Source organism: Saccostrea echinata, unplaced genomic scaffold (assembly GCF_033153115.1).
Source record: "Saccostrea echinata isolate AGI-Se365-2 ecotype Australia unplaced genomic scaffold, CSIRO_AGI_Sech_v1 ptg000075l, whole genome shotgun sequence".
NCBI lineage: Eukaryota > Metazoa > Mollusca > Bivalvia > Ostreida > Ostreidae > Saccostrea > Saccostrea echinata.
Window position 1 is genome coordinate 2,705,412 of NW_026889824.1, and position 72,089 is coordinate 2,777,500.

General features: G+C 32.2%; 3 protein-coding genes and 1 pseudogene across 4 annotated transcripts; 2 read left to right on the forward strand and 2 right to left on the reverse strand.

Moving 5' to 3' along the window:
• The first annotated feature begins 446 nt into the window (after nt 1–446).
• LOC133176429 (titin-like) lies at nt 447–17,904 on the forward strand (annotated as a pseudogene).
• Nucleotides 17,905–18,788: 884 nt separating this feature from the next.
• LOC133176386 (uncharacterized) lies at nt 18,789–19,636 on the reverse strand. Its single transcript, XM_061311506.1, has one exon. It carries the CDS (start codon nt 19,634–19,636, stop codon nt 18,809–18,811), a length of 828 nt encoding a protein of 275 aa, XP_061167490.1. The 3' UTR covers nt 18,789–18,808.
• Nucleotides 19,637–41,286: 21,650 nt separating this feature from the next.
• Nucleotides 41,287–42,022, forward strand: LOC133176473 (uncharacterized). 2 transcript variants are annotated; one of them, XM_061311589.1, is made up of 2 exons: nt 41,287–41,397; nt 41,805–42,022. In XM_061311589.1, the coding sequence occupies exons 1-2, from the start codon at nt 41,347–41,349 to the stop codon at nt 42,015–42,017; spliced, it is 264 nt and encodes an 87-aa protein (XP_061167573.1). In that variant the 5' UTR covers nt 41,287–41,346; the 3' UTR covers nt 42,018–42,022. The 2 variants fall into 2 exon arrangements, with proteins under 2 accessions (XP_061167573.1, XP_061167572.1); XM_061311588.1 differs by lacking the exon at nt 41,287–41,397 and having other exon boundaries at nt 41,655–42,022.
• A 282-nt stretch (nt 42,023–42,304) lies between these two features.
• Nucleotides 42,305–45,931, reverse strand: LOC133176430 (uncharacterized). Its single transcript, XM_061311553.1, has 4 exons — nt 45,668–45,931; nt 44,981–45,044; nt 42,942–43,088; nt 42,305–42,408 (listed from the first exon to the last, which is right to left on the reverse strand). Exons 1-4 carry the CDS (start codon nt 45,929–45,931, stop codon nt 42,305–42,307), a joined length of 579 nt encoding a protein of 192 aa, XP_061167537.1.
• Between the last annotated feature and the right edge of the window lie 26,158 nt (nt 45,932–72,089).

Sequence of the window (72,089 nt, forward strand, 5' to 3'; positions counted from 1 at the left end):
AACCCAGGACCCCTGCATCACTAGTCAGGTGCTCTACCGACTGAGCTACCCAGGCCGATATTCACAGCCCAAACCATTACAGGAGCATCGCAGAATTTTTATAAAGTTGACATGGAAAGCTTAGATAAACTTAGATAAACTCACAAATAACTAAAAATTAATGGCTTTTATTGAATCTTCTTTAATATATATATTAGCTTGTTAAAGAAAATGCATCTTTTACAATCATGTTCACCTTACATGTTCATTGTAATTATGTTGTAGCTTTTAAATATGAAAGATGAGATGCTGAAACATGCTCTGCCTCCTACGCTACTGATAAAACTGGCAACAATCACTGGCAAAATCTTCAGAAGGTATGTAATCTAAACTGGCAACAGTCACTGGCAAAGTCTTCAGAAGGTATGTAATTAAAACTGGCAACAGTCACTGGCAAAGCATTCAGAATGTATGTAATTATAAAACTGGCAACAGTCACTGACAACTTTAGTCTTCAAAAGGTATGTGATTAAAACTGTCAACAGTCACTGGCAAAGTATTCAGAAGGTATGTAATTATAAAACTGGCAACAGTCACTGGGAAAGTCTTCAGAAGGTATGTAATTAAATCTGGCAACAGTCACTTTTAAAGTCTTCAGAAGTTAATTCATTAAACCTGAAGTGGTACATTAAAAGATAAAATTAAAATGTAATCCACTGCAATAACATTTTTGATTAAATTTTTTTATATGAATTTCAAATTAACTGCATGTCCAGAACTTTTTTATAAATACGAAGGCCTCTATTTTATTTTGTCACCTGCATATGGGGTGTGTATATATCTCTCAGTTGATTGATACACAAGAGTATGCTCTACCTATGAACAATTTCTAAAACGAGTTAAGTTATTGACAAACAAGTTGATGAAACAAGAATATCTCATTCATAAAGTCATTTTGTAAGTTCTATGGTCAATACATTGACCTTGTCGGCAAATACAATCTATCATTAAGTCATATGCTGACTGACGTTTTTCATACTAATTGTTAGGCCATTATTTCAATGCTGAATTATTGGCGGATTTTTCCGTTATTTACTTATCATGACAAGGAGCACACGGTGGGTGTGACCTGTTGGCAGGGGATGCTCACTCTTCCATGGCACCTGATCTCACTTCTGATGTTTTTGGAGGTCCGTGTTTGCTCTGCTCCTGATTTGTATTGTTTTAATGGACTTTGAGCTTGAATACTGTTAGTTATCTCCATATTTCATTAGATGTTTCTCACGATTTGATTTTCTCCATTGTATCTGGTTGGTAGGTTAGAAAAAATTAAATTAGAAAAAAATAATTGTAACTAAATTCTGGGCTCCTTCACTCCTCTAAAATTTAGAATATGTATACCAGTTAACAGACTGAGTATATTTCAGAAGCCAAAGTGTTCTTTAACATCTGTTCACAGGATATGACAAAAAATTATAATCTTAAAATTAAAAGACTTAAACTCTATAAAAAAATCCCCCCCCCCCAAAAAAAAGGAATATTTTTTGTTAATATTGAATAAATTTTTCACAATTAAATTTTTTTGATTCTTGAAAATTTGGGTCATTCATTTTTGGAAAACAGCAATTTAAAAAAAAAAAGGAAAGAAAAAAAGAGGCAGTACTTGATATTTTGACTGCTGTGTAATATGCAGGATACATGACAACAGTAAATCACTTAGACTTGCCCTTGATATTTCATACATTATACATGTAATCCTGCACTCATCAAGTCTGCTTCATTATCAGGAAACAATCTTTAATGGGACTGAGTTTAAAATAAACTGATTTAAGTAGTTTATTTCATTTAAATGTCAAATGAAATAAAGACATTTTTAAAATGCTAATTTCTATATTTTAGTGTGAGTGACTCGACACCCTGGGAAAAAAAAAGTGCAGCACTCAAGAAACTACATGAAGATTATGAAAATAAACAAAGACACTAAATATTGCTGTAAAAAGGCTGCAGCTTGTTGATGCACATGTAAGTTTATAAATGTAAAACTCAGACCTGCCTACCCTTCCACATTTGGCGTAATTCTTCCATTTTTTGTCGCTAAGTTTCACTATTACGCCATTATATTAGGATCAAGATTACACCTGCATAAAAAGGGTAGACGGGTCTGAAAACTATGAAATTATGCTGTTTTGAAGGTGGGGATTTTTAATTTTATGTTTAATCTTAATTAGGGCCCCACTCTGCAGGCGCCCTGTAGTGATCATCAGTCTGTCCGTCCTTCCGTTCACCTGTCCGTCCGAGATCTCTTGTCCGGAGCATATCTTCTCTCTTCTTGGTCCAATCTGGCTCATACTTCACCCACAGAGTGTCTTTGTGGGTAAAGGGTGTGCAGTGACCTTGAACCATGTTTCTAGGTCTAAGGTTAAGGTCATAGCAGAATTATATGAAAAATCCTTGTCCGGAGCAAGGTCCAATGTGGCTCATATTTCACTCACAGAGTGCCACTGGTCAATGGATGTGCAGTGACCTTGAACCATGTTTCTAGGTGTCTAAGGTTAAGGTCATAGCAGAATTATATGAAAAATCCTTGTCCGGAGCATATCTTCTCTCCCCTTGGTCAAATGTGGCTCATACTTCACTCACAGAGTGCCACTGGTCAATGGATGTGCAGTGACCTTGAACAATGTCTCTAGGTCAAGGGTCAAGGTCAAAAATAGTCTCTCTGTTTAAAATCTTTGTTCGGTGCATAATTTCTTTCCCTTAAGTCCAGTCAGCCTCAAACTTTACCAATTGACTTAGGGTACGGAACATTTGTGATTTTCCTTCCATATTTTGATAGAGGATGTGCAACAATTTTCATAGAGGATATGCAACATTCGTGATTTTTGTGCCGTTTTTTTTTATAGAGGGTATGGAGCACTCTTGATTTTCGTGCCATTTTTTATAATAACAAGGATGACATAGAAGCCTTTTAGACTCAAACAACACACCCCTTAATATTACAATTAATAGTACACAAGTGTTCCTCTTCAAAATAAACCCTTTTCAGCTACCTTACATTTTCATGTTTGTTGCTTAAAGCGGGGCCCTTTGAGATGGCCACCATCTCAAATATATCTAGTTTATTTTTAAATTCACTAATTAATAAGTGTGTACTCTACTGTGGTATCCTCATTGTTGTTGGGAATCAATGTTGGTGGATTTCATGTGTCATCCTTAGTCCCTACCAAGGAATTTGTATCCCCAATATTGATAACATTGTAAGAAAATCAAATCATTGAATCTTCTATATGTATAATGATCAAGTTGCGCATGAATGAAAACTCGTGCCAAATAAAACTGTCCAGGAGATTTTTGGTTGCTAAGCAAATAATTTTATTTTATCATTTCCAAAGAGAACAATATTTCTGGCATGCTTTTATAAAATACCTTTTAATTTCATTTTCAGTCAAAGAGAATTGCCAGAGAGAAGCGCATTATGAACTGGGAAAAGTTGTTTGCCAAGATTATGAGTAACAAGGGCCGAAGATGGATATTCCTTATTGAGACTATCAAACAAAAAGCAAAACTAGGGTGAGTTGACAGGAAGTTTTTATCGTATATTGGCATGTGTAATCTCAAATCCTATTTTACACAAAAGTGTCATTTGGAAAGTACAGATGTATTAATTTTAAGTGGCCGTGTAGGATTCAAAACTCATACACCATAAAGAGTTAAGATGGATACCTCTTGAAAGCACTAAATTTGTAGATCGTATTTAAAAGTGCGGAAATTGTTAACTTCTTTAAAAATTCTTTTGACTATGGCCATTAAAAATTCCTTTTGACAATGGTCATGCAGACCTTGACAAGATTTTTTTTTAAAAGTTACCAGAGAGAATATTGAGGGAAAAAATAATTACATGTAGTTAATCATGTGTATGATTTTGATTTTATCGAACTTAATGTCCCAAGAATATGAAGTATGATCATAATTATATTACTCAAGGAGATTATTTATGTCTATGAAAAGAGAACAGTGGTGTCTAGTGGGATGACCAATGTGTAGTGCTTTCAACACTTTAATTTTAAATAAGCCTATTGGGAACACTTATAAGAGTGAAGAGGGAGATAAATACATGTTAAATTCTTCAAATCCCTTCACTTTACAAAACTGTGATACTATTGCTCATTTATTTTTTTCTTCTTTTTTTTTGTTCATCTCTGGGCAATGAAATTTAGAAAGAGGGTTAGAAAACATTTGAAGTATTATTTTTTAATCTTAATTTTATTGCATTATTACAGGATTTTAGCAAGTTTAGGGAGTTATCTTTTATCAGATTGACAGGTGTGACAATAGTAGCATTAAATGATGGCCTATTGTTTCAGCAATGATTTTCAAGTAAACATGAGCTACCAAAGATCAGAAAGTATTATGAGAGAACTTTTAACTTAAGATATAAAAAAAAATTCTTTACAATTTAAAATAATATTTGACTTATAGTGAGTATATGCTTAAATATACATAAATGTACAAACTTAATGGATGGAGTGGGTTTGATCTGAATATTTATGAACCCTGTGATTGCAACTGAACACATATTTAATGATCACATACAGATTATGGCGTAAAAGGTAAAATACATGACTAATCCCCCCCCCCCTTCAGTGTTTTTTTACTTTCTCATATACACTCTAGACTGTCAGGAAAATTGGATATTTAGACTTGCTTTTAAAATTATATATATTCTTTCAGTCTTGAGCATGTGCAGGAGTACACAAGAGCTCTAGAAGGAAGTTCTGATGAAGAAGAAGATGAGGAAGATGACATGCCGATGACAATAAAACGACCGGGAGAGGACAGCGACAAATTATCAGTAAGATTTATTCAAGACTATAGTCTATGTGGCAAAAGGCATTTTATATAAATTCATCATGTTTATATATAAGAATGTTTCATGGGTTCAAGGGTTATTTTGCGTATGGTTGTTGAGTACTGCATTTTTTAAAAACTTTTATATAGAGTGCTAAAATACCATTTTAAGATGGATTCTAATTGTATACATGTATAAACAATGTAATAAAATACAAGACTCTAATTTAATGAAGTACTAGAGATAGAATTATGTTTTTTTCTTTAGTTGGTACTAAATGTTTACCTGGTTTCTATGGTTACAGGACTTAGAGGAAGGTGAAGAAGATGATGAGAAAACTTCGACAGGTAAAGACAGCAGTGAGGAGACAGAAAAATCAGAAAAAGAGGAGGAGGATTCTACCAGAGTGGGCTCCCCCAAGGTAGTTAGAGGGTCTACCTGTCATTATCTATTTAACTTTTTTAAAATTCAGTTCTGTCTCTTTTTGCATCTCCCCTTTCATCTTTTCTCTTTCAACATTTTATTTGTACAAAGTTGATGTTGAGTCCATGCATTGTGGAATATCTGAATTTTTTTTACCAGAAAAAAATCATCTAATTGAGACAAAAAAGCATGAATGTATCTTTTGGAAAAAAATTTCAAATGTATCTGTGCAATAACATTCTATAACTTGAACTAGTTGCACTTAATGATTCTGAGATCTACTCACTAAGAAAAATTTTCGAATTTAAAGAGAAAAAAATTTGGAAGTTGATATTGCTTTATTGAACTTCTGAATAATTGAACCATATGATTTGAAAATATCAATGATTAAATGTTTGTGATATGAAAAACAATAAGTGAGATTTGCCTCCCCTAAAAAACCTTCGGCCCCAGTGTACGTAAAACCGCCCTTTAGGGATGTCACAGTGTGGACCGGTGAACCTGAGTATGACCACTACCTGTACTGTAGAGTGTACCAGCCTACCAAAGTAGAGGAGCGGGAACTAAAATGTGTCATTACGCTAGGGGACCAGATTAAAAGGACCAAAAGGATTGATGCAGAAAGGGTGAGATAAATGAATAGAATCTTTAAAATTTTGAAAGGGAATTAAACAGTAAAGTTAATGTGAATTATTGAAAGTCCAGAGCTGTTTATTGTTACGGAAACTCCATATTTGTCCCAGATTTTACTTTTAAAATATGGATTATGGATTGACCTCCAGAAATTATTCTATGAGTTGTATTTTTTCTATGTTGTATTTATAATTTAATAATGATAGGAATTCACTAAAAGACCTTGAAGACACTGATCTATATTAGATTGTCATTTTATATATATGATACTTTCTGACAAAACAGATGATAATAAACATAACATAACATAACTGAAAACTGCAGCATGGGGTAAACACTTCTGTAAGTTAGATGTGCAAGAGTTATCCCCCATAAAATGCTTTCTCTATAAATATTATGAAAATGTTTTTTTCTGAGGAAGATTCATTCATTTCTTTAATTTATGTTTAATTTTTCATTTTTTTTCTATTTTCAACAGCCTGTCTCACAGCCCCAGCCTGAAAAAGAAGAACCGAAGCCAAAAGGCCGAGGTCTAATTGGTTCAAGGGCAAAGCCAGGAGCAGAAGGTATGCTAAAATGCACCAAATGTATATCATGTTTTATATATATACGTTATCAGATAAAATAGAATGTATTGTTTCTGAATGATTAAAAGTAAAAGATTTTTAGATATGCTTTGTTTAGAATAAAAACAAAACAAATAAAAATGTATTAGTATGATTTGAACCCTGTGTAATCATACCTTTCTTGACTTTTTAGAAGATGAAGGGTAATAATTTAAAGCTCTGATAATTTTTTTTTTAAATTTAATTCAACTGTTTTGCCAGATTTTAAAAAAAAATAGGCTACTTTGGATACCAGATGCATGTTCATCAAATTTTAACAAGTTCATTTAAGCATTTCTCTGTTTTAAGTGTGTAACCATGCATATATTTAAGTGTTTTGATTTTAAGCTTACAAAAATATTTAACCATGCAGTTTTTTAATATTTAAATTTACAACTGACTAAATTCAATCTTGAAAACTAATATTTTGCAACATTTTAGCATTAATTGTATAAACCAAGGCAAGAATCGATTATGAGGCTAGTTTCATAATATTTTGTCTTGGCATGAAAAATATCTGCTTTAACCTGTGTACGAGGGGCATTTCAGAAGTTCTGGCAACTGGTGTGCGGTAAATTAATGAGCGTCATTATCATAAATTAAATTATATCAATCCCTCAAAATAGTTTCTGTTGACCTGGACACACTTTTCAGTCTTGAAATCCACTTGGAAAATGCTGCCCTATAGTCCTCTTTCGGTATACGCTTCATACCCTGGAATACGGCACTTCCGACTGCATGACGACTTTCAAATTGCCGTCCTCGGAGGGCTTCTTTGATAACGGCATTCAACCAAAAATGGCATGGAGCTAGGTCAGGACTGTGGGGTGGATGTGGTAAACGGAAATACCATTTTCCTTTAAATATTTGGTTACTACCTCTGATCTATGGGCAGATGTGTTGTCATGGAGGAGCTTTATTCTTCTAGTACTGGTTGTTGGTCGGGTCGTTTTATAGTGCTCTACAACCTGAGACAAGACATTCTCTGCATAAAATTGACCATGCAGTAACACTGCTGTGTTCTGGAACCGGAACTTGAGCAACAGGGCCTTTAGAATAAAAAAAATAAGGCGTACATTACTCTCTGGACAGACCGGTTTCTGCGTGCAATTTGAGGCCTTGTATCATTTTCACCGATCCAAACTTTATTATTGAGCTTAGTTTCCAGTTCAAAAAAATATATCCATGTTTCATCACCAGTTACAATTTCATTTATTGGCCTTTGGTCACAATCTTCATAAATTGTTAGTAACTGTGAAGCCATTTCTACCCGGATGCGCTTTTGCTCTTCCGAGAGAAGATGCGGCACCCATCTAGCACAGCTAGACTTTCCTAAGCTTTAAGTTTCCTTTAAAATACGAAAAACTGCTGAGGAATTAATGTTAGTTAAGTCTGCTATTTCCTCAACTGTATATCTAGCATCATCACTATCATATTTTGAACAGCGACGATTTCTTTTTCGCCATATGCACAAACTGGACGCCCCGAACGGGGGTCATCTTCAATTAATTTTCTACCCTCTTTAAAATGAACTACCCATCTTGCTATTACTTGATATGAAAGAGCATGCTCTCTATATACTACATCTAAATCGGCTTTTATTTCTGTTGCCGTAAAGCCAAGCAATGAGCGAATTTTGCAAATACGCTCTTTGCTCAACAAAAAAATTGTTCTCCTTATCAGACATTTTTACGCCCAGTATATAGAGTATACCTAATTATGACGTCATTTTAGCAGACCTATACGTCATTTTGAATGTAAAATGACGTCACTACTAATGCATATTTGCCTAAGCTTTACAGTGGTATCAGAGTCATTTTAATCCGTAACGTAGTTAAAATTTTATATACCAGTTGCCAGAACTTTTGAAATGCCCCTCGTATTATTCTCATTTTAATTTAAAAATGAAGTTATTTAGTTCATAAGTTTTAATATTCATGGCACATAACAAAAAGCAGAATTTTTTCATTTGAAAATAATTTAACTGACAAAGAAACCAACTTTCTAATGCTGATACTACCATGTTGAAAATTGCAACCAAAACCAATTTATTAAATCTATATGAACAGAATTTAACAAAATACTTTGAGATTTAGTTCAGTCAAACTTTTTCTGTGAGTTAAAGATGCATTTTTTTTATGGTGGTATGAAAATTGGTTTACTGTATGTTCAAGCTACTTGTAATTTTGTGGTGTATGGTTGTGCTTTGATCTGCTAACTTTGCTTTAGACAAAATGGCTCAATTCAAAAAAGAGGCTGAACAAAGAAAGGCTGAACAGGAGGCAAAAACAAGGTACATGTATATATTAATTGTGATATTTCACCCAGCACTTTTTTATTCAAATAATCAAAATATATATTTCAACTTCACATGCAGCACAGAAATATAATTGGAAAACTATTTAATTATTTAATTGGAGATCCTGGGAAAAGGATGTCTGTATATTGACTGATGTTAATAATCATGCAGTATTAATTAAGTATCATATGACATGATAACATCCCTGACATGATTACATCTATTACATGATTACATCTGTGACTTGATTACATTTGTGACTTATTGAAGTTACAAAACTCATTTTGTTACCACATTGCTAAAAAGCTACACAAAATGGAATAGTTAAAACCTTATTTGGATAGAATTTTTACCACTTATAGTCACTGTGCATATTATATTAATTTCACCAATTTTTTTTACTTTTTATTTGTTCATGCTAATAGATTGCTTTTTTTGGAAAACACATTCTAATACACACAAGCTTAAATGATGTATTTGCAATAATTTGTGAGTACATTTCAAAATATTTCTTATTTATGATAAATTCAGCAATCAGGATCAGTCAGGGGCAAATGCAGGTAAGATGGGTGTTGATAATAATGTGGAGGTGGCAGAAGAAGGCGCTAATGCGGAAAAAGTAGAAGGTGGAGAAAAAGTGGAAAAACCAGAGATTGTAATCACTATGCAGTTTTCTGATGAACCAGAAAACAATGAAGATGTTGATTCAAAATCTGAGACAAACACAGAGAAGGGAGATAACTCTGAAAAGGCATTGCCAAATGATGTTGAGCAAGCTGATGATGTTGAAAAATTAGAAGAAAAGAAAGCTACAAATGTTGAGGAGGGAAAACCTGATGATTCAAAGGATGAAGAAAAACCAGATCCCTCAAAGAAACCAAAAGAGTCGGATGATTCAAAAGATGAAGATAAATCAGATACCACAAAGACACTGAAGGACTCAAAAGAGCCACCAAGAAGGAGATTTGTGAAGGACCTGAAGAAGTCCTCAGAATCAGACTCCAAAAAGATGGCTAGGTCTCTGTTGCAGCAGAAAAAGAAAAGTGGGACTGTAGCAATGAAACAAAAAGGGGTTGTTAAGTCTGGTGCCAGAGAACCAGCCAAGAAGGAAAATTCCAAAGAGAGGGGTGGACAGGATGAGGAACCACAAGCTGCAGAAGTTGAAGAGTACTGTGTTGTATTGTGTTTATTAGTTGTACTGGTAGAGGCATGCACCATAGTTTAGTAGTTAAATTAATGTGTATTTTCTCAGACGTATACACATTTCTATATTACATTTACTTCTTGATGTGTTGTAGTTGGTATGGTAGCAAGTCTTTAAATATATTCAGATCTACTTCGTTTGAAGTGTCTATTCATCCAGAATATTTCTTTGGGAAGCACCCCTATCACTGAAAGTTTAAATGCTGGGATTGTGGTTTCTTTTTGTTCTACAGTATCAATTTTGAATGTCTGTGTCTTTTTACACATTTAAAGACTTTTTCTCTTTCTCCAGTTCAGTCATATAAGAAACAAATTCTAAAAAAAAATTATCTACAGTATGTGTCTTTTTCTGTACAATGTAACCTGAACATGCACTGTTCCCTTTGCTCAATAATACATGTCTTGACAAGTTAGGAGGACTGAAATAGATAGGAAATTAATCCATTTCATTATTTGAAATCATATGACACTGGTCACGGCATTTTTAATCCATTAATGCAGTGATCAAATATTTTGTAAGAGAATTTACTTGATGCTACAGTTGCATATGCATGCATGATGATTTTGTGAGATATGATATAAATAGGACAGTATACTGTAAACATGGATATATTTACTCATCTTACATGTATTAATTAATGCGAATCAGTACCATGCAAGCATATTACGAGGGGGAGGTATTTCCATGATACATTTATAAAGGCATTAGTAAAGTGGGTGCGTGTGTGTGTTATTTTTGTGAAATCTTTCTTTATGGCATATTTAGTGTAAATAAACCCCACAAGTAGATTTCCATGTTTACAGTATTGCATGAGCAACATTGCATGCAGCATGAAGACTTCTCCTGCATTGGGTTTGCATGATGGCAAGTTTTTTAAAACCAAAATTCTTGAAATAAATGAATGTTTTTAATATCTCGTACCTTATGAAACCATATTTTTTATTACAAAAGATGGAGATAGATTGATGGCTTTCTATATGCATGTCACATGTAGTATAGAGAGAAAATCAGATTTATATAGAAGAGTTGATTATTAAATTATATATTTAAGCATGAGAGTCAGATTTTCTGTTAGAGATGTTTGTATATGTTTGAAATAATATATAGTTGCATGCTGAACAAATAGTAGGAAATTAAGTTACAGTAAAATTTTCCTGGATTCAAGTCATTGTGATTATCAGCCATTTTGGATTGCCTTGTCTTTAATATATCTTTCCTTTACTGGTAACTAATACTAAATCACTCCTAGATAATATCATGTATATATTCCAGAACCTTTCGATATTTTTGTAATAATTTTTTTTTTTAAATATATGACTGTTTTATATTTTTTCTTGTAAGATAAAATAATGAAAACAAAGTAAAGTTGAGACTTATTTCATTTTTTTTTTTAACTATAATGTTAAAAATTGTCTAATTCTGATACCTTTAATGCGTTTTTTGTGTTTTCTTCATCACCATTTTTTTCCTTCATCAGATATCAGGAGATATTTTTTGACATCCCAGAATACTTTGGAAATGATAGTGTGTGGCGTAAAGGCAAGGAGGATGAACCCAAAAGCCTGAAACTCTCCGTTCATAAAGGCCCCACGGAAGAGAAGTTTGCCATGGCAACCATTGACCTGGATGACATTTTCGAACAGGTACACATTTCAGTCGAACCTCGTTATCTGGAGTTTGATTATATTAGATGATTAATATTTTAATTAGAGTTTTGTACACTCTATGTGGTGCTTATTTATGATTGTTGCCTAAATGTAAATACAGCTATTGCTACTAATTCATACATGTAGTTAGGGTTAACTTTGAATACAAAAAAATCAGAGCTGTAGCTCTGTAAAATAGGTACAATGGAACATATTTATTGCTTAGCTTTATTTTTGCATTTTATCTCAGTCATTCTTAGCACTTTTTAGTCCACATTGACATAAGCATTTTATTCTCATGTCAAGAAAATCTTTCCTTTAATTGCACAAATTAAAAACAAAGCACTTAGAATGAAATATCATTTACAGTCAAGAGTTATTTTCTTTTATAAAAATTAAAAGATTTACTTGTATCAGTAACCAAATCATGACATAAAGACTGTGTTCCTCGCAGAGCCCCACGGGGATGATGATGTTCCTCCTCCCCCAGGGGAGAGAGAGAAGGTAGAAGAACTAGACCTCAAACCCCCCTCTCCAAAAACTGAGAATGGGGCCCCAGTGGAGAAGCATGATATCCTCAAAAAAGTGGAGCCGCTCCACTTCCCAATCTTTGCACTCAACCCTAAGAAGACAGATAATGTCCACGAGCCATGTGGAAATGTGCCCATTGTGTTTTACTTGGCCAAGCGGGCAAAACCCAAAGTGTGGAATAGAAATAATGGTAGGAGGTTCAGTCTATGGATGTTTTTTTTTTTGAAAATCTTGATAAGAGTCTGTTTTATTAAGGATAGTTGAAAAAATGTTGAATTGAATTTTAGATACAGAAAACTATGTGCAAATTCAGTGAAGAAACTTTGCATTACAATGTTGTATTAATTTCTTCTTTATACAGGCACTGTACCCTTCAATGATTTTATCATGGACATTGCTGGCATAGATCTTCAAACCTGGAAAAAAGAGGACATGTTCAAAGAAACAGAGAGCCGAGCAGCATCAGCCATGGAGTGGCAGCCAGAGGTGCAGGTCAAGGTCGTAGAGAAAGAGGTCATCAAAGAGGTCATAGTTCAGGCAGAACCAAAGATCATTGAGGTCCCTAAAACACCTCCACCTGCTGAACCAGAACCCCCAAAAGAGGTAATATATAATCTTGGGGGAGTTGGGGGGGGGGGGTAATAAAATGCTAAGCAAAACATAGAATAATGCATGCAGATGTGACTTCTTCACAATTTGGGTGCAGATTCAGATTGTTAAGAAAATTATACTTAATTTTACTTATAAGTACAATTACTTCTGAAATTGTTCCCTGAAATATATATTTCCAGAAATAGTTGAATTTTTTTTTATCAAAATGAATGTACACAGAATATATCCATGGCTTCAGTTTTATAACTAGTATCACCTTTTCATGCAAAGTACCTGCCATGTACACATGTACATAAGGCAAGTTTATGACTTCTGTATAAATTTGTCTTTTAGCAGAATGTTGATGGTGTTGTAAGTTTCAGTTATATGAAAATCCACTTGAAAAATGTCTTTTTGACAAGTTTTTTTTACATGTGTGCAGTTTGTGACACAGCACTTATGAGGATAAAAAACAATTAAAGAAATATGAAAATTGTTGTGTGAGATTGTTGCAAAGAATGGATGAATTCATTAGTGGTGAATTGAAATTCCGTAAGGACATCTACGTTTTTAAAACATGGACACTTTTAAAAATGTTTTTTCTAAACATTATGACTGAAGTTGACATGACAAAATTTCCATATTTTGAAATTTGAATACTCACTGTTGTTTTCAAAGTTCACTGCAAACATCATTTTGCATTGCACATGTACATGTATGAATGTTTTTTAAACAAATGAGAGATTTTGGATTACCACAATTGACCTGAACACTTACAACACAAATATCATTTTAGGTTTATGTTTTGTATGTGTAAAGTGGTCAACTTTTAGTGCAAAAAGTTTGAAATCTACTTGCACAAAAATTTGTTTTTTTTTTTTTTATTAAATTAAAAAAAATTTGAAGTGAAGATTTATGTGAATGAAATAGATTAAATAAAAACAGTAATCAGATCATGCATTGATACTAGTGATTCACAGTATTGTAAAATATTTATTAACCGATCTTTCAGTCTTGAATTTTCATATTGTCTCAATAAACTTGCAGGATATGGTCACAAAAGCAGAATATGACAAGCTGATAGGAAAACACAGTGAGGAATTACAGCTGGTACAGGCCGAGTATGAGTGAGTGTCACTATATGTTGGGTTGTATTTGAGAGGGTATGGTGGTCACATGCTCCAACATTTCTCATCTCTTCAGATTATCAAATTCCTTCCATACTATTTACTAACTAATGCCAAGATAAAGTATTAATTTAAGCTGCAAGAATATTTTCACCAGTCATTTATTTTGTTTTGTTAAACCAATAAATGGCATTGTTTGTATATTCAATTTCAACGATCATGAACAAGTTAAATTACTCCTACTTGTCTGAGTGTATTTTTTATCACACTAAGTTCTTGAAAACCAAAATTGATCTTTTTCTTGATTTGCTACATAGAAAACGTCTACAAGAATTGTTAGAGAACCTGCAACAAATGCAGCAAACACAGCTTGAACAGAAAGAGTTGCTCCTGCAACAGCAGCAACAGCAACAGAATCGTCCACCACTTGTTCACCAGCGTCCAGTGTCCAGCAGCAGTAAGCGGTCATCTGCTAGTGGGGGGCGAACCTCAGCTGTCCCCCCTAAGACCCCCTCACAGCTTCAGCCCTCCACTATGGTATCACCCAGTCTTGGAGTCAGTCAAGACATAAACTTGCTGCCAAAAACACCACAAACTTATGACACTCTTACACCTATTGGGTGAGTTAATTTTGATATGAATTAAAAATGCTGCACATCTTATTAGATTCATTCATCATTTCTATAATTCTTGAATTATTTTTAGGTATGAGTCCAGAACAGAAAATCAGTCTTTGGGTCACTCTATGCCAGATCTTCCCTCCTTCCAAAGGAAACAATTCAAGGCCAACAGCAACAGGCCCCTCCCAACACTGGGTTCCGATGTTCCAGAAGATGTAAGAGTTTCATATATTTCATTGGTTGTTTAATCAATAATTTTTATTATAAATGTACATTGCATTTAGGAAAGTTTGTTTCATACTTTTGTTTTTAATTTTTCCTTCAGCAGATTGTTCCAATCTAGATTTTAGTTTTAACTAATAAGCTAGATCTTCAAGAAAAACAAAATAGAGTGATGTATTCCTCTGAATAACAAGATCAAGGAATTTAACTAAATATGTACTGTAAAAATGATGTTAATCAGGGCATGAAGTATAAATTACTTAAATCATTCCAAAGTTGAAAAATATACTGAGTCTCCCTAGCAATGAAGAATTCTTCTTCAGATTACTGGTTAAATTACTACCATTTGGGCCATGCACTATTTAGTTAATGCTATGTTTGGTCTGTATTCTAAAGACTATTAGAGCCAAATCTCTGATGCATCTTGGGCCATGTTCCATTTACAGTTCATGTCATGTTTGACCTGTAATTGAGATTAGTAGCCAACTTGAATGTATTTGAGTCATGTTCTATTTATAGTTCATGTCACGCTTGGCCTGGTTTGAGGAGACCAGTAAAAAACACCAACAGGAGAACCAGGAGCGAACCATGAAAACGATCCAGGAGGAGCTAGAGAAGAAGCTGGCCGGGCAGAATAAACTCAGCCGCAAAGAGGAGGGGCTGTTTGATGCAATGAAGGGTGAGGGATATTTAATATCATGAAAAGGTCTTATTATATGTAAATGGAATATTGTTTTGTGAATTACTGTAAAATCACTTATTTTCATGGGGGATTAATTTTCGTTGTTTTCGAGGAATGAAGAGATCCATAAATTCATGTCCACCACAAAACATAAAATTTCTAAACATATATATTAACTACTCAAACATCGAAAATTTGACATCACGAATAAATGTGATTTCACAGTATTTGCATTTAAAACAAAAATTTAGAGAGTTATTATTGCAGCTGTAGATTATTAAAAAATTCACAACAAAAAAATTCTTAGAAACTTTATTATGATGAAAAGTTTAATTTGTTATACAACAAAATTAATTGAATTTTACTTGCATTTTTCTGACTGTGAGCATGTATTTAAAATCATCTTTAAAAGCATTGTTAGAATATATAGTTGAATTCAATGATTTTTTTTTTTTTACTCTACATTTGAAGAAACGAAAAGAGAATGGTCACAGTTTAATAATTTCAAATTTTTGCATTGACTGAAAAATATTACCAGGGTAAATAAATAAATTACATAAAACTGCTGATTAATTGTTAATTTGATGTACCTATTTTACAGATGTCAGCTTGCCAGCGTTGTTTATGCCAACAAAAACCAACAATGCCACCATCTACAATCCCAGGGCACATCAGTATTTCCATCCTACGGGTATGTTAATTAAGATAGATATAATGACATATACTCTCTTGTCCAACCTTTTAACTAGGTTTTTTTTTCCATAGGAATACCTATCACTGTCTACTCTTTTTTTTTCTATTATTTGGTAAAATAGCTATTATCGTTATAACCAGTTGTATAGGAACTCTTCGGTATTAGAGACATACTAGGGCTATGTGCTTGAGATAAAGACATAACAACAAACTCAACATAGCTGAATATTTCAGAACATTTATTAGATTTTGTTGGTAATAAGAGGCAGAATTTAAAGGAAGTGAGACATTGATCACTCTGACAAAAATAAAGATAGGGTGTGAGTGTTAATTGTATTACAATTAAGGTAGCAGTCATTGTTTACCTCCAAAATTTGTACCAAGATATTGCTAGCTTTGGACTATCAAACTCCAAAAAGAGAGTGTTATCAAGGAAAATTACTCTAGATAATTAATTATGATAAAACATATTGTAAAAGTAAGGGGGGAATGGATTGGCTTCTAAGAAAGATAACTCTATCATGTTCTTTTTAGAAAAGTTTGATTCTTAGCAAGACTTTGTCTGAAATGTCTAAGAGTATACAAAATCTGTTTGAATTTTCATCAGCATTCTCCGTTACAAAAATTTTATTTTCGTGATCAGAGGGCCATGTCACTTTAAAGAGAAGTTGGTTTTATTCTTCTGAACAAAAAAAAAAAAAAAAAAATAATGCCATGATGTCAAAGACACATTGATAGGATACTTAGAATTTTAACTTGTTCAAGACAGAACTTTATGAAAATTAAAACTGATTATTTCAACAAAGGTTTTCTTTGATTTGATTTTGTTTGTGAGACATAAGTGCAAGTCTTGTTAATTTTTTTTCAGGTTCCACAGATTTAAGGTTGTCCCAACCTCCATCTGTATTCCAGTTACCTCCCCTTCCACAGAAATCTGTATCCTTCATATGTTTGCTTGTATCAACCTATACAGAATCAAGCATTTTCAAGCTAAATCTTGTCTTAGTTTACTGCGTACCAAGTTATTATCACCATGTGTTATATGCACCCCATTGTAGTCTTGCAAATGACATTGCCCTCTTTCAAATTCAACTAGACACAGTTCTGTTTAAAGAGAGATAAATCTTTCTCTGTTGAAATGGCCCAATGTTGAAGATGCCCACTGACGACGAGGGCAAAAATAAAATGGGGGGGAGGTTTTTTTTGTATAGACAAAGGTAGAAATGGGGGCAAAGTTTTCTTAAATAGGTGACGGCAAAAATAAAATGGGGGCAAAGTTTTCTTATATACAAAGAGTATATAACTATAGGTTTAATATTGAAAGGAATGTAATTTAATTGTGTTAATGGGCAGAAATGACCTCTCCTTAACCTTTCTTAGAGAATGTCAGTGGTTAATCTCTTTGAACTGAGTAGAAATTTTAATCGTAAGGACCAAGCTTGGCTGATGGACAAATACATTCAACAGCAGGAGCCCCTACAGAATGTACACGGGACAGTCCCACAGACCCCTGCCCCGACCCAGGACCAACAGAGTGTTAGGGAAGATAGCCCAGGCAAACAAAGGGAGAAACCCGCACAGATGTGAATCTTTTCATACATTCCCTAGGAATTATTCATATATGTCAAAGGACATGGATGTTTGTCAAGTGTCTTATTTGTACCTATGATGACAAAAGCAATGTACATGTATCTATTTTGAGAGTCAGATTTTTGAGTTGGTTTCTGTGATTTCTTGTTTATATCTAGCATCTGTGATACCTTTCCAATTTTATTATTTTTATGGATATTTAACTTTTAACCCGTCCAATTTTTATCAAAAAGTTTTATTTTTAAGAATTTATTTTTTTTATAGGATTGTTTTAAAATTTTGATATATAAATTCTGATATACTAGGTAAAAAACACAATTACTTTTCACAATTTGATTTTCAAAGCTATGTAATATCAATGTGTCCATGTAGTATTTAATTGTATTTGTTGAATTACAAGTACTAGGTATATTTATATAATAAGAGTCTGAGTGAGATTTAGATATCTACACCTTAAGTTACATATCGGATATTATCACTATATCACATAAAATTTTCAAGATAAAATTTATTTTTAAAATCATACAATTGCAAAACACTTGCAAATCAGAATACTTATATGTGCATGTATGCATTTAACACTGTGCAATGTTTTGTACATAAATTCTGTCTTTATTATCATGGTGTGAATCTAAGGTGTTACTGCTGTTTCAGAATATGTCAAGAAATAAATCCGTTTTCAAAAACGTTCCATGCTCTTTGTATTTTCATACAATTGGATATTTACATGCAGCTTATGTTAATGTAAACTTAAGAATAGTTGGTGTAGCTAATATACTAGAAGTGAAGATTTTAATACTTTTCAGGGTCCTGAAAATTTTATAAATATACACAAATATTGTATTATAAAACTGTATTTTCTCATTTGTATGTACAAGAATATGATTTTTCACTACAGAGAAATACAATGTTCAAATTTTATTAAGATTAAATACTGTTTAATTTACATACAAGCTGTATATACATTATAGTTTACACTTCAGAAAGCTGAAGAAACAGATAAAAATGTCAAATGCTGGAATTATATATATATATATATATATATATATATATATATATATATATATATATATATATATATATATATATATATATATATATATAATCTAATTTTTTATTTCAAATACTTAACTTCCTTCACTTTGTTGCTGTAATATTCAACAACAAACAACACATTGTCACTGTTAGTGCTAAGATCCAACGGTAAATGCAGGTTACAGTTTTCTATATACCGTAAAAATTGACCATCCTGGTCAATAATATGTATCAAATTATTATCAAAGTCCGCTATCAGAATTTGGCACATGCTGTCTGTAGTTATACCACGCGGAGAAAATTCTTCGTGCGTTTTGGTCAGATGGTTTCCATGGTAACTGAATTTGTATTTTCCTACTTTATCCACCACGATAATTTCCTTTTTATCAAAATCACTGACCACTATATCGGAATTTTTATTCTCGTCAATATAGTGCGGGTCCAAATATAAAGGTTGTCCATCGCTATTGTACTGTATTTCTTGAGTCATTTTGGAGTTGGAGTAACGAACTACTTTCGCCTCATCCCCATCATCAGCTTTCAAAGCCACGAGTATTTCATCCGCGGTTGTACTGCAGATTGAGTTTGGTTTCCAACCCCCGAGTCTTACTAGACGCCCGATTTCACGTCCTTTAACGATATTAATACTTCTATCAACACTGTCACTGTAAATCAATTGTCCTTTTTTGTTGACTGTGAAACATCGAGGCACATTTTTGGACTTAGTCACTATTTCTTCTCGTAACTCTCCGCTTGTACTCAGGTGTTTAATGACGCTGTTTGATCCACTTACGTAAAAATGACTCGTGCTGAGTCCACATTCCACTTTGTACGTCCACCGAAATCCAGTTTTTATGATGGTTAAAATTTGTGGAACTTCAGAAAATACCGTCTTCTCTGTCGCCATAGTAGAAGAGTTTATCTGTTTCAAAGAAATGCTGGTACATCGTCAAATATTCCACAGAGAATTCTTGTATAAATAATGATCGAATTTTCCGATATTCGTGTAAACCATCTTTCCTAGGTTATTCAGTTCATGTTACGAATTTACTCCCAGGGATTCACACATTCTTGGGTGAAAAAAAAACCCAGTATGTTTCGTGTAAATTGCGCACAGTTTCAGTTGTTAAATTTTGTTTCCTTGGATTATCTGCATTACGTCCATTAAGTTTTATTTACAAACACGAGCCCGAGGGTTTCTGTTGATCTGAATATGATCCTTCCTTGTACCGTGGTGTTTTTCTGACCTTGTTTACTAAAATAAACAAACCGTGAAAATTATTTCTCGTCACGGTACTCGCCTAACTTGCATTGATTATATCTGATAGAAGCTATCTGTCATAAATTAGCCTCTATACAAAATTACTATGCTCTGTGTGATATGACTTAATTTCATTACACTTAGTGACTGATAAAGAATAACCTTTGGGTTCATTTTTTTTTATTATATACATGCACCGTGCATGCGGTAATTAAGTTCTTGAAAACTATATAATATTTACCTTCAAAATTATACGTGTTAATTCAAACCATCATGGCGGCATACAACAGAATCTGATGTATACGCCTATAGATTCATGTTACATATCTGAAATGCTAAAAATAACTCTGTTCTGAGGAACATCAAGATGTGTTTAATAGTCAAACTACTTAGGCTCTGTTTATCTTCATAAGCAAGGCGGAAGATGCATGTATCGATTCTCACCGAGTATTCGCAATTGTAACGGAAAAATGTGACTGAGTAGAAGTAGATTTTATAATATGAAGATATAAAAATTATATAATTAGTATAATTGGCCGTGTCTGTTCATGCAACTTCTACGCTACAGATCAAGGATATCCTTTACTAATTTAAAATGAAGTTAACTTTGTCAAATATGTCTCGTGAAGAAATAGAATATAAATTGAGAAGACATGATCATGATGATTGTATGCTGTACCCAGTAATTACATACAATATGACCGTTATTATACTCTTTTTTTACGATGAACATTTTTACGGTTTAAATGAGTTCAATAGTGTATATTTGATTATACATACAATATGTAAATTATTCATCTCATCAAAAAAATTAAACTTTTTGAAAACTACCTAGCTGCACCTACAACATACATAATTTATGTTAAATGAAAATATTAAATCTTAATGTAAAGGTAGTCCGAACCTCAGGTTCTTCAATTCAACAGTTAAATAAATGAAAATTCTCACAAAAATGTCGCTGAATTCACAGAGTATAATGTGTGTATAACACCAAATTCACAAAAAATGCGAAAAACATTTTTAATGGCTGATAAAATAGGTTTATCGATTGTAAACTCTATAGTTAACGAAGAGTAAACAAAAGTTAACGATTTGTTAACTATAGTTTTCATCTGTAAATCTATATTTAACGGTTGTAAACTATAGTTTATGAATGCTAATCGACATTTATCTGTCTGTTAATAAACGTTAACAATAGATTTTGCTTATAAATTTGTAAACTACAATTTAAATTCGTTAACCATAGTTAAGAGTTGTTTGTAGTTTCGCAAATCCTTAAATTATATTTATCACATAAACTATGTTTCACATTCGTTATTTATAGATTTCTGGTGGAAACTATAGGTAAATTACATTTACACTCATGCACTATTATTTAACAGTGTGCAATCCTACCTAATGAAATCAATTCCAACCAAGTATTTTCAATTGATTGCAAAATATAGACTAAGTGCACATTTATTAATGATTGAGAAGGGAAGATTTACTCATATTCCTAGAGAGAATAGATTATGTTTTTATGTCAATTAGAGGTTGAAGATGAATACCATTTTATTTTGAAATGTTCACTTTATCATAAATACAGGAAATTGTATATTAAAAAGTATCATTGGTATAGACCTAGTATGTATAAACTTTTACAATTATTATCAACTGAAAATGTGAGTGAACTAAGTATAATATAGGGAAATTCCTACAGAAAGCAGAAGCACTTAGAGATTCACATCTGTAAACTAAGGATTTTTTTTTCTTTGATACTTGGTTGGAAATATTGTACACAAATAATATTATGATAAAACAAGAGTATGTAAATATTTCATGTATGTACATTTTGTATTTTGTAATGGTCTAATGAGCATGTAATCTGATAAGCCATATGGTTTAAGGAATAGATAAACAATGCAAAAAAAAAATTAAAAAACAAAACAAAACAAATACAAATACAAAACAAAAACAAAAAAACAACAACAACAACAAAAAACAACAACAAAAAAAAAACAACAACCAAAAAAAAAAAAAAAAAACAACAACAGACGTAAACAATAATCGCAAACTACAAATTACACTCGTAAACCATAGTTAAGATTTAAATATATATATATATATATATATATATATATATATATATATATATATATATATATATATATATATATATATATATATATATATATATATATATATATATATAATTTATATCATTTTTCCATTTCAGTGGCTAGATTTTAAAAGATTAGAAAAAATGGAAGTAAAATTAAATGTTAATACATATACAGGGTGAAGTTGTACATGTTAAATAGTGGCATGATGTGTTTGAAAGTCTTTAAAAAGTAACAGAGTTACATGTAGTTGAAATAGTTTCTCTTAAATTATGTACCACTGATATGAAAAATGCAGGTTTGACTTAAAGAACCTGATCAAAATTGTTTTCAACTTTAAATAATCGTCAAAAAAAAGAAGAAAAAAAAAACAAGAAGAAGGATGGATCAGTAGAAAATGATTTTATTATCATAAATTTAAGCTAGACACACGAATAAGAGAACAATTCTTATGTCAATTAATTCTAAAGAAGCATCATATATACAAGCAGTAATGAAAGTAGCGTTTTCAGATTATCAAGTTAAAACTGGTAGATTCATGTTATAAAGCAATTGACGCAGTATGATTTTGTACATGTACATGTTATGAAACCCTTGAAATAACAATTCGTGTCTGGAATCTATCATTTCTATATGAATTTTCTAAATTAAATAATTTGGAACTTTACCACCATCTTCCAGGTTTAGATGTTCCCTTTATTTGTGTTAAAAACCCTATGCATTTTATCACTCTTGTTATTTATACACAATATCTTATTCCGAAGAAAGATTCCATTGATGATTGTGTAATTATTTTTCAAAAAAGTATTTTTTTTTAAATGTAAACAATGACAACAACTACTATACAACAACAAAACAAGTTGATAAACATGCATGTATTAATCATGCTAAATGAAGCAATATTGGAAAGAATTTATTTTAAGGTAAATATAAACTAAGTCTTTCAGTTACAACGGTGAATATTTTGCTTTGTTTAAACTCTTCACTGGAAAGTTTAACCAGGGTTGCATTTATCGTGCCACTTCATGAATCACTATACCTGCTAAAAGCAGAAGACCAAGAGCACTTACTACTCTGACTCTGTTTGCTTGTTGCCTTTTATGCTTCCCTGTGGTACAAAACCTCGCAATATGCTCACAGTTATTGGAGAGTACGTCATATTTTACCTCCTCTCTGTGTTCCAGCAAGTATTCTATCATTTCTATTGTAACTTCAGGATCTAATCGCTCTCGATACTCGTATTTGTATATCACAGGAACAACTTTTCTCCATTTCGACATTTTTTCAATGCTTCTTTTTAATCCTATAGCCGGGATTTGATTTATGTCAATCCCCATGGCAATGACTTCAAATTTATTAATGTCATCCCAAACATTCGTTACAATTCCATGGTGAGTATATAACAAGCGATGGAACTTAATGTGGTCTCCTCTTCTTAGCTGAGAAATGTTTTCGACAGGAATCGTCTGAAAATGTTCAAAAATAAGGTATAAATAGGACAACGCTGAACAATTAAAACAAAATTAAAATGTTTACTTGATCAGTTTTGTCGCATTGTTCCTTTTACTTGCACCAAAAGAATACCTGCATAAAAGTGTAGTTCATAGGTAGAGATAAAACTCTAGAATATTGGTTTCTTTTCATGACCCCGTAATCGAAGATTCGTGGGCATATAGTTTTTGCCCTGTCCGTCCGTCTGTCTGTCCGCAAAAACTTTAACCTTGCCCATAACGTTTGATTGGTTGGAGCCATGGCTTTCATATTTCACAGGTGTATTTCTTGTGACAAGACCTTTCTTGATACCAACATTATATTTGACCTTGACCTTGGAGTTTGACCCACTTTTACAAATATTTTTGAAACTGTAACCTTGGCTATAACTTTTGAACAGTTTGTGCTTGGGCTTTCAAACTTCACATGTGTATTCCTTGTGACAAGTCCTTCCTTTGTATATCAACAACTTTGACCCTTTGACCTTGACCTTGGAGTTTTGCTTACTTTTGAAAAAACTTTAACCTTTGTCATAACTTTTGGACTGTTGGTTTCAGAGCTTTCATACTTCACAGGTAGTTTCCTTGTGACAAGACCTTCCTTTGAATACCAATATCTTTGACTTTTTGACCTTGACCTTGGAGATTGGCCTACTTTAATTTTGAAAAACTTTTAATCTTGGCCATAACTTTTGAACAGTTGGTGATGGAGCTTTCATACCTCACATGTATATTCCTTGTGAAAAGACCTTTTTTTGGATACCAACAATTTTGGCATTGACTTTGACCTTAGAGTTTGACCTACTTTTAAAAAACTTTAACCTTGGCTATAACATTTGAGTGTTTTGTTCTAGGGCTTTCACATTTCACGAACATGTATCAAGACCTTCCCTTCGGCACCATTTGACCTTGACCTTGACCTTTGCTTACTTTTAAAAATCTTTAGCCTTCGCCATAACTTTTCAACGGTTGGTGCTAAGGCTTTCATATTTCACAGGTGTATTCCTCGAGACAAGACCTTTCTTTGGGAACCAGCATTTTTTATCTCTTGACCTGGAGTTTGACTCGCATTTGAAAACTTTAACCTTCGCCATAAGCTGCCATACGGGTGCATCAGTGTTTCACAAACACATCTTGTTTCATTTTCATACGGGAGGTGTTGTGTTGTATACACAGAAAACAACTCTGAACTCACTGTATTGATAACTGTTGATTAATAATGATAGCAGAGATGTTTCAATAAAATATGCTATTCTACAACATACCAAGATCGTCTTCTATTTACTGACAAGCCAAAAAAAAGGGAGGGGGGCTTTAGATGTTATTATTGAGGGGGCACAAGCATGTAGTAAAATGGTTTCTAAAAGTAAATAATATATAAAGGCAAATTTTGTCAATTCAACACTACTTATTCCCCTTTCTTGACAGATCAAATAGCTTTACTTTGTTACACCTCTCATAAAGATTTTTTTGTCGGTCATCTACATTTTGACATCTCAAGAACCACTAGCTTATTTTAACCTCACTTGTCATAAAAGGTTCTTGAGTCTGGAAATTGAATTATGGTCATATGTAAGAGATTAGGCCAATTGAAAATCCACTTCTATTTAAGATCCCTTAAGTTAGAAAAAAAAATCAATAATAAAAATAAATTTAAAAAAAAACCTAAATTCATTCAGAAAATTCGTGTAAATATCTTTTGCTAAAATCATGACACCTAGACAGGGCTATATGGCCTTAGACTAAGAGTCATCGACTGGAATGCATAATAACTACTATAAACCGACAAAATCAAACTGGGCATTACATTTGTATCAATAATTTTGATATTAGCATTTGAATCTATATGGGTGTCTTTTAATTCTGCAGTAATTCAAAAGTAGGTGCCTTGAAATATACTCAGGCTTTGGTTCCAATTAAAAAGTGTAACTGGGCCAGAATAAACCATATGTATTGTTCTTCGTTTTGAATGATTGATCAAAAATATTTATGTATCATCTCTTACTATTCCTCTCTTAGAGGAAGAAATGTTCTTTAAATACAATTTGTGGCTTTAAATACCACAAAAATTGTAAATGCCGTGCCCCCCCCCCCTCCCCCTCTCCGGTTCCTACGGCCATGCACTCTTCAGCATTAATAGTTAGAAGTTACTGGTAGAATATTATATAGGAATATGAGAAAAGTCACCAGGCTCACGTACAGTTACAAATATCTTACAAAATAAGAACTCTAAACATTTGATGGTATGCTGACAGACACAGAAGATTACATAATTAATGTTTGGCAAGTATCAGGCTGAAACGAATGTGATAGCGCTAAAGATCTTATACATGTATATATGAGTTGATTGTAGATCAGCCATCAAAAGCTGTGATTAATTTACTCAAATGATTTTTATTTCGAAAATATTGAAATATAAATTTAATAACTGGGAAAAATCTTTTGATGAATATAAACATTACTTAGAATTGTCCAATATTTATGTTTAGTGTGAAAAAGTGACCCCCCCACACCCATATCCCCCTCCCACACACACACACACACACACATCCACACACCCTCACTCACACACACACACACAACGTAGGGAGTTTAATTACAGTCATAAAATAATTTTAAACAGGTTTGTCGTAAGTTTTTACACATTTCATCAATACAAGTTTACGGTATATGTACACGTTTGGCTCACAGTGCCAACTTAATTTTAGAGATTTGGTTATCTTAAAGGTGCTTAGACACAGATTTGAAGTTTATATTTTCTCAAATTTTCTGTAAAATATCACAACTTATATGTTGCTTTAGCATTTCACACGAAAATAAAACTAAAAACTTATTTAATCTGGAAATTATTGAAACTACGAATTTCGGGGGGCGTTTGATTAACACATCCTTGCATTTTCACAATTTTTAATTTTATCCTTAACACTTAAGAAAGGTAGCAATTTTGTTGTGTATTAATGAATAATATTACATCTATAATCCAGAAAATTCAGAGTAAAAATGTGTGAAAGCAAAACCCACTCACTTAAGTATTGTCAGCCCGTGCTCAGTGTTGTGTAGTTGTGTACAGATTTTAACAAATTGAATACACCCGTGAAACGTAAACTGTTTTTGTAAACAGAGCACGAGCTCTGTTGTTGTTAATGTTTACGTTTCATCGAGTGTGTTCAATTGTTAAACTCAGCACACACCATTGAGCATGGACTGACAATACTGGTGAGAGGATTTTGCTTTTACATTTCTACTCTGAAATTTCTGCATTATAGTTTTGATATTTTTCATTAATAAACAACAAAATTGCTACAGTAACTTTTCTAAAGTACTAAGGATAAAGTTAAGATTTGTGAAAGTGCAAGGATGTGTCTATCAAACGCGTCCAGAAATTTGAAGTTTCAATAACTTCCAGATAAAATAAGATTTTTATCAAATTTTCGTATGAAATGCTATAGCAACATATAAGTCATGAAATTATACAGAAAATTTGAGTAAATATTAACTTCAAATCTGTGTCTAAGCACCTTTAAGGACGACGGACCTAATTCGAAATTTTGCGCTACTGCGCAGAAAACCGCGCATATGCCTTGAATCAAATTGTCTTGATTATGTATTGCAAAATATAAAAAAAATATATATTTTTAATTCTTTTAAAGATATTCAAACGTTTCCTTTCAATTCGAAAATATTGTAAATAGTTCGATTAATATTCATTTGTTAATTTTATAAATAAATGATTTATTTGGACAAGGTATTTTCATTGAAAATTTTCCCCAAAATGTGCCCTACACCTGAGTTTGACATGCCCCCTGAAAAATCTAAGCCGATGACCCATTTATTTTTGACATAATTTGCTGGTAAATTGTCTTGTTAACATTGTCCTTAAATATGAATAAAAATTCTATTGCAGAATTTTTTTCAATGATCACTCTTATACCCTACACTGGCAATTTCCCATTACTTCCTATAGTAATTATCGATTTCCATCGCCTTCTTTTGAAACACACCCTATTAAAAATCTACATCGATGGTCATATGATTTTTTTTTATTGATTTTAACTCATCAAAACTCACTTTACTTCATATTAAAATTTGAATAAAAAATCTATTGCAGAAATGAATTAGGTCCGTCGTCGTTAAGTAAAGCTATATTATTAATTGGAAATTAAAATTCAATTTCCACTTTCATGGATGCTGAAAACAAATCGTGTCTCTCTTTTTATTCAATCTTAAAGGGAGGGTCTCAATGATAATTGATTGTTCGCGCCAAATAATGACACCAATCATGCATGCTTAGAGTTAATTAGCCGTTAAGAATTAGAAATGGAAAATGTTACATTGTTGAATTAGTCTTAAAGTTTCAGTTTGATATTTATAAATGTATGTTCCCAATCGATGAGGATCTTACTGTGACGCTTACATTTTAATGTGGCGGTACTATGGCGCTTAAGAATTTAATTGTGTCTCGACCGCCACTTAAAACAGCCCATGGAGAACCATGACATACATGTAACAGTGGGTTTTCATTTGTACTGAATGCAAACCTTATTTTCACTAGGAAAAAGGAATTGAAATAAGGAGTTAAACTTACCTTTGTGCAAACTAAACTTATCAGTTCATGTGCCATTGTTTCTTCTATTCAGATTCCCTTCAGCAACTGTCCAGTAAGGAACAGGCATTTCTATGCGTAGATTTATTTGAGGTAATGTAAGAACATAGAGGCTCAGTTAAGGATAGTGAGATTTGTGTATTATGTATTTTTTCTATATTTTACACGATTATTTTTATTTTGGTATTTTTCAAATATGCTTTTACTATTTTACATTATATATATATATATATATATATATATATATATATATATATATATATATATATATATATATATATATATATATATATATATATATATATATATATATATATATATATATATATTTCTTTTTTTTCAGAGGAAATGTAAAAAAACAAAATGTGAAAGATTTTATCCATAGATTTCAAAATTAAACAAATGATGTTTTCTTTTTCCATAAATGATTTTTTTTCATAAAAATAAAAATAAAATGCTAATCTACCTTTCGCCTAAACTAATACATAAAAATAAATTTAAGCTAATATCAATTAATCTTCCCATACTGAAACCATATCTCAGGAGAGATGTCTTGAAGATCAGATAAATAAAATTTGAGTGTAAGTAGCATTCGTTCTTAAAGAAATACACACTGTTAAAAAAGAAATGCATGTACATGATAATAGTATTATACGGTCTAACGGTCAGCATATGGGTCTATATGTCGACAGGTCTACAGGCCTACAAGTCGAAAAGTCTATAGGTATATACAGATCTACATGCACATGTACATGTCAATTAAGTTACATGAACTGTGCAGTATGGTTTCTTTTTAAAATTTCAAATGTATTTCAAATTAAAATATTTATCAAATAGAAAAAAAAAAATAGTTGTTTGGTGCCTCCAATTATACTTACTATTTAATCAATAAAAGTGTTTTGCCAAAGAACAAGGTACGGTTTCAATACAAATCTTGCCCTCTGTTTTTCTTAAAAATGAAAGTGATGTAAAAAATTAAAACTTATGCTTTCTGAATCATTGAAATTCCATGCAGAAAGATCTTGCAAATCATTTTTCGCACATGACCTTCTAAATTCTAATTGTGACGTCATAAACTTGTGCAGTTTCCCGTATTTTCTTAAAAAGTTGCAGAAGACACCGATTTTTAAAGGAAATTTATTTCAAATGATATTGTCCACAGCCATCGCCCACAAAGATTTTGAAATATGTGATTTTTCAAAGAATTTCACACATCATATCTGAAATTATAGTGGGCGACGGCTGTGGACACTATTTTCTTCAGGAAAATAACCCTTGAAATGGGTCATTTTGAGGCTTTTTCTGTCTTAAACAGAGAAATTCCTCAATTAATGAGGTGCTATTTCCAGAATGGTACTCCTTAATGCCATATTCTTTCCTGATTTATCACAGTCATATACTCAACTAAATATTTAAGCCAGTTTCAAAACTTTTTTAAGGCATTAAATTTTTAGGGCATAATAAAGTAAAAACTGTACCATTTTCTTTTATCAGGAAAAAATTGTATCACAGGTAAACTCTACCTGGACCCCTTAGAAGGCCTCTTAGTTGAGTGCGATAATTAAATAGTTGTTTAAGCAAGTAGTCGTTCATGGAATAAACCGAGTTATTCAATCAATTTTGAAGCTAGATCTCTTCCGACACCGGTAGGAAAAGTATAGATATCGATATTGGTAAAAATGAAGAGTTAACCGAGGCACCTTCTGGAATCCAAGATGGCGATTGTCATCCCCTAGTGTTTTTTTTATGTACATTAAAATATGATTTTTTTGACTGCAAATTTCAGCATCTTTCGATTTTTGTCATAATTAGGTAATTTATACAGACAAAGATAAACAACAATACACAAAATAAATCTTCATGAAACCAAGTCCCTATGTGTAAGAATAGGTTTGTAGTTTGCAATCTAATCAGTATCTTCTGCGTAGGCATATTCGCTTGTATATTACACATGTGGTGTATGCATGGTTTATAAATATATTACTCTAGTTTCACGAGTAAGATTTAGCTTGAAGTTTGACTTAATTGTAGAGCCGTCTTCATCTAATTCGAACAATTATTATATTTTTTTCAAAGACACTCATCCTCAAAGATTAATAGAAACATGGGAACAATTCTATGTCCTTTTTTATATTGCACCTAATCTATAGAACGTTTTAGGTTTTCTTTTACGGGATGTATCTGTTCACCTAATTCTAATTCTGGGCCAACCGTGAGTTTCCCTCTTATTGTTGAACCCAGATTCACAAATTTCCAACAAGCCAACACGTGTTATAGTTTTAGTACTTTTATATAGAATCAGCATGGAATATACTTTTACATGAGTTTGGGATGCATCAGCACCGAAGGTCTGTTTCCAACTGACTATAAATTTTCACAACAATACATACATATTGAACAATGATAGAAAAAATAATTTTACATGCCCCGCCTTTGTGTGTTACGGTGTAAAATTTTTACACCGTAACACATGCTCCGCCTTCGTGTGTTACCGTGTAAAATACAACTTTTTGGACTTATTATAAATTACTGTGAAAAAATAATTTTTCGGACTTCGTGTAAATAGTTATAAAAGCTTTTCGTATATTTCGGCAAATGTGATAAATTCTACATATCCTTAATCCTACCCGAGGCACAGAGATGGACACTTAATCCCTTAATTGACTTCTGTTTATATTTATTGACACTTACATGTAATATTTCATCTACTTTAATTCTATTATATACATGCCGCTAAAATGTCATCATTCGCTCAATAATTGTTTAATACTTGATTTCTTAATACTTATTGTTAATCCTTTTATTTTGTTCTATCATTGTTCAATATGTATGTATTGTTGTGAAAATTCCATTCTGATTCTATATAAAAGTACTAAAACTATAACGCGAGTTGGCTTATTGGAGATTTTATGAATATGGGTTCAACAATAAGAGGAAAACTCACGGTTGGCCCAGAATTAGAATTTGATGGACAAATTCATCCCGAAAAATTTGTAAACCCGAAAGCCATCTAAAAGATTATATATTTAATTGCAGATTCACGATTCATATGTAGTTTACGTATATCAGAAAATGTTATCTATGACCTTGAAATTTTTGTGTCTGGGGTATGTAAAGGATATGTTGTTATCATGTAATTAACGTGTAAAATTTAAATTCAAATTGTTTGATTGAGATGAACTTCTGCTGTTGAAAATTGGACAGGGCCAATATTCTAAACATTTGAAATAGACGATGATCGATCATTCTAGACCATCGTCGGAACCCACGGGTTTTCTCTCCGTTACAGTACATGAGAATGTAGTGCAACAGAGAGAAAACCCGTGGGTTTCGACGATGACTCTAAACATGAAAAAAATGAACCGCGTAAAGTTAATTCTTTGTATATTGTCAAGGTCAATTTTAATATAATTAATATAAAGAAACTTTTGTTTTCAGCTTTATTTTCAATTGGCTTAAATGCTATGAAAAATTGATTCAGATTTTCATATAAAGTAATTCATCTGGAAAATGACGCGTTCTTCTATAAACTTGAAAATATAGAGTACGTCAGAGTCAATTAGAATGTAGCTTAGGGTTTTCTATGGGACATAGAAGTCGAGCGATCGCTCGATTTCTATGCCCCGTAGAAAACCCTAAGCAGCATTCTAGCGCGCTTAGAGGACAGGGTTTACTCGAGACAAAACCATTAAACTGGTCTCAAATTAACCAACATCTCTAATGCCAGTTTCTGGTTCATACAGAATTAGGTTTAGCAGTCATTAATTTCCATCACAATGTCTGGACTGGATAACAGTTATTTAGACCTCATTGGTCTGGCAATTTTTATTTATTTGATTGAGATGACTTTGATTTTGATATAATTCCTACACAGGATTTAATTTTTAAAAGAGAACAGAATGATAGTAAATAGATATGCTTCACCAATAATTGGAGAAGATTTGCAGCAACAAAATTCATAGAAAATGTTCCTGAAAAAATCTAGAGCAAATCATAGATGAGCTGTTAAACATTGGAAGGACTGCATGGTCGCTGCACAGAAATACATTACCTGAAACCTGCACGGAGAATCCATATTTTTTCCAATTCCTATTGAAATTTTAACAGCAACTATTGCACAACTTCAGTTCTGGATGCCGCATTTCATTAATGAAATGAGAAGAAAAGACGTTACCGACTACCCACCAAATACCCTTACGAATATTTCGGCAGGGATTTAGCGTTATTTTGCAGCAGTATGACTTGCAACTTTGATGTCATATATATATATATATATATATATATATATATATATATATATATATATATATATATATATATATATATATATATATATATATATATATATATATATATATAAATGAAAGAATAGAAAAAGAAAATTTACCATCTGAAAATTCGTTTCGAAATCAATTTAAGTGCTTATTAGGAAACTCATTCGTGGAAATGAAGAGAAGATGTTTGGCGTCATATATTACATTACATGAAGTTAAAATATTGTGTAATATCAAAGGCCTAGTTTTTAATCTATCGTTGACGAATCAGTGCATAAATTTATAGAAAAATGATACGTTTTTTATGTTACTTACATTTGAAAAAAAATGTGATTTAAAAAAAATCTTAAAGTTCTTTGTTTTGTTTTGTTTTGTTTTTTTTTGTTTTGAGAATCCACATTTGATTTACACCACTTCTAGAATATGCTGTCGTACAGTATGTCTGTTTCTCCTGTAAGCAGTTAACATTTTTTTCAAGGAATAAAAACAGGGGTTTGGTAGAGCAATTGATAGACCAGGCAATGTATTATTGTTTGTAAGGATTTTTATAAAGTTTAGGAATCCAGTATAGGTAGGGTAGATCGAAATCACTTTCGTTGACTGGAATAAAAAAAAGTATTAAAGACTAAAATATGATTTTTAGGTCACCTGAGTCACTCAGGTGACCTATTGCTTTCCGTTTTCGTCCGTCGTCGTGCGCCGTGCGTTAACATTTGAACATTTTTAGCTTCTTCTCTGAAACCGAATATCCAATCTTAACCGAATTTATCATATAGCATCTATGGGTAAAGGGGAACAAAAATTGTGAATTTCATGGTCTCTCTCCCTCGGGCCTGAGAAGTGTGACTAAAACCACTAAAATTAATGCAATCTTTAAAATTCTTCTTCTTTACCCCTGGACATCAAGCAGTCAAACTGTTGGCATGATTGTAATAAGCATTGAACCCTCTACTAAAAGTGTGAATTTCATTGCCCCAGGGTCAGGGGTTCTAGTGTTAGGGCGGGGCTCTATTGAATATATAGTGAAAGTGCATTATTTCTTTGAAAATCATCTTCTCTGCTCCTGGGTATTAAATAAACTAACTAAGTACAAAGTCATGATGAACAAGAGTGCCTCTTCCAAGATTGTGAATTTCATGGCCCCTGGGTCAGGCCTTTTGGTGTTAGGGCGGGGCTCTATTGATTACATGGTGAAAATGCATTTATTCTTTGAAAATCTTCTTCTCTGCTCCTGGGTATTAAATAAACTAACTTAGTGCATAGTTATGTCGGGCATGGTTGCCTCTTCCAAAATTTGAAATTTCATGGCCCTAGGGTTAGGGATTCTGATGTTAGGGCGAGGATCTATTGATATATGGGTATATGTAGTGAAAATGCATTAATTTAATTCTTTGAAAATCTTCTTTTCTGCTCCTGGATACTAATAATAAACTAAGTACATACGGGTAGTTATGATTAGCATGGCTACCTCCTCAGAAATTGTGAATTTCATGGCCCCTGGGTCAGGGGTTCTGGTGTTAGGGTGAGGCTCTATTGATTATATAGTGAAAATGCATTTATTGTTTGAAAATCTTTTTCTCTGCTCCTGGGTATTAAATAAATTAACTTAGTGCATAGTTATGTCGAGCATGGTTGCCTCTTCCAAAATTGGAAATTTCATGGCCCTAGGGTCAGGGATTTTGGTGTTAGGGCGAGAATCAATTGATATTTGGGTATATGTAGTGAAAATGCATTAATTCTTTGAAAATCTTCTTTTCTGCTCCTGGATACTAAATAAACTAAATACATAGTTATGATGAGCATGGCTGCCTTCTCAGAAATTTTGAATTTCATGGCACCTGGGTCGGGGGTTCTGGTGTTAGGGTGGGGCTCTATTGATTATATAGTGAAAATGCATAAATTCTTTCAAAATCTTCTTCTCTGCTCCTGGGTATTTTTCAAACAAAGGAAGTGCATGGTTATGATAAGGAAGAATACCTTTCCCAAAATTCTGAAATTCATGGCCCCAGTGTCAGGGGTTATTTTGAAGGGGGGGGGGGGGCTCTATTGATTATATAGTGAAGATGAATAATTTCTTTCAAAATTTTTTTTTCTTCTACTGGTTATAAAGCAAAGAAACAAGTATATAGTTATGATGAGCAAGGGTGCTTTTCCCAGAATTGTGAGTCCATGGCCAATGGGTAAGATGTACTGGTGTAAGGATTGGGCTTTATCTATGTAATAATATAGTGAAAATGCATTTCTTTGAAAATCTTTTCTATACTTCTGGGTATATTCGAGGCAAACAGAGTGAAAGTTTTAATATGTAAGGGTATTTTTACCAGAATTTTGAACACCTGTACCATTTAGTCAAGTGTTCTAGTCCTGGCCAAGGCTCTATTAACTTGTATTCTGATGACCAAAGTTATTCCCCTTTGCCAATCACCTTTGATAATTAATCACTGTAAATAATGTATTTGAAAGGTTAATAGAATACGAGAATTATGCAAGAATATCTATTGTATAATACAAGAAGTACTTTCATAGTTTTAATGATCAGATAGACTTGGAAATAATAGATGAATAAAAATGAGTTAAAAATAACTTATCTTTTTAAATGTTTTTCAAAGGTCAAGAGAGGTCAATGTGAGAAGTAATAATATGGGGTTAAAAATAGACATTTTGTTAATAGTCTGCATGGTAATGGTGATAAATGGGGGACAGATAGATACTGAACCAATTATTTTGTTGATGCTAATCATACTATTTTTCTTGCTTTTGGGCAAAAAAGCTTCATTTATCAGTTTATGGATCCTCTAAATTGTTGTATTGTACTCACGTGACCGTTAGGCCCTTGGGTCTCTTGTTTACAATATTATCCATTTGAAAGAGAACTCTGAGTACAAGTAGGATTTTCAGATGTAGAATGAGAACCAAGTTCGTCAAAAATACAGGTATAATAATTAGTCTTACAAACAAAGACGATATTGTTATTATTTATGTAGTCTTTCGAATTCTTTTATCATTTCCGTTTTAATGAAAACGGAAGGACAGATGGTTCGCATATTACCTTTTAACTTTCTATCACGATTCTCAAATATATTTCTATAACAATTAATCCATTACATGTATGTCAAAGTAGTAAGGTCAATCTCTTCATAATTGGCCTAATCTTCGACAGAATTCATAATAAATATGTTCATCTAAAATGATTGCTTTTAGGCTGCACATGTTTCACACATATATAGAATAACGGAGTTACTACACTCCTGGCCTTTTTGGGCGAGCACAGTAACTGTTGTATTTACGTATTTTTCTTAACTTTATTCCTACATATTTTGATCAACCAATCAAACCGCACGAAATTCAGCCTAGACTGTGAAGATTGTGCGTCGTCTGCCAGTTGCACTTACATTCTTACATTACATAGTCTAAATTGCTCATTTTTGAACAAAAGATAACGTTAAATTTTAAGAGGATGCAATTATTTTCCTTTTTTGCGTCCTTTAAACTCTCTGTAAGGATAAATTTCAATAGCTGGGTTACTATTATGCGCCATTATGGCATAGAATCATGGTAGCTAAAGAATTTGCTCTATGAATATGCAGATTTCATTCCGGCTTTCCTCTTTTGCTTAGTCTATAGAGCTCGCTTCGCAAACAGTGCTTTGAGCTACTCGCTGTGCTTGACATTAAGTTCATATTTTGCAACTTTTGTGTTCTTGAAAAGATTCTCACCTGTAATCCAAGACATTGAAACAACATTTCTTATATGCCTTATCTCTGACCTAATGGATGGTTCCAGGTTTTATAGCACATAACCGTAAATCTGGAAATTTTGCTGTAGATAAATTTTTAGCAAATTTGCGCATGCATTGCATTCGCAAAAATATTTTTCTTAAAAATAAATCAACAACAAAAATGTTATTATCTAAAGATTACATAAAGATTACATATATTATTTTATATATACTATGCACATTATTATATATATATTATGCACATGTGTGATTTATGAAAATGTTATGAAAACTTTCAACACTTTGGATGATTTATCTTTTCTACGATTTTTATCTGATTATTGAAAGTTGGCGTAGTTTAATTAAGAAATAATTTAATTTTTGAAGATTCATGAGGACATGAACTATACGACGCTTCACGCCGGCGTGAAGCGTTGTAGTTCATGTACCTCATGAATCTTCAAAAATTAAATTCATTTCTTATATTTACATTATTTTCTGATGAGTTACCACAAATTACGTCATTCAACTGTCATTTTTAAAGCAAAACAGTTTGCACTATAGTTTTGACGTCAAGTAAGGTATTATGACGTAACAATAGAAATATTCATGCTCATCCACGGTAGTTCATGAGAAAATGAACAGTATTCTAATTTGCAAAGAATCTTAAGGAAAAATATTTGGAAATGTAAATATTATTGTATGTTTATTCGTAATTTATTGTTTGTACCAGCGTAACTTACAAACATTTAAGAAAATTTTATGAGTTTTTTTTTTCATTTTAGTTTAAATGACGATTCGCAAAAATTTTAAGCGTAAAAATTAATCAACAGACTTTTGATCCAGATTCGCAAAAATAAATCGACGTTAAAATTTCCAGATTTACGGTATATACTTGTTTGTATCTTTAACAATATGCAACGAGTCAGTTGATCTTGAGATGAAGGAATTCGATTTCTTCTCTATTTAAGATTCTTTTTAAATATATAGACCATTTTGGGGATATTTTTTTCCATGGAATCTTGATATAGTCCATAGGATCTTGTCAAGATATGTTTTATCAAACTTTGATTTACATGTGGGTATGGGATATTGACACTTATATTAGATAAAAGGTGGACCTATGGTATTTGATATATGTCTGGAACATCTTAAACTTTGCCTATTGTACCTGATATTGCATCAAAATGTTTAACCTAGGTAATTCTTTATTTCATGTTAATAATTTTGATTCTATGCAATTTTTACATATTTTTTTTCAGGAGAATAAAGATATTTTTTTTAAATGCATATGTAATGGAGTTTTCTTATCACAGATGATTTGCATTAAGTTTGCTTTATAAAAAATCACTGTTTGACTACAGTTGATAAAATAGAAATATATCAAGTATGAATACAAAGTACATGAAGTCAATTAACGACATATATGCGTATTATACCATTTACAATTTTGTCTATACATAATTTGTTCTTTTGATTACTTAAATACCACCATGAAATTTTTTTTTTCATTTTCATGGAACAAGTATTGAAAAGCATGCTCCCTTGCCATTTCATATACAGAGTAGCTGCAATTCCAAATAAAGTCATTTTGAACTAGATTTTTTTGTCTGCAAATACAGGTTGGATTTATAAATAAACAAACCTAAACATCAATTTAAAAGTGTACATATGTTTCACTATTCCAAAATAACTATAATTTCAATTTCCTTGTTTTGGTTCCAATTTAAAAGTATTATTGTAAGATACATGTGTTTGCAGATTCGGCCAGAAAAGTATATAGGAACTAGAACTGTTTTTTTTTTTAAATATTTCCTTGATAAATAGATATAACACAAAAAGAGTACATGCATATGTATCCAAATCGAATTTGTGATCGGTTCTTTGTTCCCTGCATTTAAAAGAGATTAACATAAAAGGAAATAAAAAATACGTAATGGATTGATACATGACTGATGTATAATAATGCATAATATTTTGTCTGAAAATGTCCCCTTTTTGCATATTATGTATCGTTGTATAAGTTTTGGCACAAAATCATGTTGAAATAAATGCTAAAATAGTAATATTAGTATATGTAAAAGATGGGTTATTGCTAGGGGATGCAAAGAAAGATTCTCATTAAAGTTCAGAACAAATGTGTAGAATTTTTCAGATTAAAGGAATACAATACAAACGTGTTTTATTTTAAATTTCTAACAGGTTGATGACAAAAGATATAATTATCAAGATCATAATATAAATCTGAATTTGAAATCAAATCACTTCCGAACTCTCTCTTCATCCATCAGGATTCATCCTTTACTCATATACAGCAATGAACTTAATCAGGATTATTTTTAACGGACTTATATATCTGATCCAAAACTCTTCGTTATTTCCTTGTGTTACAACATGTTACAACACCAGGCCCCGGGGCCACGAACGTCTTGAGTCAAACTCAAGGGCTGTATTTTACTCAAATCTGAGATTTTTTCTCAAGTCGCTGAGTTTAACTCAATAAAGTGTGCCACGAAACTTGAGTCTTACTCAAATAGAGTTTTTTTTCTTGAGTTTTTCTCAAAATATCTGAGATTGCTAGGTAGCTGTCTTAGAAGTCAACTCAACACAAAAATGGCTGCCAGGCGCATTATAATGCAAAACATTATTAGGCAAGAGAGGATACCACGTCGACTTTAGGATAGATCAAATCCACTGGAATCGTTGACAGAGGAAGAAATTTTTATGAGATACAGGTTTAGATCCGCCACTATTTTCTTCATATGTAGTCTCATTGAAAACCAACTGGAACATTCGACGAAGAGGAGTTCGGCTCTGCCACCATCGTTACAGGTGTTACTAGCACTTCGTTTCTTTGCTACGGGTGCGTTTTACCAACGTATTGGGGACTCGCTGGCTGTTTCGAAGTCGACTACAGGACGAGCTGTACGAGGAGTTACATGTACCTCCTTCCTCTGTTCGCTAGCCAGACAGTTCATTCGCTTCCCATCAATTCCTGAAACTGCAGAGATACGCACTAAATTCTACAGTTTAGCAGGTATACTTGTCCAAGATTTGATTATCTGTATTGACATGACTAAAACAACTGCGTACTTGGCAGTTACTTACCTGGCGATGTACAGTGCCCGAACGCTGGGCCTAATGTTACGTCATAAAACATCCAATAAACACACTTTCAATGACTTTTAATAGTCTGTTCCGCAAAGCCTCCACATTCTTTATATCATAAGAAAAAAGTATAATAAAAAAACCAAAACTATCTGAAATGTCGCACACAATTTTCAAATCATAAAAGAATGGTGCGCGGAATCACCCAAATTTCTTTATTTTCGGAAGTTAATCCAAGCTGTGTTTCATGACATATTTCAATTTTAGCAATTAATTGTTATGGGAATGAACAGATTATTTTATTATACCTCTGTGAATTTTTTCTATATGAAAATATTACGAATAAACATGCTATTTTTTCCAAACAGCCCCTACCGTGGAATAGTTTTTGTGCTATTTGCCCATGCTGAAATAGTCATTAAACTATTCACCGGCAGCATTCTGTTTCCCTCGCTTTTCATCTCGGAACTCTTCTGGTTTTATACAGATTGTGACGTAACACAAGTAAAGACTGCTTCGGTATAATAATACACTTATTTACTGACTATTCGGACAATAGCAAGTTTATCGTTACCCTCGACAGCAACTTTTTCCCTCGGCTGCGCCTCGGGAAATAGTTGCTGTCTTGGGGAACGATAAACTTGCTATTGTCTTCATAGCCAGTAAATAGGTGTATAATATTACACTTGCTAAAATGAAAAAAAAAATATAGCCTTATTAAAACAAAGATCTGCAATATATATACATTGGGGGGGGGGGGGGAGGGTTTAAATATAAATATAATGTTATTTAAGTCAGGTGCTATATATCTTGTTTACTTGTGTTCATATAGCTGACTCGTGATTTTTGCATGAATTAATGATAATTTCTTTCTTTCTAATGTCTTTTCTAATAATTTATGTAATTTTTCATTCTGGTCAAATATGGAATAAATATTTCAATTAATGATTAAAAGAAAAGAGAAAAGGTTATTATCCCCCCCCCCCCCCCGAAAAAAAAAATCGAATTTAAAATATTTTGAAATATACTGATGATTAGTATATATGTGAACACTGATACATTTATTATTGGTTTTTTCATTTTATTTGTTTAATTTTATAAAAGGTTTTCCTAATGTGGTATGCTGTGTAGACGGCACATTAATTCGAATTCGATGTCCTGCCCAGAACGAGGCCGAATATGTGTGCAGAAAGGGTTATTATGCATTAAATGTGCAGGTGAATATAATCTATTGTAATTATATGTACATGTTTTTTTCCTAACTAATTTATTTTTCAATTGCTTTATATGTGCAGGTGAAAATAAAGTATCGTAATTAAGTCGTATTATATCGTTTTCATTGGTTGCCAAATTTCTCTTTTTCACCATTTTTATATGAAAACGACTTGTGTGATATCGCACATTAAGAGGTTTTGCAGTACAATTACAAGTATAAATGTAATATTTTAACCATAGAATGTTTTTATTTTGTTTGTTTGTTTGTTTTTTGTTGTTGTTGTTTTTTTTTTTTTGTTTGTTTCTTGTTTTGTTGTTGTTGTTTTTTTTTTTTTTTTTTTTTTTTTTTTTTTTATTTTTGCCACCAATACCTTTAATAAATGATTTTTTGTTATGCTCATCTGTTTTTCTACTCAAGATGATATTCAAAGTCTTTAAGGATATTTGCACAAGATTACATTTTCATAGAATATATACAATTGTTTCTTCTGATGATAGTCACGTGGTTTTAGTCTATGGCAAGATTGAGAGATAAGGATAAGGATCAATTTAGAGAATGACATGCTTTTCTCAGATTGTATGCATTTACATTGTCGAAATTTGATGGTCAGACTATTTTGAAAATATAACATATTATATGTTATAATCGAGGGAATATATTACATTGTATAATTTTTTTCTTGTTTGTAAGATTTAGCAGAAACATAACTTGTTTTTGTACTTGCAACCACCCCCCCCCCCCCAAAAAAAAAAAAGAAAAAAAGAATAGTAAATTTACTTTCTTTCAGATGGCCTGTGATGCCTCGTTTAGATTTGTGAACTGCGTTGCAAAATGGCCGGGTAGTGTACATGATTCCCGTGTGTTTAGAGAATCGTCTCTTGCTAGACTCTTCGAAACTGGTAAGGCATAAATAAGAAAACTGAAATAGGTGATTTTTCTATGACATATAAATTATGATAATAATGATTAAAAAAATAATTAGCTTCAAAAGGGAGAAAATTCAGTCATACATTAACATATAAATTAAATTTGCGAGTAAACGGTATTTAAAAGGGCGTTCTAAAGTGCTTTACTTTTGGAGTTAACTGCTTATATTTTTTTGTTTTAATTTCCATTCAGAATATAGAATTTTTATGCTTACAGTATTTTGGGTGATTCAGGATATGCTCTCAAGAGGTACCTCATGGTTCCATATTTGACTCCCAGTAACAGAGCACAGGAGAGGTTTAATACATCCTTATGTCGCACGAGAGTAGTTATAGAACAGGCGTTTGGTATCCTAAAAAGGAGGTTTCCTTGTCTACAGACAGGTTTACGGGTGGAGCCCGACAAAGCTTGTGCTATCATTGTGGCCAGCACAGTTCTCCACAATCTTGGGATTGAGAGACATGACATTGTAGATGCGATACCAACTGTTCAAGGTCAACTGATCGACGAGGTGGCGCTGCCTGCGGTAGGAGGGCAACACGAAGGAAAGCATGTTAGAGATCACATCGCCAATGTGTTTTTTGGGCATTGAATACGTAAATAGAATCGATATTTAAATAGATATATATACTAAAAAATAAAATTTCATTGATGATTTATTTGCATTTATAAAACTATGTTTTATTTAATTCTTTTTCAACTTCAATAACAATATTTCTTCTTTTAGCTTCTCTTTTTCTAGACGTAAAACTTCAACTTCTTCTAACATCTTCTTTTTCTTCAAATGCATCAGCTCCATTTCTAACTCTAACTTTCGCTTTTCTGTCTTGAGAAGATCTTTCTGTAGAATTAATAAACTCTGTTCCTTTTTGTTTTCTTTTAATTAGAGCGAGGTGGCACTGAGGTGTACCAGTCTGAAGATGAATCTTGACCCTCGCTGCATGTTGAGATGGATTCCACCTGATCCCTTTCCTTCTCTAATTCTGTTAAAACAGAATGATGTAACTATTCAATGATGCATAAAATAAAAATATGAGTAACTTTGAGCGCCCCGTCACACTTCTGTTTGTTTTGAACATATTTTTTGACAATCAAAAGGATCAGAAACAAGTTTTATCAACGTACTAGTTCCTCTCCTTAATATAACACAATAATTATCATGCAAAATAATATTTAAAAAATATATACCATTTACCACTTTTATTTCGTGCTTTCGCGCAAGGATTTTGACCCCTTTTCCAAATAAATAAATCAATTAATTAAAAAAAAAAAAACTCACGATTTTAGCGCTTTTAAAGTGAAAAATCTGTTGAGGATTTTAATACATGTACGTATTCTTTGCGAATGTCTAGTAAATAAACATATATATATGCTTTTTTTTTTTTCACTTGATTTACTAGGTAATTCGAACTGCGTATATATCCAATATAGTAATATAAAATCTCTCGAAATAGTATTAAGGTTATTACTAAAGGTGGTTACATGTATTTCATTTACATCAAGAAAGTATTCTAACCACCAGAATCAAAACCCGAGTCTAATCCCTGCAAGGACGGCCTTCCCTCCAAAGTATCCAAAATGGCTTGCTCAACAGGGGTTGAGGATGGGGGCTTTGGACCTCCACCTGTCTTGGGTCTTTCAATTTGGGACAGTTTGTCCTTTGCTACGTTAAGAACAATAATAATAATAAAATTTATTTTAGCTTGTCAAACTCTTTATTTCTTTTAGAGACTCCGTTGTAAATAAAAGAGCGTTACCAATGCGCGGATCTAGAGGGGGGTTGGGGGGTTCCAGAATTTGCAGAGTTATTAAAAGTATATACTGAAGCAAGTAAAAAACGAATTTGGACCCCCTCTAGAAAACGTGGACCCCAACACCAACACAATTTTTTTTTCACGTTGGGGAAATGGATTTTAGATTGCTTTTGTTGTGTTTTGTTTTGTTTTTTGGGGTTTGTTTTGTTTTGTTTTTGTTTTTGTTTTTTGTTTTTTGGCTTGTCAAGACATTTCTAAGTTGGAAATTTTTGATTGGGGATTGACCCACCTTGGAAAAAATTCTTGGATTCGCGCCTGTTACCGATACATGTACATATATATATATATATATACATAAAAGATAATACCAGGTTAAATACAGATATATACTATAAGCCGACAGATACACACCAATATCTGCATTTCGGATCGTGCCATCCCCACCATACTAAAACGGCTATACCATATAATCTCGCAAGAAGGATCTGTACCATTGTGAGCAATATTAATACGAGGGATATCCGTTTGGAGGAATTAAAATTGTATTTATTGAGCCAAAAATACCCAGAGCAACTGCTAGATAATAGTATTATGAAAGCCAAGGAGTGTGATAGAACACAATTACTTTCAAACACACGACGTGCGAAGGACGGAGAAACTATACCCTTTGTTCACACGTACAATCCGAGAAATAAAAACATCAATTCAATTGTTTATGAATTAAATAGCTTACTTAGAGAGGATGAACAAACGAAAACTACATACAAAAACTGTCGTTTTATCAGCAGTAAACGTCAGCCTAAAAACCTTAAGAGAATACTTTGTTCCTCCCAATTCGCTGACCATAATTATACAGTGTCAAAGTGTACGGACCCTCGCTGCGGCACATGTGACTACATTACAGAAGGGACGAGTTATAGTTTTAACGGGCGTGAATTTAAAGTTAATGCCAACATGTCATGTGATACGAAAGATGTCATATACGCCATCATATGTCCTGGATGCAAAGAATATTATATTGGTGAAACTGGCAACAGTCTCCGTGCCCGTGTACGTGTACATAAGCAACACATCAGTACACCTGAATATAGACAAATCCAGTTAAGTGCACACCTGGAAACTTGTGGAAAAAAACGATTTAACATTTTCCCTTTTTATAAACTCAGATGTGCCAGTGATATCCAGAGACGGGAAAAAGAAAAACATTTTATTTGTATTCTAAAGCCAAAACTTAATAGTCTCTTATAAACTACCTATGATTTTCCCGAACTTTTTCATCATCATTGCAGTATTTTATCTATGACGTCACAATATAGACATTAAACGTTCCGCTTAGTTTAACGTCATAATCATTGTTACTATGTTACCGTTGTATACATTTTTGTAATGTAAAGCTTCTGAAGATTTTTAATGAAAGCGCTAAAGCTTTACGGAGAATTCTTGTGTTTTCTTTTTATATTTGTTTAATATTGTAATCCGATTACTGAGACTTTATTTCAATTTTGGATATATATATATATATATATATATATATATATATATATATATATATATATATATATATATATATATATATATATATATATATATATATATATATATATATATATATATATATATGTATGTATATTATGAAACGATGCTATAAAGATAAAAGACAAGGTTTGATTTTTTTTTATGTTTTTTATTATGAAACGATGCTATAAAGATAAAAGACAAGGTTTGATTTTTTAACTGAAATGTGCTTTGTATTCAGAATATAGTCAGAATAACAAAAAGTAAATGATTTTTAGATGTGTACCTCTGGCTTTCAAATTGGCATACTGCTTTGATGCCTCCTTCCTGTCCGAAAGTAAATACATATTCTGTAACAGAAATAAACCGGGAATAAGTTGTGAAAAGAAATATAGCTCAATACTTGCAACTCTTCAGTATGGAATGAATATGATAAGTTTTATGAAGACTTCCTAGATGGAAAAGGGGGGGGGGGGGTTGCATGTGCACCCATCAAATCCACCTCCATGACACACATAAGTAATTTGCAAGTTTTTTCACACTTAAAAAATATCAATATGAAAAGTAAATTAAATTAACGGAAAAAATTTCTTTGCGCTTTAATCTTTGTTTCAGTGAAAATCTTTAAAAAGGGGAAGGGTAGCCCGGGTTATAAATAGTACAATCTTTTATGCTAAACCATTTGCCGTATGATATATTATCACTTTGCTAAGTTTATATGGAAAATGGACCTGACATTTATTTTCTTTCTTTCTTTTCTGAGCACTTTCTATTTGTGCATCATATACAGTCTGTTCAAAGTCTTCGCAGATGACGTGTTATTAACTAAATAAAAAGCTCATAAATTAAATAAATCTATAATTTAACTTAACAAGATACAAGCGAGAATAATTTTAAACTTTATAGAATTTTTAAAATGTATGAAATAAATTATCAAAGTAAGAAAATTTATAAATAATTCTTTGAAATAAACAAACTCGTTTACAGCTCTTGCTACATCCTCCCAGGCAGCTTCTCTCTCTACTTTTCCCCTCCCCGGTCCTTTAAACTTTCCAAAAAGTTTCTGCTCATTTTTTGAAACAAATTCAATTAAAACACTCTGTTCTAAGTCGCTCCAGGAAGGTTTCCTTTTTGGCGTGGATGCTGCGAGGGGAGTTTCGACAGCCTCGAATATTGTTTCGTTAATTTTGGAAGGATTTTCAACTATGATATCATACAGTACATCCATTTCTTCCATATTGGTGAGACAGCCGTTCTGTAGTATGCAACGTCATCAAAACATAAAATATTACGTCACAATTATGTGAATTTGCATTATAGAGGTAGATTCCAAAGGAAAACAAAGAGATTCCAAAGGAAAACAAAGAGATTATGTTTTTCATTATTTATTTTTCTTTTATTTACATTGCCAAGGCCACTTACATCATAAAAAAATAATTTGAGTTTTGTTACTCAGCGGAGTTGAGTTGCTTTAACTTTCGTGGCACACTTTTTGAGACGTAACTCAGGTGAGTAAAAAACTTAGAGTTAAACTCAAATTTGAGTTGAGTTAAGTAAAACGTTCGTGGCCCCGGGGCCAGAATTATTGGTGAATTTTTTTTCCTACACCCTATGTTCATTTTTACATTTACGGTTACGATATCCCCAAGCGCTTAAATACGAAGAACTATCAATATAAAATATCAATATAAAACATTAGAATTACAGAACTAATTAGAGATATATGGAGAATAATACATACCCTTTTCCATATCACGTCCTGTATCAGCCCGAGACACCAATATCAGCCAGAGGACCGAATGCCCGAGGGCCGATATTGGTCGAGGGCTGATACAGGATGTGGGTATGTTTTATTATGTTTATTAGGTACTTAGTAATGAAATACAGCACATATCAACTCGAGAAAAATATAAATAAATAATCATGCACTGACTACTGACATGTAGCTTTTTATATCAAAGAATAGTAATTTGAAATTAAGAGAATGTAAAAAAAAAAAAAAAAAAATCGTATCAGCCCTGCAGATCCATATCAGCCCTACAGGATCCGTATCCGCCCTGGAAACTGATAGGGTTATTGTGACATCAGGCATATTGCATATATGCAAAAAACCTGAATTTATTACTAAGTATGTAATAAATAAAGGTAACAGATGTTTCCAAACATGTATGGCATGGCCAAATTCAGTCCCCAAATATATAGTTGATAATTTTAGAAAAAAACAGACAGCCGTGAAAATGACTTCAATTAAACAACGTTTTTTTTTTTATGTTTTACTTAAATAGAGTATATTTAAAATGATTAAGTTGGAATAATCTAAATGATGCCGTCTCGCCAGAGTTAAAAATAAAACAAATATATATTTGGCAAACAATTATCTTTTAAATCCATGTTTTAATTGCTGTAAATGTGGAAATTCATGCATGGGGATGAGAAAGCTTTGGCAGAAATATTCCCCAGCGAATCATGCCTGTAAACATATTTTATTCAAATTAAACTTGTTAAATATATTCTGGTGTCGCGGAAAGAACCCCCCACGAGTAATACTCTTGCCCCTAATTAGCGTCTTTCCGTTTACAGTAAACATGATTTCAATTAATATGGATAATTCGAATGCAATAAAATTTGTAATAGAAAGCTTTTTTTATCATTAGAAACATGAAAATAACTTTTATTTCAATCTATTTCTAATGCCGATTATTCGTTATAGTCAATACTAATCCTACAGCCATTTCCACAATCTGCCCTCTTAATTCCTTAAAGAATATGTTTTTATATGGAATGCATCATTGATTAGTAAAACCTATAAATGGCTTGTTAAATCATTATGAAAAATAAATTTGATTATCTGGATTTCTGTTAGCAAAAAGTTTAATGGAAAACAAACAAAAGAAGAAATAAATAAAAACTACTTAAAAGAATTAAATTCTTTCAACAAAACAACAAAAAATATAATTTCCTGGTTATTGTGGGTATGGTAAACACGTGCAATGACTAAAAGCAGAAGGTGTTATTCAATATCACTGCTCTGAATTAATTCCTTTCTAATTTTCTCCTAACTCTTCCTTATATTTACTTCTCAGATCCTTTATTGATGAATTTTTATGTACCTCTCTTCCCCTTCATCGATATACTTACCCTCTTCTCTCCCTCCTTCTATTTTCCTCCTTTCTTCTTACAGTATTCCCAAAATATTTAAATCTATTTTCCCCTAATCAAACATTTTCAAAGAAACACTTTTTTCTATAAGTACACGTAACAATAATTATCTAATCTACTTCTTCCTACATGTATTTCCTTATCATTTATAATTAAATTAATTAAGGGACAATATCAAAAGCGAGCATGGTAAAGAAAATTCATGAGCATTTGGTCCTTTAAACATATGAAACAGAAAAAAAAATCTGAATATTTATTTAGAATAACTGAAAGGATAAAGAAGGCGCAGTCAATAAATAGAGAACGTTAGAGATGAGATCAAATAGTTTTTTTTTAAATTCTTGTATATATTTTCGGAATAAATTTATAAGCACGTGTTACGTGACAGTTTAAGTTTCCTTAAATTGCATCAAACACGGTTGACCATTTAGGAAACAGAACAAAACAGAAAAAACAGGAACCACGGCTATCATTGAGGAAAAATTTGGAAAATGTTTTGGATGTTCATTAACATACGATTGCAATGTTTTATTGTTGTTATTGTTTTAGGGATCAATATCTTTTCTGTATCTAAAGCGTACAATAACTTCGAGGGGTAAATATGTTCTCTTTGATAACATTCTAGTTTTAGTGTTCAGGTAGAGTAATAGTGATTTTTTTCTTAATGACTCAAACTTTTTACAGGAAACCGCATAATTGTTGTGATGGGTTCATGTGGAATACCTCTATGAAGGATTGCATAAGTAAGTTTTTTTTATTAAATTTTGCAGAAATAAGATTCTGAATCTGTCTTGACATCTTGTTTTGTCACAAAGGGAAACGAATGAAATGAAATTTTGACGTCAATTTAATATTTATTTATTTGAGTTAATGTCACCTTTCTGATATTATATGCATATTGCATGAATGAAATAACTTAATAAAAGTGCGATTACTGAGAGGGTGTAAAAAAGACAATATCTCATGTTTTTTTACTTCTTTTTTTTTATTCATTTCCTTAATTATCTATTTTAAGATATTTTTTTCACTTTTTAAAGCTCAACTCAGCCCAAAATTACGTTTCATCATTTAAAAACAAATGCCGTGCAAACACACATGCATTTGGTTGTCAGAAAAGTTGAAAGCTCTATAAAATATTAATAATAATAAAAAGAAAATACCCCACTCATTCACGATCAAGGAAAGTCTGACTGCAAACAAAAATAATCATGTGAGAAGTAGTTTGCAGTATTATCTATTCATTTACTAAGTGAAATTGTAGAAAACTATTATAGAAAAGTAATTTGAAAAAAAAAGTGTGATTGCACATTACGTTGGTTACAAATGTAGAAAGGTATTTCTGTATATATGAATTAAAAAAACAGAGGGGCGTTATGGTGCCCTGGAGGAGTAAGCATCGTCTGTTGGACAGTCACACCTGCCGCGTACTTTTTGTCATGCTCGTGTAAGCGGAAAAAAATCCGTAGACTGTCCAGTGTGAAAATAATGTCTTACAATTTATATTAAAAACGTCAGTGAACGCTCGACTTAACAATAGATTGTACTGGCAGACGAGGTCATTGAACCGACTATAGAATTTGCGAAATATTGACCTGTATTAGATTTTTGATATCCTTGTATCATCAATTTATTTGTCAATAACCTGCCCACTTTTAGAAATTGCTTATTAGTAGAACATGATTTTGCGTATCGAATCAAACGGGAGACATAAACTCCATATGAAGGTGTTAATGGTATATTGCTACTTAAATTGGGGAAATTGAACTAGATAGGAAAGGCATTACATCTATCGTAAAGTTTAGATATTCGTTTGTCATGTCTTTCCTTAGTGAAATATCTAAATATGAAACAGATGTGTCAGTCTGTGATGTCTTTTATTTCATGTTCAATGGGATTTATCGAATCAACGTATGAAAGAAAATAAATATTGTCAATTGATTAAACGTCGTATAAAAATGATTCTAAATCTCGAGTTGAAGGCCACAGCAAAAGACTTCATTTTCATTTTGAAGTATTTATTAACCTCTGCTTCACATAAATGCAAAACGGGTCTGCTGATAATGGGGCACTATTAGCACCCATGTATATTTGCACAGATTATTGGAAGACCTGGTCTCCAAGAACTGCATAAATATTTTCAATTATCTTTTAATAATTCGAAATTTCATACATGTAATTATCATGAAATGGAATAATATTATACCTGTTATATGGGTACGTAGACAAAGGATTTTATGTCAGAAAGTAAACTTTGAACGTTGAATCAAAACACTTAATTTTCAATTAATGTTTTACAAATGCATTACATACTAGTATCCCCTAAACGGTGCATTTAAAATTCCTAAACATTGCAAGTAAATAGTTCACACATAACGGTGGTAAGAACAAAGTAATACTACTTATCCAATCAACATATAGCTTTCAGCTTTACACTGTAATGAGTAAATCTTGTAAATATTCATTCATTTCTCCTTTTTTTTTTTTTTACCAGAGTGTAATATAGGTTTCTACGGAGATAACTGTTCCATTCCCTGTCCAAATTTAACCTTTGGGTGGAACTGCCAAAGAATATGTAGCTGCAACGAAGATTTTTGCAACCATGTGTATGGTTGTATGTTAGAAAGAGGTAAAGTTCGAAAGATGTTGATATATGTTTTTTTCTTTCGTATATGTATAATTGAATTTCAATACTGCTTTGTATGACTTTCCAGGGAGTTCTGAGTACCCGGCACAGTCAACAGTAGGCTTAATGAGAAAACCCTCCATGTCGATGAATTCAATGATGACTCTTGGTATTTCGTCACTTGCTATATTTTCCACAATGATTTTTATAGTCCACATTGAGTTAAAGTTCTTTCCAGGAATCAGGAAACTGACAGACCTTTGGAAATTGAAATGATGGACCTGAATCAGAGTAAAAATAATCCCTGTAAAATATGAAAATACTCTTGCGAGAAAAAAAATGTAGAACAGGTTCTAATAATTGCTGAAATATATGAATGTGACTAAGATTATAAAAAGACTAAATCCCTTGGATATAAATCCATTCATGACTTTCAGGGCTACTTGAAAGATTGTTTCTTATTTTTACAATATACATGGGTAGTTAACAAAACAGAAAAAAATAATAGAAATGTTTTTTTTTTTTTTTTTTTTTTTTTTTTTTTTTTTTTTTTTTTTTTTGCTTGTTTTTCAATTTAAAATTCAATTCTTAGTATAAAGTCAAATAATGTTGCAAACTTTTATGCATCTCTTCTTTAAATATAATTTTTCTAAACGCTTGTCTCTACAAATCCGAATGCACTTTATGCAGACGTATTGAAGTACATCAAAAACACAGAGAAAAAAGAATTACTATATTTGGCTGTTGCCAACGAGTGCATCAAAAATTTTGATAATTGCACTGAAACGCGCCGGATTTATAATGTTGTCATTCTTTATTATTTAAACACAATATAACGGTGAAGGTGCTAAGTAAGGGAGAAATCAAAGACCCATGGATCGTGATCTGTCACATCACTGTTTGTCACATTCTTTGATAACTTGTATGACGATAAACTAGAATTTTTTTTTTTACTTTTACAGGCTTCTATTTAACTGAGCTTCCAAATATCAATATGGCGTCTCTTGCTATGAATAACCGACAATTCAAAGAAAGGAATAAAAATGAAAAAAAAGACAGACTATTTTTTATATTATTCCCATTTTGAGATGTGTATATTAAATAAAGAACTTTCAGAAACCCCCCCCCCCCCCCCCCCAAAAAAAAATATTTTAACATATTACTGAAGTAAAAATATACATGCGTATTGATATTACAACTATTTAATTGATTTATGATACAGTGGTCGGATTACTCATGGTCCAGTGGATAGGCAGCTTGCCCCAAAATCCAAAGGACCGCGGTTCAAATCCAAGCAACAACTATTTTACCAAAATCATTTTGCCAAATACGCATGATAATTTTTAAGTATAAAATACATTTAAAAATTTCACCATATTACACAAGTAATATATATGGCGATGCATTGTCCAGATGTTTTGATTTGATTAACTTTGATTTAATGCCAAAAAAGGTTGTGGATACAAAAAGAAATTGACTATATGTAAAACTAACTTACAATGGAAAAGGGATTAAGATATGACTTTAATATTGTCTTTAGGTGCAAAAGCTTTTATCTACCAAGATATTTGCATTTTAGAACAGAAATTTTAAGTGTGTGTAACCAAATACATCTATTTGATCAATCAAAACTAATGTCCATGATTTGAGTATATCGTAAGTAGAATTGATACTTTCATTGACAAGATGTATAAAATAGACTTTGGCAGAAAAATGCAAAATCTCTCTCTCTCTCTCTCTCTCTCTCTCTCTCTCTCTCTCTCTCTCTCTCTCCTTTTTCATAAAAGTAGATTATAATTAATGTCTTAATTCTTTCTTTGATGCTTTGTTTTATAAAATGATAATTATATTTTAATTTTGATTGTCTCATTGATTTGTTTTCTATTAATATTTCTTTTTCTATTCCTTAGGAAAAAAGGAAGTAAAAGTGCTGAATCAGTTAGAAGGGATTTCCAGCCTAAATGTGGGCATCTTATGGAGTATTATAGTTTTTGCTGTGCTAATAGTTTCATTGGTAATAGTACACATTTATTTGACTGCTTCTAGAAAATTGCAGAGAAGAGAGATACAAAGAATACACGTGCTACAATCTACTGTCAGTGAATAATAAATTAAAAATCTGAACAATTTAAAGCACATAGTATTATTTTCAATTGTGCACAAATTTTACTGTGACAACGTAGCCACAGGAACCATGATTTGACTAAACCGGATCCTTCACTTTATACTTATGCTAGAAATTCACTGTTCGGAATTCAGGAAATTTATCTTGGTTATGATGACATATGTATTCAATCAGGCACACCAATTTGTTTTTTTTTCCTTTTGAAAACTAAGTTTAGAAAACTTTATATAGTATTTCCTATGAGAATACAATCCAATGCATTGGTAGCATGGAATACAGATTACAATTGCCTGTGAATATAACCTTTGACAGTTGTCGAGAATAAAACGGGAATTCAAAATGTTCTTTCTTGGGAAGAGTTATTAAAAATTGCCTGCAGAACTTATACATTTGTGAGAAGGAAGAACTACTTCTGTTACATGCCCTCATTTTTTTTCTCTATAATTTTCACATTTTTTCTCGGATATGAGAACCTTGATGATTGTTGTGTGATTTAAATTGCCAAAAGAAAAATATAAATATGAAACATATTTGTCTTTGAGTTTCTTTTTCAACACAAAAAACAAATTCTGGAAAGCTAGTTAATTTTTTTGTCTATTGTACGACTGTATTCTGCTGGCCTATCCTATGGTCGTATCTGCCTTTAAGCGAGAATTATACTGCCTAACTTATAAAGGCTTACGACCTTAGCACATGGCTTTTTGTACTATAAACACGTATACTTGAGTTCATGCATTGTAGCTACAACATACTTTAAATACATTGGTATAATTGACAATGGTTTTCTTAGGGTAAAACATTATTAATGTTATCCTAAACTACATGCTGTATTTATATATCATGCAAATACATATAATGGTGAACCGTACGCGCATAAATTCCGCACAGTCATCATTTTTTTTGGAATATCACTCGTCCGTACGTAATGCTGACTCTTGCTATGTTCTAACACGCTGGAAGGCGTAGTTTCATCATTCAGGATATAATAGTATTTTTCAATAAATGATTCTCGACGAATAACATCCAACGACTTTTAGATGCATGCAATGAAATATATGGAGATAACGAACAGTATCAAGCTCAAAGTCCATGAAACAATACAAAATAGGAGCAGAGCATACACGGATCTCCAAACTATAGAGGTGGGATCAGGTGCCATGATGGAGTGTGCATTCCCTGCCGACCGGTCACACCCGCTCCTTGTCATGTTCGGGAAATAACGGAAAAATCGACAATTCAGTGTGTAAACGATGGCCTAACAATTAGTATGAAAAACGTTAGCATTTGACTCAATGATAAATTGTATTTGCTGACAAGGTCATTGTATCGACCATAGAATTTACGAAATGATACTTTAAACGAGACAGCTGATATTTTCGTTTCATTAACTTGTTTGTAAATAATTTACCTCGTTTTAGGAATTGTACTTACGTAGAGCATTCTCTTGCGTATCGAATCAACTGAAAGATATATACCACGTATGCAGGTTGATGAAGGTAAATTGCTGCGTAAGTAAGGGAAGCTGGCGAATGAAAAGATAAAGTCATCACGTTTATCATAAAGCTTGGTTGTAAGATTACCATTAACGTCTTTTTCAAGTAAAATATCCAAATATGAAACAGATGTGTCAGACTCTGTGGTATCTTTTATCTCAAGCTCACCGGTATATATCGTATCGACATAAGAATAGAAATATTCAATCAAAGTAAATACAAGTAAATAATGTATGAAAGTAACATGTATCCAAAACATTTGATTGAATATGTTCGGATATACTAGTCAATCAACACTTTAATGTCAATCACAATGTAATTTTGCGTCTGGTACAGGGCTGGAGAAGAACTGGACGTGTGGAAGAGAGTAACAAGATCAGGAAGACGCCGAAAGACTAAAGACAGGGAAGATAGACTTCTAAAAAGATTTGCTAAACAAAGTCTTTTTGACACTGCAAACACACTGATAAATAAGCAAACGGAACACCAAAGCTCACATCAGGAAGATAAGCTAGGAACGGATGAGATAATTTCAACCAATAAAACGTCCACTCTTATCCCCGAGACACAGAAAAAATAAGATTGCTATGACCAGAACAACACAGAGCAACACAGAAGGTGGAACATTCTGTCAATGCCAAGAGAGCAGTGGTTAGATGAAAGCCGATTCTTGCTGCATCCGGTAGATGGCAGGGTTAGGGTATGAAGACATCCAAATTCTGCATACAAATAGCAACATGTATTGGGATCAAAAACCTTTGATGGAGACAGTGTAATAATATGGTGATGTTTTTATTTGGTGTATACTGGATCTGCATATTCTTGATGACCATGGCACCTTAATTGCACAAATGCACAGGGATAACATTCTAATCCATTCATTTTCCCTGAAATTCCATTCGCTCACTTCCAATCCACAGAAACAATATAATGAAGTCAGACGCAGTTCCACTATACTGCAATAGTCGATACGGTCAGCCTCTAAAAATGGTGACAACTATAGACCCGAAAAGCGAAGGACTACTTTTGTCATAAAGTTATTGAAACATTGCCCTGTTCCCCCGTGTACCCAGATATGAACTCAATCGGGCATCTGTGGGATTTTCATGGTCGTAGAATTAATGAGAAGACCCCAAGATGTGTAAAGATCCTCCAAAACCGCCTAAAATGACTTGCATTTGTCCACACCATGACAAGGCGTGTAGAGGAACTGTTTAAACATCGTAATGCGTATATACATTGCTAAAAATCTTTACTTTTTAAGTATTAAAAATGAATGACTCTTTAAATGTCAAAAAAGTTGGACATACTTATCGTTAGCAACTTTTGCAAATAAGAAATTAAAGCTAAACTTTGAATTTTTCATTCTTATTATGTATTCTTTACATTGTAAAATTATCAATTGCATAAATAGATTAGTTAACAGATGATATCGAAACTTCCATTGGCCACATTTATATATATATATATATATATATATATATATATATATATATATATATATATATATATATATATATATATATATATATATATATATATATATATATATATATATATATATATATATATATATATAGGTTTGTCGTTTTATTACTTTAACACCACCATGACTTTTTTTCATTTTCAGGGAACAGGTATTGAAAAGCATGCTCCTTTGCGATTTCATATACAGAGTACCTGGAGATTCAAAATGAAGTCATTAGGAACTAGATTTTTTTTATACCTCAAATACAGATTGGGTTTTTAAATAAACAAACCTAAACTTCACTTTAAAAGTGTAATTTGATAAAATACCTATTGCCATTTTCTTGTTTTGGTTCTAATTAAAAAGTCTTAATTTGATGTGGTTTGTGCTAGATACATGTACTTGCAGATTTGGCAAGAGAACTATATTAGAACTGTTCCTTGATAAACATATAAATTACAAAAAGAGTACATGCAATTGTATCCAAAGAAAATTAGTGATGGGTTCTTTGTTCCCTGCATTTTGAAGAGATTGACAAAGAAATGGGAAATAAAAAAAAACAAAAACAAAAACAAAAAACCCTGATGGATTGATACATTTCATGTAAGAAAAATACAATACGAACATGTTCTATTTTTAAAGGTTCCAACAGGTTGATGACAAAAAAAAAATAATTATCAAGATGCTAGTAAAAAAAAACTGAATTTAAAATAAAATCACTTCCGAACTATCTCCCCTTTTTTTCGTATCTCTAAGTCTCCCTAACGTTTAGTACCTTCCGACGCCCAGAATATCACCTTTTAATTGCTGGCTATAATTTGACTAAGGTTACAAAATGAGAACAAATACATGACAATTACAAAAAATGAGAGCAAATGTATGAAAACTATTGTCAATTTATGTATGTTTTGAAATTTATCCTTTACAATCATTAACAGTCAATGAACTTAATCCCGGTTATTTTAATGGAATTGTTTATCTGATCCAAAATTCTTCCTTGTGTCTTTTCTGACATTTTTTTTTTATAAAAAAAAAAAAAACACTGCAATATGACACTTAGAGTAGTCATATTACAGTGTTAATTTGATAAAATAAGATCTGTCAGAAAAGAGATTTTTTCCTTGTGATACAATACCAACATATTCTTTGAGAATAATTCCTTTTACATCCTTTTTCATTTTTACAATTAAAGTTACTGAATTATTTAGAAATACATAAAGTTAACGTAACAGATGTTTGCAGATACGTATACCATGGCTATATTCGGTCTCCGAATATTGATAAGTTAAGAGAAAAAAAAACAGACAGCTTTGAAAATGACTTCTATTTAAACAACTTTTTTATGTTTTACTTAAATAAAGTATATTTAAAATGATAAAGTATAATATGGAATACTATATATGATGCCGTTTCGGCAGAGTTCCAAACAATAATCTTTAAAATCAATATTTTAATTGCTGTAAACGTAGAAATCCATTCGGGGGTGGAGGGGGATGGGGCAATAAAGCTTTGGAGAAATATGCCCCAGCGTACCATGCCTTTAAATATATTTTATATTTCGGTATATCCTTAATATTTTATATTTTGGTATATCCATTTTTGTTTTTTGGATATATTGCATGATTAACTGCCATATGTTTACATTTATGTAGTACACTATTTTATTTTAGAAAGTGCACTGTCCCAGTGCTTTTAGAGTGGTGGTGAGTGGGTGAAAATTGTTTGGTATGTGTTTAAATATATAAATATGAAAAAAGCATCAAAATAAACATATTATATATTATCCAGTTGTAGCGGAAAGAACCCCCATCGCCATGTTCTTAATTCCCTCTTATTAGAGTTATTAAAAACATGCATAAATATTCCCGTTTACAGTAAAAATGATTTCAACTAATATGGATATTTTGATTCGAATGCAATCGAATTTGTAATAAAATGCTTTGTTTTTTCATTATCAACATGAATAAATTTTATTTAAATCTATTTCTAATGCTTATCATCCGTTATATTCAATAATAATAATCCTACAGTCATTTCCATAGTTTGCACTATTTCCTCACAGAATATGTTTTTATATGGAATCAGCGTTTGTTTAAATGGTTTTGATAAATGTTTAAATAAATATATTTATCTGAATTTATGTTCAGCAAAAAGTTCAATGAAAAGTAATAATAAAAAATAAAAACTACTTAAAATGCAAGGACAAGAAATACATTCTTTCAACAAAAAAAAAAAAAAAAAAAAAAAAAAAAAAAAAAAAAAAAAATATCCTACATGTATTTATTGCGGGTAGGTAAACAAGTGGAATTCCCTTTTAATGCTTCCCCTTCCTTTTCCTCCAAACTCTTCCTTACATTTACTTTTCAGATCCTTCATTTATTACTTTTAATGTACCTCTCTTCCCCTTCATCGCTTTGCTAACCCTCTTCTACCCTTCCTTCTACATTTCTTCTTTACAGTATTCTCGAAATATTAAATCTATTTTCCACTTATCAAACATTTTCAGAGGAACATTTTCTTTCTATAAGTAACATTAAATATCTACTTCTTCTTAATTTTATTTTCTTAACATTTATAAGTAAATTAAGTGACAATATCAGTAGCGAGGGTAATAAAGAAAATCCTTTGACTCCTTTTATTTAAAGATGTTTAAATAAGCATTTGTTCCGTTTAACATTTGGAAAAGAAGAAAAGAATCAGAATATCTATTTAGAATATGTGCGATGGAAAACTAAGAGAGAAAAAGCTGCAATCAATAAATGGAGAAAGTTGAAGATGAGATAAAATATGTTCTTATAAATGCCTGTACACATATTTGGAATAAATTTTTAAGCATATGTAACGTGACAGTTTAAATTTCCTTTAATTGCAACAAACACGCGCATGGTTGACCTTGTTTAGAAAACAGAACAAAACAAAAAAATCAGGAACCACAGCTATCATTGAGGAAATATTTGGAAAATGTTTTGGATGTTCATTAACATACGATTGCAATGTTTTATTGTTGTTATTGTTTTAGGGATCAATATTTTTTATGTATCTAAAGCGTACAATAACTGCGAGGGGTATTTTTTTTTATTGATAACATTGTTACTTTTAGTGTTCAGGTAGAGTAATAGTGATTTTTTTTTTGGCTTAATGATTCAAATTTTTTTGATAGGAGACTGCATAATTGTTGTATTGGGTTCATTTGGGATACCTCTATGAAGGATTGCATAGGTAAGTGGGTTTTTTTTTTTTTAATTTTGGAGAAATAAGATTTTTTATCTGTCTAGGTATCTTGTGATGTCAGAAAGTGAAAGGAACGAAAAGTAATTTTGACATCAATTTCATGCGTAATTATTTGAGTTAATGTCGTTTTTTAATGTCATATGCATTTGCAGGAATGATGTACTTATTGAAAGTGATATTACATAAAAAATGAAGGAAAGACAACTCATGTTATTTTTTCTTCCTTTTGTTTATTCATTTCTTTATTTATCTATTCTAAGATTTTTTTTTCGCTTTTTAAAAGCTCAATTCACCCTCCAGAATACTTTTCATCATTTAGAACAATTGCCGTGAAACAAACTAGCTCCCAGCACTTTTCAGGTAGACGATGGATACTCTTTTAATGCGTATCAATTATCTTGTCCAAAACATGCTTATGATCTTGCACTAGTGTCATTTTCAGCATTCAGCTTAACAATTCTATTTTTATACCATTCATGTGACGCAGAAGGATAAAACATACGCTCAACTAGGACCTAAGGTCACCTGCTTATTCATAACTATCAATCCTTGTTGATATTACAGAACAGGTGTTCCCCTTGTATTTGATGAGTAAAAATTTAATGGAAGAGAGATCCAATCACCTCCCCCGCTAGATCCACAGGACGAAAAACCATTTTTAAACAATTACTTAATGGTGGCTTAATGGTGACTTAAAGACTGTCTAGAAGCTACCATTAAGCACCTATAAGCCACCATTAAGCTACCTTTAAACACCCATTAAGGACTTTGAAATGGCTTAATGGTAAGTTAATGGTGGTGTATTTATTACTTAAAGATACCTTAAAGGTGCTTAATGGTGACTTAAAGCCGATCATTAAGCCATCATTAAGAATCTATAAGCCACCTTCAGGCCAAACTTAAAGGAAGTGTTTCATCTTGTGATCTGTAAATGGGGAAACAAAACTAATCAAAAATAGACTTTAAAAACACGGACCTCTTGAAAATTGATTCTTAGAATCATATACATGTTTATGAAGACAAGTAAATTGTCCAAACACACACACCCATTCCGACGAAATAAATTTAGTGAATATGGAGAAATTATGTACCTGTTTGTTTTTGCTTATCATTAAAATCAGAGTCTGTGTTTAGAAAATAATTTGTCATATACCACACTTTTTAACCTATTATCTCCTTACAACATTAGGTGACCTTTTGGTCTCCCTAATAATGTACAATATAATGTAACCCCTGTACTCCGCATTTTCATACAACTTCTGGTCTCTGAAATGATGTACATTATAAGGAGACCTCTAGTCTCCGTATTCATATATAACTTCAAGTGACCTCTGGTTCCCTTAATGAAGTACAATATAGGGTGTCTTCTGGTCTCCGTATTTATATATACAAGTAACTTTGTGTGACCTTTGGTCTCCCTAATGATGTACAATATAAGATGACCTCTGGTCTCCCTAATAATGTACACTATTCGATGACCTCTGGTCTCCATAATAATGTACAACTTTATGAGACCTCTGGTCCCCATAATAATGTACAATATAAAGTGACCTCTGGTCTCCCTAGCGATATACAATATATGGTGACATTTGGTCTTCGTATACAACTTAATGTGAACTCTGGTATCAGTAAAGATGTACAATTTAGAGTGAACTATAAACTCCAAATTAATATTCAACTTCATGCGTCCTCTGATCTCCCTAATAACTCACAATATAAAATGACCTCTAGTCTCTACCTCCATATACAATTTTATGAGACTCCTACGCTCTCTTATGATGTATAATATGGGGTAACCTCTGATCTCCGTATTTATTTACAACTTTATGTGACCCCTAGTCTCCTAATGATGTAAAAAGTTGTATAAAACCAAAAGTTGTATATGAATACGGAGACCAGAGATCACCTTATATTGTACATCATTAGAGAAACCAGAGGTCACATTAAGTTGATTATGAATACGGAGTCCAGAGGTCACCCTATATTGTACATTATTAGGGAGACCAGAGGTCAACCTATATTGTACATTATTAGAGAGACCAGAGGTCACCTTATATTAAACATTATTAGGGAGACCAGAGGTCTTAAACTTTTTTCTTTGATTGTAATTTTTTTTTTTGAAAACAAATTCAAGATATTTGAAAATCCAAGAGCAACAATTTCTGAAACGAGGCGGAAACGGGGGTGACGAGATTCTAGTTTACGGTCATCATTTCGCAGGTTCTATGACCGTAAGTACAATCTATCATTAAGTCGAATGCTGGCTGACGTTTTCGTGCTGTTTGTAAAGCCAGTTAAACACTGAATTGTCAACATTTTTTTCCCATTTGCCCGATCATGATAATGAGCACATGGCGGGTGTGTCCGGTCGGTGGGGGTGCTTGCTCCTCCTTGACGTCTGGTCCCGCCTCTGATGATTTTAGGAGGATCGTGTTTGCTCTGCTCCAAATTCATATTGTTTCAATGGACTTTGAAATTGATTACCGTCCGTAATCTTCATTATCTTCATATTTCATTATTTGTGGTATGATATAGAAGAATGAAAGTTGTAAATAAATCTTTGTTCATATAAGATAAGAAGAAAGCATAGAGTGAAATCAGTAATTTTTTCTTCATATGATTAAATCTTCACATGCTTATTTTCATATTTGTTGCCTTTGTATTTGAAAAGTCTTTTAGCAAGGTCCAGTTTCTTAAATGACTGAGGATGATACTGAACGAATAAAGAAAATTAAAAAAAAGACTCATTTCCCAATGTGCACTTTGTAACAAAACTAAAAATAGTTGGCTGCTCGGGCGGCCGATAATAACATTGTTTTAAAAAAGTAAAGCAATTAATATTTGTGAAGAGATAAACTTCTTAACATTTAAATCCTCATCAAAATTAAATTTATGAATTAATCAAATTTATTTATGAATTAGATCTACGAATGTGTGAAAAGCCAGGCTAGGATGCTTGAAAAATTATTGAAGGGGCACAAGAATATTTCTTTCTTTTCTATATAATATACTGGCAAAATTGTTGGGGTGGGGGTGGGGGGGGGGGGTGTCCGACACAGCTTCTAATGGGCCTGATCTATTAACAACTTGTCGTCTTGTGTTTAAACGTTAAAAACATCATTTTCACGTCTGTACTAATCTATTAGAAAGTAGATAGATGTATAGTTATTAATATAATTGTATTTGAGTAAGATTTTTAAACTTTGTTAAATAAAATTCAATTAGAATATTAAGTGACCTGCGGTCACCGTATTGATAAAGCTGATTATACTTTTGTGCCTTTAATGCCTGAAGAGTTTCTATAATATTTTATCACTACGCAAAATGACGAACTATTTGCGACTGACCCGAGGACCTACTTGAGCGTACGTTTTATCCTCCTGCTCATGACAGTGACACATAGCTGATGCATTGGATGTAACTGGTACTGAGTATGGTGTCAGGTCATTTCTCTCTAAAACTTCTTCTCTCCTAGGTTATTTCTCTCTAGTACCATTTCACGGTAGGTCATTTCACTCTCCTATCTAGGTTATTTCACTCCATTTTTATCTGGTCTAATAAAATTATTTACAACTCCATTCTTGTGTTTTTAGCTCATATCTGGTCAGATAAATTAATTTAATATATTTATAACACTTATTAAAACTGAACGAGAAGAAGTCTGCCGGTATCCCATTTGCAGGAAAAAATAATTTAATAAAAACAATAAATTGATACCGTTGCCCAGCCCTTGTCACATGAAGGCCTCCTCGTTAAGGGCCATAATTTTGAAAGAAAAATTTAAAACCAAAGTTAATAGATTTAGTAAAATGATAACTCTTTACCTTAGCCGATATTGAAATTTTGTCTTTAACAATTATAATTCCAAAAAAGCCGATATGCAAACCTGAAGGACCAGGAATATCAAAGTTATTTCTCTGATTTGCAATATTGTTTTACAGGAAAAAATTTATGAGTCACTGATGCATGCGCATTCTTTAAGTTTACTTTTGCCTCACCATCATATAGTCTTCCTTTTTATTTTTTTTAATAGATGCATTAATATAGAGACACGTAGTACCCTTTCTTTTCTCGGAATATCTTTTACTGTTAATTTAATATGAAAATATTCATTGAGAAGCCTCAAAAGTCCCACACACATTTTATTGCAGTCTGTTGATCCTCCAATGTTTATAAATTCGAAAAGTACTCTTACCAAAAAAAGTCGGAACTTAACACCCACCCACCCCCCAAAAAGTTACGAAATAGGATTTTGGAATTAGGACAATTTTTCATTTTGTTTGTCAAATATTTTTAAAGGAGGTATGTTGTCAATATTTTTTCTGCTCCCCCCTCCCTTCTTTTAAAAACGATGCTATGTTCTACTCACACACACACACACACACACACACACACACACACACACACACAGAGAGAAATCATATGCTAAGAAAATATGGACCTTTGTTTGAAATGCATTTATTGCCCAGTTTATAGTAATCATGTTGTTAAGTTTTCGATTCTTTTATTCTGTTCTACGGTACAAGATTGAAGAAACTACGTAACTAAAGGAGAATGCATATGCAAAAAAAAGTCTAAGAAGGAAGTTAAAACCTATATGTCTGTGACAGTCCATACATTTAAGATTAATCATCTTGTTTGAAAATTGTGATCGCTAGAAAGTATGGCAGTAAATATATTTTTATTAAGTCAAATAAAAAGTGGCAAAAAATTCTTATTTATATAATACTTCGGCTGAACGCATCTGTGCACAATACACAAAGTTGACATTTTCTGTCACTAAGAATGATTTGCCCAAATCTGAGCGAGTAATTGTCGTGTCAATCTTTGCATGTAATCGACAATTTACGGTAATGCATATGTACCCAGCATGTATAAAAAAAAAACACCTTGTAAGATGTAAGGTATAAAACCGCCAGATAGCAATTACGAAATCTAGCAATTATATATTTACATGTATTCCTGATAAAGGCCCTAAACAAAAGATGACAGCAAAAAGGGCAATAAACAAACTTAAAGACTACTATTGAATTTAATTGTTGAAAAAAAGAAAGATTAAAATAAGATATTTTTATCATCGCATTTTAATCTAAGTTATTCCATTTTCCATATGAAAGAAAGAAAGAAAGAAAAATTAATAAATCAATTAAAAAATAAATAAATAAATAAATTCAGGAATGAATTAAGGTATACATAAACAAGTAAGTAAATAGACTAACAAATAAAATATAATAAATAAATAAATAAATAAATAAGGAATGAATTAAGGAATACATAAACAAGTAAGTAGATAAATTAAACTAGATACTGTCATAAGGTAGTAATACCCGCACTAAGGTGTTTGCCTCTAAATGCACACCCCTTCATATTGGGATAACCACGGAAAAAGCCAAAAAAATTCTATAATTTACACAAAACATGTATTTGTCAAATCCAGCATAAAATGCTCAGGTGACCATGTGACCCATGAGCCTCTTATACGCATTTCATATGCTTAATTCATTACCAGTCTGAAATTACAGAATTTAATTAATGATGTAAATTACATAATTAGGTTCTGATAAATGGGGGGATATAAATTTTTGACCCATAATTGGAACTTTTTTACATTCATTTTCTCAACAACAAATTATATTATTTTAGTGCAAAGCGTTTTTGATGAACTTAGATGCCAACTTTCAGAATTGAACAAATCGTGCAAACTTTTCTCAGTATTTAGGTGGGCAAGAACCTGCTCAAAAAGTCACATCCAATCAATTTTGTCATCCCCCTCCCCCACACACAATTCACCTGTTTTTTGAAATAGGCATAGATAGCAATTAAAGTTATGATAAAACATCGTTTGTAATGATAATCTAAAATAGTCCTTGTACTATACATGTGTACACCTTTTTGAAAATGTCCACATCACATTGAACTTGCGTCACCCTACTAAAACTAGTTTTACCATTATCGTTTGGATTGCACATGGTGTACACATCATTACATAGGCCTATATCAGTAGGAATTAATTCATTGTGTGTTTTAATTGGACTATATTTCACGAAGTTGACAGTACCTATAACAGTCTGTAAGTACAAGTTTAGGTATAGATTGGGGTAAAATAATCTGAAATGCAAATGGTTAGGTTAAAGTTTAATAAAGGATCAAAGATCACTGGATGCCACAACAGACGAATTTCACATTCTGAAGAGTTATCTCCCGTTGTCGACATTACATACATTTCTTAGTCCTGTGTAAGTTACAGGCGCAGATCAAGGATTTTGATTTTTTTCGAGGGGGGGGGGGGGCTAGGCTCACCCAAGTCAAAAAAAATTCCAACCCAGAATTTCCTGTGACCCCCCCCCCCCCTAAAAAAATAACAAAACAAAAGAAAAAGAAACAAAAAACATAAAATCCTTTGCCAACAGGTAGCCTAACAAATCCCATTTCGTGGTGGTAATGGTGGGGTCCATGTATCCTGGGGGGGGGGGGGGGGGGGTCAAAAGTCATTTTTTATTTGCTTCAGCATTTACTTTAAATAAATCTGCAAATTCCAGGAAGGAGGTCTCCCTAACCACTCCCTGTCCCTGTAATGACAAATAAACATGTGACTCAAAAATAATTAAAAACTTTTCCATTTGACTATACATAATTTTGTTTCTTGTGTTATTATGCACATCTAATAGTATAAATGTTATGATTATGAACCCCTGGAGGCAATCCTCACTCTATTGGACTGGAAATGTTCACAATATTACCTGCATCAAATTTAAAAGTGTATCAATGATAAGGACTATATATGATAAGAGTCAATTTTGCCCCCCCCCCAAAAAAAAAAAAAGCAACATTTTAGAATGTGATTCAGATATGTATAATTGTTTTTTTTATTTTGTAGAGGAGATTATATTAGAGATATTTTCAATATAATTTTAGCATTTAAATGCACTCACAGGCTGTAAATGAGGTCAGAAATTATGCTTTTTTTTTACAATCCAATCAAACTAAGACACAGATGAGCTTGTTTTTCTTATTGGAAACATAGAGCGCAGCTTAGAACATGCAAACTTTTTTCTGTCAGTAATTAGTCTTGAATAGATACATCTTTGGTAAAAATATAAAGTTTGTTCAAGTTTGCGTTCAATATTTTCTGGAAGAAAAACTACATGAAAATGTGCATTTTTATATACAATATGCTAAAATGGCGGGAAAAGGTGAACTTTATAGTGTCATATTTCTTAATTAACAGCATTTGATCAAATTAAGAATTACAAATAAAGCTCACGTGTATAGCTGTGCAAAGAAAAGCTATATACATGTATAAAGTAAAATTTAGATATTGATTTTAAGAGGCCATTTCAGACACTTATCATATATTGCTTTTTACATTGCTTGGCATTCCATTCATGACTTTGGATCAGCCCACCCTCCTAGAATTAGGAATGAAAATCGTTCAGAGAGATGCACAATTAAACTATTTGTATATATTCACATTTTTTTTTATGTCAAAACAAAGTATTAGTTTACATGCATGACCAAAAGGGGGTCTGTGAATGGGAAGGGGCAAGGGGAAGGAGTAATTTCGGCGTGTTTTAATTGTTGAAAACTCCTCAAATGAATGTTTACCTCACTTAAATTCTGACTTGTCATCATTATTTACAAATTTTAGTGTCTCCATATGAGTGAAAAATTCTCAAGAAGGACGTTTAACGGCAAACAAACACAACATACATGTTTATTAGTACGACATATATACATGTATATACTTCTGGTCATATTTTTAGTTCTTACTTGTATCAGAAATAATGATATGAATATTTTAAGAAAGAGTTGAAAAGGTTGTGCATATTAAAATTTATTAAGCTCTGTGGCTGAATTAGCTATACAAGTTTAGCTTTATTTTGCTACTCAAAACTGTTTTCTGAAATGTGCAGTTTTTTCAACATGGATACAAATTATACTATGGTGACATGGAATACATTTTCAGCTTCTGAAAACAATGCATGGAAAAAAAACTGCTTTTCAAATACTGTAACTCTTTCCAAGCACTTGTGATTATAAGTTTTTAGCTCACTTGAGCTTTTCTGGTTTTCTGATCACATTTCGTCTGTCGTCCATCTGTCTGTCTGTAAACTTTTCACATTTTTGACTTCTTTTCTAGAACCACTTAAATTGACCAATTTCAACCAAGCTTGCCATAAAGCATCCTCGAGTAAAGGGGATTCAAGTTTGTTCAAATGAGGGGCCACACCCTCTTTCAAGGGGAGATAATCAAGAATTAGTGAAAATTTGGTGGTATCATTTAAAAACTTCTCATCAAGAACCACTGGGCCAAAAAAGTTGAAACTTATATGAAACTTTCTTTGCATAGCCTTAGTGTAGATTCAAATTTGTTCAAATTATGACCGCCTGGGGTAGGGTGGGCCACATTTGGGAATTCAAAGATTTACATAGAAATATGCAGGGGATTTTTTCTTTCATGGATCTTCTTCTCAAGAACAGCAAGGGCATTATTGTCCCCCGCTTTCGTGAAAAGGAGGGGGCATTAAATCTCATTCATCTGTCAGTCTGTCCATCTGTCACAAAAACTTTAACCTTGGTCATAACTTTTGAATGATAAGAGATAAGGCTTTAATATTTCACACGTTCATTACCTATGACAAGACCTTTCCAAATAAACTTTGAGTTTTGACCCCATGACCTTGAAGTTTGACATACTTTTCAACATTTTTAACATTATTTAAAATTGATCATTTTGAAAGAGGAAAGATAGGGCTTTCATATTATACATGTATATTACCTGTGACAAGACCTTTCAAAATATATCATGACTTTTGACCCTGTGACCTTGACCTTGACCTACGTTTAAAAAATGTTATATTTTCTAATAATTTCTGATTGAGAAGAGATAGGACTTTCATATAATTTGACATGTACATTACCTGTAACAAGATGTTTCCAAGCATGTTATGATTTTTTTATCCCTTGACCTTCATGTTTACTTAATTTTCAAAAAGAGCTAAATCCAAGAAGTGCCAAAATCAGTCCAGTCATCAAAATAAGGAAAACTTTCTCACATAATACTCTAAGATTTGTATGTTTTAAAACAATTGATTTTTTAACAATATCTTTTCTGGTTTTCTTTTTACATTCGTTTAAATTTAGTATTGTTTTCCTTACTAATTCAATCACGTCATTACGTTGACGTTACATACTTTAGCGTTGTGACGTTGACATTTTGTATAAGAAAGTAACAACTGTACATTAATAGAATAAAAATAACCAATATAGACTCTTCTTTAAAATGTTGGGGAAATTTTACTATGAATTTTTCAAGAAGTTCTGAAAACTTTTGGTTTATTTTTTAATTAAAGCTATTTGTACTCTAAAGAAATGCCAAATGTTTGCTATATACAACGGTTGTCTGGTATAATCGTAGATACATGTAACACGTTTTAAATGAAAATAAGAGACACGTTAAGTTGAAAACAAACACATAGTGTTAATCCATCATATTTGAGTAAAACTGAATTAATGTAGTAATATATATATATATATATATACTATAGTAGAAATGGATAAAGATTTTATCATTCTTAAATGTGTTAAAATATGGTCATACGGCGTACAAACAAAAAATTGACGTTTTATCAGAGAATACACAAGTACTCTTTAATAACGAAAACATAAAATTATAATAAAACGTTGCATTAAAAATGAATTGGCAGGAAAGAGCCACAACAGAATTTTAAATTTTTAATCGACCGCAAAATATTAAGCATTTGTTTTGTTACAAGAGAGAGTCAAACGAAAACACAAGATTTCCAAAGTATTTGAATTTCAAACCGGAACATGAAGTTAAAAAAAAACAAGATAAATGGATATGGCCCGTATTCCATTTTACTCAATGTAATTTACTTAATCGAAATAAAATTCACTATTTATAATAAATATGTTTACTTATATCATCAAAGGGAAAAGTTTTTTATGCACCCAAAAGATTTGAAAAGAGATTTCTGATGACAAAAAGAATAACCTTTCATTGTAATAATAACTTGAAACATGCCCATGGATTTTGCGGACTATGCTGCACATCACGATGACGGACAATGCAATGAATGCGAAGTGTAGAAAAAAAAATGCCCTTGCGTCAATTACAGCTACAGCATATCTCAAGCAATTGTTTTTAATAGACTAGTTTTCATTTATGAATTTTGGCCCTATATTTCACATCCGCAACAATAAAAATGTTTCGCTTTCATATCTTACACACTTCCATGTTAGGGAGTACCTATTAAATATTAACCTTTTTAATAAAATCAGAAAGCAATGATTATCTGGTGAGAAGTGAGAATTACATTGAAACATAACAACAACTAAGACTTTCATATAGTTCAAAGCCAGTTTTAACATTTCACTCATAATTTTCATATATTTAAAATAACGCTTCGTTTCTCCATGTACAATTTCTACAAATTAATATTCGATAATGAGTACAGAAGACGGCAAAATAATCATAATATTGTCATGTTGTAAATTTTGCATTTACCGGGTTGCAGTAAATTTTTTTAATTGGACATTTTCGAATCGTTACTCTTGGTAATGAAAAAAAAATATACGGAAAATAGCTACTGGCAGTAGTAAATGGCTATCATTACAGACCGTCGGAAAAAAATGTAGACCACATGTCGAGCAACATATTACCATCCCCCCCCCCCCCCCAAAAAAAAATACCATGTTCAAACGCCCGATCTATGAAGTTATATTCTATATAGACATCCTTTCAGAAAAACAAATATGATAGACAGGCAAAATTAACAGTTATATCCGTTAATAATAATACATTCAAGATACATGGCCGTAGGATCCGTGGGATGCCTGCCCCCCCCCCCCCCTAATTTTGCCGATATATAGAATACTATTTAAAACAAAGCTACTATATGCCCAGTCAATAAAAAACGCCTGATGACCTTTTTTTTGCTTGTCAAGGAATTTTTGGTAGTTGATAGTGCCCCCAAGCCCCCAACCGAAAATGTCTGGCTTTGCCCCCCCCCCCCCCCCCATGAAATTGCTACCTACCGGCCTAGGATATACATGTATAATGAATTTATGCAATGACAGAGTCACGAAAAATCAATCGTTTTTTTGTTATCACTGATAGAGATTGAAAAAAAAAAATGAAAACTGCGATTGAATTAATTTTCTTATACTATATGTACAAGGACTAATATTATTGGCATTGTTATTTATTCACTTTACTACTTTCTTGTTTAAATGACAGTAATAATTGGTCGAACTGTCCCATGTATTTAATTAGCCTCCCTTTGACTTTTTTCATGTGTTGGCTAGGTCATAGTATGCAGGCGATACTGAAATTACTTAAAACCATAAAGAGTTGTCACTGCCTTGGTAGTAAGTTATTCCTTTATACAATGTAGGGCATTTGTCTTATAGAGGCCTATCACAAATAAGTACATGCGATCTGTGAAATCAATTTATTGTTTATTTGATTTGTCAACTCGAATTTTCTATGTTTAATTATTTATGTTAAGAGGTCTCGGATCAGAAAAGGTTTTCACTAATAAATATTAAATAATCTTTTGTCTTAAATGCCAATGGCGACTTCTGAAACGCATGTTGGGAATGGGTTATAATTATAATAGTTATAAAATATATTTGACTCTATCTATTGCCTAACATTAACCATTTGTATCCTGTCGATGCAGACCGACTTCAAGACATAAACAATTTATGTTTTGTAAGATGACAAAACAATCATTATAAATACGTCTTGGTAGTTGCACCCGATCCGATGTAATCTGTTTAATCTTCTAGTCTATTCCGACTCGGTCACTCAGGAAAAAATAAAGATGTAGCCTACATGTTTCTCGGGTGATCTCCCTTTGATTACATAGTGACCATGGTGACGAGGAGCCGTGAGTTGAAAAACAAATTCAAAGCATAAGTAAATAGGCTGTCAGATGAAAAGAGTACACATTATTTTCTTTAACATTTCAGCAGAATGATGAGTTAAATATAGATCAGCTACTTGATGGAAAAGTCTTGGGTCATGACTGAGGTACATACTACACAAAAAGTCGACATTATTGCATCTGCGGTCATGTTTAGCAAGAGTTTCTCGTACTTTTCTCCACCACAACACAAAATAACTTATAATAAATAGAACATTTGCATTTCGAAACTTTTTAATATTAACAAAAGCCATATAGAATATTTTTCTTTTCTATTAATGTAAGGTAATACCCGTTATGTCCACTGTGTGAGTCGGTGCCAAAAAAATTGAATGGAACGAAAAGTATTAATCTCGATGTGGCAACACCCCTCGAACAAAATAAAAATATGCTTTATTTACTCATATTTTAATTCATTTTTTAATGGTATAAGTTTAATTTTGTTCGAAGGGTGTGGCCAAAGCAAAAATTTGAACTAAAGACAAAAAAAAAAAAAAATGCTTTATTTTGATAAAAAGTAGCGAAGTGCACGTGTTAAGACGTTTTCTGTACAAATATGACGTCATCAAATAAAAAAAAAATTGGCATAAACTATTTACGTTTGATACACAAGGATAATATTTCTATTGTTAATTTTCTTCTTCTCCTCAGTTTAATTTTCCCGAAAAAATGGGCCGATTTAGCCCCTTTGTGGATTTAGGTCTTTCAACTTTGTTGATTACTTTTGAATGGCACATGATATAGGGCCTAGGGCGTGCAAATTTGACACAATATGCCATAAATAATGGCACCCCATCGACTAAGACACCGAAAGCAGGGGACCACAATTCTTTGAATTTGCTTGTTAGTCATATTGATATGAAAACATCCTCATATATATAGTGTTGATTCAAGTTATTTTTTTCAAATCATGACCTCCTCCGGGGGTAGGGTCTGGCCACAATAAGGTATCAAAGTTTTATATAGGAATAAAAGGAAAACAATCTTCAAAATTCTTCTTATCACGAACAACAAGACCGTGATTAGACATATTAATATGGAAACAGTCTCAAGTAGTGAAGATTCAAGTTTGTACAAATCATGAACCATTTGGTTAGTGAGGGGCCATTTTTTCCTGCCCCTATTTGCCATACACATGAAAATGCAAATTTTTGAAACCATTTTGCACATCCACAGGACAAAACCAATCATTTTCCAAATGATTAGACTAATGCATAAAATATAAGGGAAGTTCTAGGAACCAGGGTGTTTGAATATTTAAAAAAACCCACATTTTTTTTTACCCCCATTTGATCCCCAGGGTGGAATGAAAATTCCAAACCTATTGCACATCCACGGGACAGCA

Excerpts from the sequence above, each read along its gene's own strand:
- LOC133176386 (XM_061311506.1), bottom strand. The coding sequence starts at position 19,636 with ATGGCGACAGAGAAGACGGTATTTTCTGAAGTTCCACAAATTTTAACC.
- LOC133176473 (XM_061311588.1), top strand. The coding sequence starts at position 41,682 with ATGGTTCCATATTTGACTCCCAGTAACAGAGCACAGGAGAGGTTTAAT.
- LOC133176430 (XM_061311553.1), bottom strand. The coding sequence starts at position 45,931 with ATGGAAGAAATGGATGTACTGTATGATATCATAGTTGAAAATCCTTCC. Across the intron at positions 45,045-45,667 it reads CAAGAGCTGTAAACGAGTTT|AATATGTATTTACTTTCGGA; the intron begins GTTTATTTCAAA and ends TTTCTGTTACAG. Across the intron at positions 43,089-44,980 it reads TGCCAATTTGAAAGCCAGAG|CAAAGGACAAACTGTCCCAA; the intron begins GTACACATCTAA and ends TTCTTAACGTAG.